Raw genomic sequence first — 71,905 nt, 5'->3', positions numbered from 1 at the left:
TTTGACAACTTAAGTACTCTCATTGATTTTATATTGACAGATTTTCCTACACCAAATCTGACTGTGCTGCCACAGAGTTCATTGTTTATTGGAGACTCAGTTACTCTGAGATGTGAAGTGAATCAGTCATGGGAACAATTGGAGATTCTCTGGAGTAAAAACTCAAACCCTGAATCTACTGAAGCTGCAAATAAAACAATCAATTCAGTGAAAGTATCTGATGGAGGAGAGTACAGGTGCAGAGCACAAAGAGGAGATCATTACACATATTACAGTAAACCAGTAACAGTGACAGTATACGGCAAGTATTTTTCCTCACATAATGAACTGCTCTGAGAAAACAGTAAAAAAAATTCAATGACACTAAATCAGTGACTATAAGAGCTATAGAGAACAACACTTCAGTCTAACATGATTTAGCATGTGTGATTTACAATCAAGTAACTGCTCATTAAGTTAAAACAGCAAATTGTTTTCATTGTGAATTGTTGTCATTGTACAGAAAGACCAAAAGCCAAAGTGACCATTAAACCTGATCAACATGTATTCAGAGGAGAGATGGTCACTCTCAGATGTGACATTTGTGGTGAAGGAGTCATTAGCTGGCAGTACAGCTGGTATAAAGACAGTTCAGTCAGTGTTTTCAGGGATCAACGGGAACACACATTCAGTTCTGTTAATGAGTCTGACGCAGGTAAATACTCCTGTTATGGAGCAGAGAGAGGAGGATCACGAACATCAAACATCAGTGATGCAGTTACACTGACAGTATCAGGTGAGTTTTATCATTCCTTTATACACACGCACAAATGTTAATATATTTTTAATAAGTTATTTGTCTATTTTAGCTCCCAGAGCAATTTCAAGTGCTTATTCACAGAAGTGTTAGACCTTTCACTCTTTTCATTGTGTTTAGTATACTGGACTTAGCCCCATAACTACTGCTAGCAGCTATATTTTTTTATACATTGTCTGTAAAATAAAAATGCAAAAATATTTACCAGATAAAGGACAAGATGTTCTGTCGGAAAAATTCTCTCTAATCCAAAATACTTTATATTGACAGATATTCCCAAACCAAATCTGACTGTGTTGCCACAGAGTTCATTATTCATTGGAGACTCAGTTACTCTGAGATGTGAAGTGAATCAGTCATGGGATCAATTGGAGTTTCTCTGGAGTAAAGACTCAAACCCTGAATCTACTGAAGCTGCAACTAAATCATTCAATTCAGTGAAAGTCTCTGCTGGAGGAGAGTACAGGTGCAGAGCACAAAGAGAAGGACATTACACACATTACAGTGAACCAGTAACAGTGACAATATACGGCAAGTATTTTCCTCTCATAATGAACTGCTTTGAGAACACAATGAAAATAATTCATAAGGCAAAGAATAAGTGACTATAACAGCTATAGATAACAACACTTCAGTCTAACCTGATATATAGCATGTTTTACAAAAAAAAATACTTTTTTCATTAATTAAAAACAATGTTGTGATAACTTGCTCCTGGCACAACAATCAGACTGAGACATGATGACAGATACAAACATACACAGCAAGCTTTATTGCGCTCTCCTATAACAGTGGAGCATACGGGTATATATCTTTTTCCTGTGCATCACACAGGACCTTTGGATTAAGTAAAACAATAAACATAAAGGCGAGAGAATCTGGTCTACATGTCTACGCACTGTTTTGCCATCTCCGAGCATGACCTGGTATGAGAGAGGGCCCGACACTTTAGCAATGAACCCAGGAATCCACTTAGGTCCGTAACTAAAGTTTCTTGTCAAAACTGCATCTCCGACTTGAAAACTCCTGACTGGCCATTTGTTGTCATGATACTGCTTTTGTTTGCTTTGTTTGTCACATACTTTCTGTTGCAAATTCGGATGCAATAGATCAAGTGTAGAGCGCAGTTTCCTTCCCAACAGCATTTCTGCCGGACTGATTCCCGTGGTGGACTGTGGTGTGATTCTGTAGCTGAACAGTACCCGTGCCACTTTGGATGCCACACTCCCCTCCCCTGCCTTTTTCATCATTGTTTTGAATGTCTGAACGGCACGTTCAGCCAGGCCGTTTGAAGAGGCATAGAAAGGAGCAGAAGTGACATGTCTTATGCCATTTTTGTTCAAAAAGTCCTTGAACTCCCTATTCACAAAATAGGCAGCATTGTCCGAAACTAACATCTCAGGCAGTCCATGATTGCTGAAACTCTTCCTTAGACAATCAATAGTAATTCCTGATGATGCTGTGGAAACAGGATACACATCCATCCACTTCGAGTGAGCATCAATGAGAATCAAAAACATGTGACCAAGGAATGGATCTGCATAATCGATTTGTAACCTTTCCCAGGGTTTTTCGGGCCACTCCCATGGATGAAGTGGTGCTGTGGCTGGTACATTCCTGTGTTTCTGACATGTTGAACAGCACTTTGCCAAAGCCTCAATGTCTTCGTCCAGCTTTGGCCACCAGAAATAACTCCTTGCCAGTGCTTTCATACGAGAGATGCCAGGATGACATTGATGCAGTTGCTGTAAGACATCCTTGTGACCCTGTGGAGGTATGATGACTCGAGCACCCCACAAGACACAGCCCTCCTCTACGCTCAATTCTGTTTGTCTGGCGGCATAGGGTTTGAATTCAGGACTTTCTTTTTGAAAAGCCCCCCCTGTCAGCACCCCCAGTCGTACCTGTGCAAGAATGGGGTCCCTTCCAGTCCAGGCGCGAACCTTCTCGGCAGATACCAAAGGAATGTCCTCCATCATTAATATTCTGTCCTCTGAATCTGTTTCTGGGGCCATGTCGGGAAGAGGACATCTACTCAAAGCATCAGCGTTGGCATGCTCTTTTCCAGGCTTATAAACAATAGTGTACTCATAAGCCTGCATCATAACTGCCCACCTCTGTATTCGCGGTGACACAATTTGTGGAACAAAAAGAGGGATAACAGCGGTTTGTGATCTGTGCAAATGGTGAAGTTCCTTCCAAACAAATACTTGTGGAACCGCTGAATTCCAAAAATAACCCTCTTTGTCGAGCTGCGAGTAGTTGCGTTCTGCTGGAGTGAGAGTTCTGGACATGAAACTGATGGGTCTCTCTTTACCATCCTCCATTCGATGTGACAAAATAGCTCCCACCCCATAGGGAGACGCATCACAGGCCAAGATGAGGTCTTTTTGAGTATCATAGTGCACAAGCACCTCGGGAGACTGAATGAGTTGCTTGGATTTCTCAAAGCCTCGCGTTGTTCACTACCCCAATGCCATGTTACATTTTTTCGCAAAAGGTTATGCAAGGTGCCAGCAAGGTTGACAAGTTTGGCAGGAGTCTGTGGTAGTAGTTAAGTAATCCCAGATATGCTTTCAATTCGTTGACATTCCATGGAGCAGGGGCTTTTGCAAAGCTTCTACCTTGTTCGGAAGTGGACGCAGACCTGTAGCATCCACTCTATGGCCCAAAAACTCGGCCTCCCTCTGCATGAATGCGCACTTTTCTCTTTTCAGCCTCAGCCCGCCGTCTTCCAGTCGCCTCAGTACCTCACTCAGTGTGTGCAAATGTGCTTGATCATTCCTGCCTGTAATGAGAATGTCATCAAGGTATATAGCGACCCCAGGAATACCCTGTAGTAACCCCTCCATAATTCGTTGAAAGATGGCAGGACTGGAAGCCACACCAAAGGGCAGTCTATTCACTGTGAATAATCCCTTGTGAGTGTTCAGTGTTACATATCTTTTAGAATCCTCATCCAAGATTACTTGTTGATATGCATGACTGAGATCTAGCTTACTGTATTTTTCACCTCCTGCTAACTTTTCCAACAGGTCTTCGAGCTTGGGAATTGGATACTGTTCTAGCTTGGATGCCAGATTAACAGTAAACTTGTAGTCTCCACAAATTCTCACTGAATTATCTGGTTTAAGGACAGATACAATTGGTGCCGCCCACTCAGAAAATTTGACAGGTTCCAAAATGTTGTCATTGAGTAACCTCTCTAACTCCACTTCGACCTTCTTTTTTAGAGCATAAGGTACCGGCCTGGGCTTATAGTACCTTGGCACCGCATCCTTGTCCACATTAATTTTTGCTGGGGGACCTGTCCATGTCCCTAAGCCCTCTTTAAACACAGCTTCATATCTGGTCAACACCTCCTGGGGCCTCATTTATAAAACTTTCTTACGCACTGATTTGATCTTAGAGTGTTCGTACGATCAAATCCACGTCAAAGTACAGATTTATAAAAACCGTCTTTGACGTGGAAAAGTACTTATCTCCACGTCAGATTCCAGCTTGGCGTACGACCGTTTCCTTGTGATAATGCCTGGTATTGCTGATAGTTCAGCCTCACTATAATTTGATTTCTTGCACTCCTTTTTACTTGCCATTGTCACAGAGTTTTTGCTTTAGGAATGAGCTCATTTTATATGTTAATTAATTAAGCAGGGGCGTTTCGACGGCGGAACATTCAGCTGCACACAATTCCACGATCATTTGTGATTTATAACCGAATGACTGGCGGACGCATGGATTTCGTGGTACGTTCGTTTTCTCTGAATCGCTCTTTCGATCAAATCAGAAAAGTTCTTAGATAAAATCCCTGAAGTGTCATTGATTCTGAAGTGTCATTGATTCTGTGTTTACTTGATTCACTGCCCCCTGAAGTGTCATTGATTCTGTGTTTACTTGATTCACTGCACTCCAGCATATGTCTAGCTCTTTAATCCAACCCCGGCCCAGAAGGTTTGGTCCATCGGTAGACACAACCACCACATCTGTGGCCCCCAGTATTTTTACTGACTCACCCGTATACGTTTTCAGATTAAGAAAACAATCCTTCAGATCCGGGAGTTTGCCCACACTCCCTAACTTGACATATTCTGTCTTTGACATATTAGTGACACTGCAGCCCGTGTCCACCTCAAAATTGACCACCGTGTCATTCACTTTTAAAAGCATAGTGATTGGAGACACTTTTGGAATTTGAGTTTCTACCACACTGTACATAGTGAAAACTTCTTGCCTGTCACTGGCAGTGGCTTCCGCTGTGTCACTAAAGTGATGAGCTGATCTATGTTTCTCTGTGCTGGCTTGCTGTTGCTTGTATTTCCCCCCTCCCCCTTTAAACTTAAACTTGGTGGAGGGCAAGCCCACTTTGCACATTTTCCTGATATGCCCTTTCTTACCACACTTGTGGCACAGCTCTTGCAGAAAAGCACACTCATGCTGTTTGTGATCACCCCCGCATCTGTAGCAGTTCGGGCGTGGCTCTTAATGCGTCCATTTATTCTTTGCTTCCAGCTTAAGTCTAGCACGTATTTATTTGCCGCCTCTATTGCCTGCTCGAGCTTCAACGCTTTTTCAAAAGTCAGCTCTGGTTCTGCCAACAACCGACGTTGAATTCCACCTGCCTCAATTCCACAAACTAGTCCGTCACGGAGCATCTCCTTTAACTTGTCTCCGTAATTGCAATGTTGAGCAAGTTCCCGAAGCAACGCAACATAATCCGCCAGTCTCATTATGCTGTCTGTTCCGCGAATTAAATTTAAAATGCTGCACAATCTCACTCGGCTTGGGGTTATAGTGTTTTTTTAACAGTTCCACTAACTCGCTAAAACTTTTTTCACCTGGCTTGTCGGGGCTTAGCAGATTTCTCATAAGACTGTACAGTATGTCTGACTCCCCACCAAACTGAGCAGAATAGCCCGTTTCTTTGCAGCATCTTCAATCTCATTTGCTTCAAAAAAATGAGAAAGTACCTCGCAATATTCCTCCCAAGACTGTGTTTTACTGTCAAAAGGAGTGAGCGTTCCTACCGCGAGTGCCGTTGCTGTTTCGTACTACCCGCCGGCTACTTCGTTTGAGCCTCAAAGTACGAGAAAAAACCCCAACACCATCCAGATTCCTCCAAAAGTCAGCAAAAAAACTCTAAACTTTAATCCAATATATCTTTTTCCTGTGCGTCACGCAGGACCTTTGGGTTAAGTAAAACAATAAACATAAAGGCATTACCCACTAAATAAACATTTGGTTGGTTTACTCTTAATCAGAACAAAAATAATAATTACTTGGAACATCACATTCCAAATTACTACAAATGTGCTCTTTTTTTTAAAGTGAAATTTTGTTGTCATTGTACAGAAAAACCAAAGGCTAAAGTGACCATTAAACCTGATCAACATGTATTCAGAGGAGATACAGTCACTCTCAGATGTGACATTGATGGTGAAGGAGTCACTATCTGGCAGTACAGCTGGTATAAAGACAGTTCAGTCAGTGTTTTCAGTGAACAGGAGCACATATTCAATTATATTAATGAGTCTGATGCAGGTAAATACTCCTGTTATGGAGCAGAGAAAGGAGGATCACGAACATCAAACATCAGTGATGTAGTAACACTGGCAGTATCAGGTGAGTTTGATTATCTTTTTATAAACAGACAAACTTTTAACATGTTTTTAATGAGTGATTTCTACATTTCAGATTGATCTTATTTTAAAGTGTTTCTCCACAGAAGTGGTCAACTAAAGGAGACTCAGTGACTCTGAAACTTTCAAATACTGAAGTCTTTATCATCAAAGATTGTAAAATATATTAACTGTTTTTTAACTGTTTTTTCTTATCTTTTTCAATTTTTTCCTCCAAAATTGGCTAACACAATCTTGCAAATATTCAAAATTTTTCACATCCATAAACAATTTACACCCTAAGAACGTAGTCATCATGAATCTCTGCCATTATTTTTCCCACATAAAAAGTATTCTCTGGTGTTGTGTAGACCAGAGCTGGCCAGACAATGAATGCTATTCAAAAAAAAATAATAATAATAATTAGGCTCATTATCTGAGCATGTCTGCAAGATTTGTCATGGTTATGTGCAGTATACAGTATGTGAGACATAACAGTTTTGTATCCAGTCATTTGAATATGGTTGTCGATCCAGAAATTTTGCAATATGTCAGCTACTTAGCAGCATGAAAAATAAAACTGTGAATTAGTGATAGGCCTAAACAAAAAGTGAAAAAACAGTGATCCCTTTGCTTTCACAGAAGCTGTCAATCACTTCAGTTAAGTCCAAGTTCAGTGACTGAGCTCTGCACTCTTGAGAAAACTTGTTATAATCAAAAAAGCTATACATAATGCACACTTAATTTCTTATTCACATTGTGTTTATACTTTTATGTAGAGACCTGCAATCCCACGGGAGTACCGCGGGACCTGCGGGACCCAACGCAACAGAGTGCGTGGGCTTGATGGGCAAGTGCGGGGCGGGTAAAGACTCGTGTGTGTGTGTGTGTGCGGGATGCGGGAAAATAAAATGATTCGCGGGACTCCCGCAAAATAGAAATATCTAAACATAAAATATCTAAAAACAAAAAATTGTTATTCACCTATTTCACAAAAGCTGCAAGAACAACATAAATATGATTAGTAAGCGTGAGAATAGGCAGTTTCGATTTAAAGCTTGTTTGCAGCGTGAGGAATATAGCCATCTGCTGATTTCTGGAACGCATCGCCAATCAGTGGTGTTCAAGTTAAAATCCACTCACTGCTCAAAAGTTTTGCACAGTGCTGAATATTGCTTGCTTACGAATTACAACACACAAAGTGTAGACATTTATGAAAGGCTAATTGTGCATAATATCAATTGTGTTATAAGAGCTTTATGAGATTGCGTACTGAGATGTCAGCTTTAAAGGAGCTTTGTTTGTTTGCATTCTGCCGTGGATGCACGCAGTAGCTAGTGTTTGCTTTTTTGTTAAGAATAACAGTGGTTTGTGAATGTTGATGCTTAGCCTAAATAACAAATATTCTGTCCAGAGCATTTGTGCTGGGATCTAGTGGAACTTACAAGATGTTACAGAACTTTTTCATGTAAATTCAACCGATGTACTGAAAAAATCGGTAACACTTTATAATAACTATCCGTTATAACTAGTTAATAGACCATGAATAAACTGTCCGTTAATGAGTAATAAATGACTTGTTAAATAACAGTTAATAGTTTGTTAATTATTTATAACTGTGCCTTATAGATAGCCAATAGATAGCTTACAAGCTGTTAGTTAACAAGTTATAAATGACTTGTTAACTGTATTTTAATGATTTATAACTATACCTAATAAATTAGTAATAGATCATGAACAAGCTGTTAGTAAATTACTTACTAAAGACTTGTTAAGTATCAGTTAATAGTTTATTAGGACGTTATTCTAAAGTTGTAACTATTCTTCATTTATTAACTGTTAGTAAATGAGGAATAGTTGCAACTTTAGAATAACGTCCCAATAACATAAGCTAATAACCAACACTTAACTAATACATTAACCCTCTGGGGCCGGCTGTATCGCCGGCGATATGAGCTCATTTTTTTTAGATCAGCGCAAAAGACACTAAAAATGCTCTGTCGGTTTTAGTCATACAAATTAGGGATATACATCATTGGAAACTGTAAAGTGTGTACTTCTATTTGTGCACACTCACAAGAACAGCAGAAAGCTGTGCTTTTTTATTTAGAATAAAGAAAACAAACAGGGTGATTTCTGTTTTCTCTGTCCCCGCGAACTGCTTTTAGAAATGCGCCACTTAAATCATTCAAACTCGGTGAATACTCAGCACACAAACAGAAAAGTGGTATCTACTGAAAGCTTGAGATTTATGCTTTTAAACGAAGTAAGTTTTATCAAAAACAAATAATCTGTGATAAATTAATCTATATGAAACCAAGGAGATGTCTAGTCTATCCAGTTCCAACTAATTATCTCTAATGTGACCGCGCCCACTAGCGAAATCTCTTTTGCTATGCAAATTAGCCATGTGCCACAAGCGCGGCAAGGACCGGAGTATCTGTACGCGAGGAAACTCCCACATCACCGCAACAAAGCAACATGACTTCAAGTTCATCTTGGTTACAGTTTGTTTCTGAATGAAGATATGCTGTGAGGAATAAGACTTATATTTACCACGATCATAAGAAGGACGCCATGCGACGCAAACCCAGCAGGAGGAGACATTTACATGAGTAAGTCTTACTTTCATTTTCCTACTAGCTTTCGCTGTTATTTACTTTGACAAAACATGTAGGGGAGAGCGGGGCACAACCTAACACTTTTTGAATTTCGCGGTTTATGTAAATCGACGTGGGGTTCAGAGTACAATTTTTTATCCACGTTATTTTCACACTTGTCTAGTAAAAATATATCGCTTTGTTTCATATTTACAGTGTATACGTTTTTCGTTATTTGCCTCAAAAGAAAGGAAGTGAAACGTGACAACATGCCCCGTAGGTGGGGTACATTGTAACATCTGAGGGGCACGTTGTAACACGACCATATGACAGCTTAAAATGTTATCTGATCGAATGAAAAAAATATACACAACAAACTAAAATATTTTGTCAGTAAAATACATGAGTTAACCTTTTCAAATGAAGTAATGACGTTTTTTAAAAAAATAAAAATGATCTAATTTTGGAGTTTGAAAATGAACACATTGCAACAATGCTTTGAACGGCCCTGATCGCAACACACAGCTGTACAGTAGTTCAAAACAATGTGGACAGATAGATGAAACACATTTAGACATTCAGAAGAACACTCCACTCCTCCACACACAGCTCTCATAGAACACGACACACATAAACCAGCCAAAATGCTTTACATTACTTGAAATAATAACTTCTGAACATTAAACATTGATTGTCAGCCTTTATTCACCTGTTTCTTGAAGTATCTTATCGAAATCCTTAGAAGTAAATCGTGTAAACTGCACCGCTAATGTCACAGAATAGCATAGTTTAATAACAGCGGGGAATATTGTAACACAGTGTTACATCTTTCCCCATCTGCGCGACCGGAGTTTAAAACAGGTTAGTGTCTTCTGCTGGTTTGCGAAGCATTAATAAACCATCTAAACTGATAAATAACAAATTGGAGATAAAAAATAATAGCAGATTTGTCTAATTTTAAATGAATATTTAAAACTGAAATGAAAAGTTTACTTCAGCCAGAAATGTACTTTTACTATGGTAAAATAAATATTCAGTGATATCTTCAAAAGGCTTTTGAATTCTGGCGCTCTTTTTTTCTCTGCATAGTGTTGCTATGGCAACTAGTAAACACTGTAAATTTGGTTATGCTAGCGTGTGTGGAAATATTTAAACCACGCGTGTTACAATTAACCCCGCGTTAGGTTGTGCCCCGCTCACCCCTACACATTTTACTAGTTAGACTTATTCCAAACTAAAACTCCTGACTTTATCAAATGAACCATTATGAAGTACGTTTGATTGCATTGCATCTCTCACAATGCCAGGATATTTATAATGTTCTAGAAAAACGATGTGATTATGACTGTGAGATGCATTTATGACGATATCTTTATGACTGTAGAATCATACTTATTAATTTATTTATTTTATTGTATAACAGGGTGTAAAAGTAATATGAGTGCTTACACTGAATGTGTGTTTACATCACGTTTATTAGTAATATAGTGCTAAACGATAATTATTATCTCAGATATTACATGTCCTTTTTTACATTAGTACAAATGCTAGAGTATAGACTGTATTCTGACAGATGATCCTGATATGATTTTTGATTTGTTTTGTTTTTGTAGTGATCTCAAACCTGCTCAAAAGATGCCCTATCCCTTTGCATAGTAAGTTAGAATGATTGAAATAGTGTTCTTTGTTTTCTTTTTCCGTTTAAATCAAACTTTTTTTGTATTTTTTTAAGGGCACGCAAAATAGCAGGTAAGATTTACTTGTTTCATTTGTTGAACAGAATTCAGAAGAAGTTTTCAGAAATGCCACAAAGTCTGTGCACATCTGTGTGGTAAGAGGAGGGAGCTCAATAATGTGTTTTTGACCTTCATTATGTATGTTTTGTTTATACAGTGATAGTAAATAAAATAAAAATAATCTAAAACTCCATTCTCTGAATCTTCTCACATTGTTTCCTTACCTGCTATAGTCAAGTCAATCATTGATGGGGCCATTAGGGAGGGCTCTTTTGTCTCTCAGGTGTGAATTGCTAAATATTCATGGGCCATTGCCACACCTATGAATAATCCCTTTCGATCACAAAACATGTTTTATAAAATTTACATCAATATATTGTTTTCTCTGAACGAGTGAACGAGATGATTTTCACATCATTTGGTTGAAAAAATTCTAGCCTACGACATCCAATTATCTAAAGTCTTGTAAATAAATGTCCTGTATGTGCTTCATGGCCTTATTTCAGTGACTTCAAAACTTTAGATTTTCAATAACCACGCATAAACATAGTTTTCTCAAAAACACAAACATGCACATTAATGTTGCTTGCATATTATTGTAGCCCAATATGTGCTGATTACAATGTAATCTGACTTTAACCATTCATATGTTTTTAAGATACTGAAAAAAGCACAAATGTCAGGGCATGCCAAAACTTCTTCAGGGCCCCAAAACACCCTCAGGCCCCAGAGGGTTAACTCACACTTTACAGATCAGTTGTTCATAGTTTGTTAACCATCTACTAATAAAAGTGAAACATGGTAGAACAGCAAATGGATCGCCGCTGGTTCACTCAGTATAGAGGGTCCAAGGTGTGATAAAACATGTTCATATCAATAATGCCAATGGCTAGATTTTTATTTATTTTGTTTTCGTGTTTAGCACAAAAAGTGCCCAAACCTCATGGGTTTGTATTCTGTTGTATACTGCTGTTCTGCCATGTGATGGCTCAGTATGTGTGTTTCTACACATTAAACACAATGTTCAACATTTCATCTGTGGAGTTTCTTTGGTAAAATACAGTACACAGAAAAGCCTATGGGTGGAACTAGGTTGAGGTACAAAAATTGTGTATTTTAAATATCACATCAAATTTCTGTAGCTTGAACTTGTTCCATCCATTGGCTGTTCTACAAAGTTTAACTGTATTAGTAGATGGTTAACTATGAACAACTGATCTGTAAAGTGTGAGTTAATGTATTAGTTAAGTGTTGGTTATTAGCTTATGTTATTGGGACGTTATTCTAAAGTTGCAACTATTCCTCATTTACTAACAGTTAATAAATGAAGAATAGTTGCAACTTTAGAATAACGTCCTAATAACATATATAAACTATTAACTGATACTTAACAAGTCTTTAGTAAGTAATTTACTAACAGCTTGTTCATGATCTATTACTAATTTATTAGGTATAGTTATAAATCATTAAAATACAGTTAACAAGTCATTTATAATTTGTTAACTAATAGCTTGTAAGCTATCTATTGGCTATCTATAAGGCACAGTTATAAATAATTAACAAACTATTAACTGTTATTTAACAAGTCATTTATTACTCATTAACTAACAGTTTATTAATGGTCTATTAACTAGTTATAACGGATAGTTATTATAAAGTGTTACCAAAAAATCTATATAGGTTAATTTTATGCTGGCTTTTGCGGGTGGGAGCGGGACAAGATAACATTTATTTCCGCGGGAGCTGGCGGGCGCGGGACGCAATCTTGCGTGCGTGCGGGAGCTGGACTGAAAAATTCGTCCCGCCAGGTCTCTACTTTGATGATTGTAATGACAGGATTCACAAGTATACAGAATTCTATAAGCTTGCGTTTTGAACTGTTTTTAACAGATTCTCACTAACTAATACATCTTTTATTGACCATTGCATTCGTATGTTTAGCAGACTTGCCTGTGATTGGCTACAAAAACCAATGCTTCAAAAAAAAAAACATTGTAAGAATTAACTCAAATTTAAAGTTGATTCTGATATAGAATCGAATCTAAAATTCAGGGAAATCAATTTAGAATTAATAGTTTATGTTTCTTGACCAGTCATCCACCGAATCGGTCAAATCAATATACCTTATCAATTCTGAAGTCTATTCACGCTCATGGTCAGGAGCGTAAATAAACTTAAATATTACTTTGGGAAATTAAAGCCAGGTAGCTTGATCTAGGCAAGATAGTACTTTGTGAACACAAAAGGCAAGACAATTCTCTCAATGAAACAATGATTTATTGAGCTACTTCTAGGATTACACAATCTAAGCTACTTAAAACACAAACACACACACACACACATTCCCATGCACACTCATACAGTTTCAGAGATGGGAATTTATGGATTTTGAGAAAACCCAAAAGTCGTCCTAGTATTGATACTAGCTCTCGAATCGCAACCTTAGACAACCACAAAGCAGAGACTTTGTGCTTTAACTTAAATGATATCACCAGACTCAGTAAGGTTGTGCGACCTTGTTCACTTGTGCTCGTGCTCAATGGGGATATTCCTTTGTGGGCTCGTCTCAGCAGAGACTCTGGTTGGTTGCTTGCTGGTCGGTCTTCGGATGACGTCTTTGGAATTCCTCAGGAGCTGAGAGTGGGGCAACGGGAGTAGCGGTACCGTATTCAGGCCTTGGTTGCCTGGTTACGCCGGTGTTGCGCTCAGAGTTCGGTGGGCGCCTGGGTTGCAAGGCGCATAGGCTCTGAAGGTTCAAACCGGGCCGCGAAGTCTTTGCAGTTTCTTGCGAGTTCTGGAGGGCAAGAATGCCTTGTAGTTGGAACGAGCAGGCGATCATCGGCAGAGAAAGTTACAAGTCTTTTCAGGACGTTTGAACTCTTCTCGCTCAGTTCGGACAGTTCAAGTCGGCACTTCAAGCGCAATTCAAGCCAATGTTCTGGTTCGGGCCATTAGGTTTTAAGGGGTCTGTTAGACACGTCCCAGGGGGTTGTAGTCCAATAGTGTGGCAACTCACAACTCCTTCCGGCATGTGACTTATTAGGACACAGATTTATCTTCAATTTGGTTATCGATTTTCATAAACTACAGCAATCAGGCCCGGACATAGGCATGGGCAAGGTGGGGCAATGCCCCCCTAAATGCTGTGACTGCCCCCCCAAACGTAAAGGCATGCAAAATTCCGAATTTCATAAAACAAACAAACTAAATTGCCTTATGTTATTTATCCTATTTACACGAAGGTATGTCAATTCTGTCTCTACATGATCGCGCGTTTACAATGTCTCCTCTGCGAAAACACGGACGGGATCGCGCACTCCATTCATAAAAAACGACTTTACTATAGCGCGGAATACCACAGAATTCGTCGATTTTTGGATTAATAAATCCAAAGTTGGTCTGTCACTTAATTCAAATCGCGATATTGACTAGTGTCTGTGAAAACTGAAATGCAAAAAGACTGGAAAAGAATTTAAAAAGACTGATGATGATGGCAATGTAGAGTTTAAAGACCTCTCTACCGTTTGCAAATATCTACACGGGTATAAGAATGCATTTCCTCAGCTCCATCGCATGTATGTATCCTCCCTTGTGATTGGAATATCATCTCCATCATGCTAAAGCTCTTTCTCCACTTTGTCTCGTGTTCTTACTCCCTTCCGCCGCACTATTGCTACATGAAAGAAAAAGAAATGTAGTTATTCTGGCTCAGGAGAAGGGCATAACCACAGGCCTAGATATGCATGCATTTGTTAGTCTTTTTGCACAGAAAAGCAGACGACTGATGCTTTAAAAAAAAAAAATTTGTAAAAAAAATACACAAAAAAAGAAATAAAAAAATATATGAATAAAATAAAAAGACAAAAAAATGAAAAGATAGATAGATAGATAGATAGATAGATAGATAGATAGATAGATAGATAGATAGATAGATAGATAGATAGATAGATTTATTTATTTATTTATTTATTTATTTATTTATTTATTTATTTAAAAAAGTAAAGCCAGTGTCATATTTGTGCCGGTCCCAAGCCCGGGTAAATGCAGAGGGTAGGGCATCAAACATAAAACCTATAAGACAAATCAAATGGATCAAAGGAGAAGATAGAGATATGGATAGGTGGACTGATATGATGACAGCATAGTTAGTATAGTTTTCTTTGCATAGATAATTAGAGAAGCTCACCCACACTTGCCCCCCCAATATTCTACATGCACCCCCTAATGGGGCTGGCTAAATCCGGCCCTGACAGCAATGCATAAAATATACACAGTATCAATTTCTCATTCATTCAGACAAACTGCTTTTGCCACGATCTTTCATCCGACATTAAACATGGTACATGTTACATATAGAATACACATTTGATAACTTGATTTACCAAGACACACAAGGTATAGGAAAATATACGATTACACAGCAAACGTTGGATATACGGGAAGGAGGATGCCCTATCCCTTTGCATAGTAAGTTAGAATGATTGAAATAGTGTTCTTTGTTTTCTTTTTCCGTTTAAATCATATTTGATAGCGCATTTATTGCGCGTGGTGTAGTTCTGGGTTTTGAGCACAGTGGGTGAAAAACCAAGGACTCAAAAGAGGGTCATGACGAGTTCAACGGCCGACATGGCCAGCTTGGAATGATCAATTTGCACGTGCTTGTCTGAAGCAATATGCCTGCGGTGTAGACGTATTTCAGTATATCTGAGAAAGACCCATGGATAGCGATTTGCAAAACATATAATTCCGAAATTTCAAGAGGGGGTGTGTCTGCAAAGACTTTCTCCTTACATCTCCGTGTCAATCATTTACATTTTTACAGCTAACAATGAACTGTCACTTTATTACAGCCAAAAGATAGACTCAGTGTGGAAACGATCACTGCACTGCTGCAAAAGCACCGCTTCTGGAACGCAATGTCGGACCGCAACCGCGGGCAGTGTATCTGTTGACATGAAATCGGAAAAAATTTGTAGAGTATTTGTGTGAAACAAGCGTTAGAGTCTGTCAGCACACGTTTCACTGAGATCTATTCGGATCCTCTGCACTTCATCGCGACTGTACTTGATCTGCGTTATAAAGATCATTACTTGAATGCGGAAATAAAACAGTGCGCACGAGAAATGACCCAGACCGCGATGGAGAAGGAGAGGGAGCAGCACACAGAGCAGAAGAAGGAGATCAGAGCGCAGAAAAAAAGTGCACTTGACTTAAATGCACTTTGTTTTTATGAGAGAACATATTTAATTTTACAACCTTTCACTTATGTGTACATCATTATTAAATGTACACATGAGTGCAGTTAAGCTAAACATTTAAGTTTGAATTTTATTTTATACTGTCCATTGTTGCAATGTAAATATTTTCATAATTTGTAATTGATTTATTCTTTCGAAACTTTAATATTAATTTACGCAATTGCAGTGCCTTGGTTTTAGTAAGGTTAGTAAACAAGCCATAAATGCAATGGTACAAATAATTGGCATGATTTATTTCGGTGTTTCGGCCTTGGTGTGTTTTCGGTTTCAGACAAGAATTTTCATTTCGGTGCATCCCTACTCATGAGAGTGTTTGAAATGATCAGTTACCAAATTGTCCAGGTTCTTGGTAATACTGGTACAGAAAGGCTGGTATTGTTAAGATTTCAGTATCAACGTACTGAAGTACCAGAACTTTTGACAACTTAAGTACTCAATGATTTTATATTGACAGATTTTCCTACACCAACTATGACTGTGCTGCCACAGAGTTCATTGTTCATTGGAGACTCAGTTACTCTGAAATGTGAGGTGAATCAGTCATGGGATCCACTGGAGTTTCTCTGGAGTAAAAACTCAAACCATGAATCTACTGAAGCGGCAAATCAAACAATCAATTCAGTGAAAGTCTCTGATGGAGGAGAGTACAGGTGCAGAGCACAAAGAGGGGATCATTACACATATTACAGTAAACCAATAACAGTGACAATATACGGCAAGTATTTTTCCTCACATAATGAACTGCTCTGAGAAAACAGTAAAAAATTATTCTATGACACTAAATCACTGACTATAACAGCTATAGAGAACAATACTTTAGTTATACCTGATTTAGCATGTGTGATTTACAATCAAGTAACTGCTCAAAAAGTTAAAACAGCAAATTGTTTTCATTGTGAATTGTTGTCATTGTACAGAAAGACCAAAAGCCAAAGTGACCATTAAACCTGATCAACATGTATTCAGAGGAGAGACAGTCACTCTCAGATGTGACATTTGTGGTGAAGGAGTCATTAGCTGGCAGTACAGCTGGTATAAAGACAGTTCAGACTATGTTTTCAGGGATCAACGGGAACACACATTCAGGTCTGTTAATGAGTCTGACGCAGGTAAATACTCCTGTTATGGAGCAGAGAGAGGAGGATCACGAACATCAAACATCAGTGATGCAGTTACACTGACAGTATCAGGTGAGTTTGATCATCCCTTCATATGCACACGCAAATATTAACATATTTTTAATAAGTTATTTGTCTATTTTAGCTCCCAGAGCAGTTTCAAGAGCTTATCCACAAAAGTGTTTGACCTTTCACTCTTTGCATTGTGTTCAGTAAATACTGGACTTAGCCCCATAATTACTGCTAGCAGCTATATTTTTTACACATTGTCTTTAAAATAAAAAACTATTTACCAGATAAAGGACAAGATGTTCTGTTGGAAAAATTGTCTCAAATCCAAAATATTTTATATTGACAGATATTCCCAAACCAAATCTGACTGTGCTGCCACAGAGTTCATTATTCATTGGAGACTCAGTTACTCTGAGATGTGAAGTGAATCAGTCATGGGATCAATTGGAGTTTCTCTGGAGTAAAGACTCAAACCCTGAATCTACTGAAGCTGCAACTAAATCACTCAATTCAGTGAAAGTATCTGATAAAGGAGAGTACAGATGCAGAGCACAAAGAGGAGGACATTACACACATTACAGTGAACCAGTAACAGTGACAATATACGGCAAGTATTTTCCTCTCATAATGAACTGCTTTGAGAACACAATGAAAATAATTCATAAGGCACTGAATAAGTGACAGTAACAGCTATAGAGAACAACACCTCAGTCTAACCTGACATATAGCATGTTTACAAAAAAAAAAAAACATTTTTCATTCATTAAAAACAATGTGCTATTTTTTTGTGACATTTTGTTGTCATTGTACAGAAATACCAAAAGCCAAAGTGACCATTAAACCTGATCAACATGTATTCAGAGGAGAGACAGTCACTCTCAGATGTGACATTGATGGTGAAGGAGTCACTAGCTGGAAGTACAGCTGGTATAAAGACAGTTCAGTCAGTGTTTTCAGGGATCAACAGGAACACACATTCAGTCCTGTTACTGAGTCTGACGCAGGTAAATACTCCTGTTATGGAGAAGAGAGAGGAGGATCACGAACATCAAACATCAGTGATGCAGTCACACTGACAGTATCAGGTGAGTTTAGTCATATAAACACAAATGTTAACATGTCTTTATTTCTTTATAAACAGACAAACTTTTAACATGTTTTTAATGAGTGATTTCTCAATTTCAGATTGATCTTATTTTAAAGTGTTTCTCCACAGAAGTGGTCAACTGAAGGAGACTCAGTGACACTGAAACTTTAAAATACTGAAGTCTTTATCATCAAAGATTGTAAAATATATTGTTAACTGTTTTTTCTTCTCCTCTAATCACCCCCCCCCCCCCCCCCCAAAAAAAAAAAAGTTGGCTAACACAAGCTTCAACACTGCCTCACAAATGTTCACAATTTTTCACATCCATGAACAATTAACACCCTAAGAATGTAGTCATCATGTATCTCTGCAATTCTTTTTCCCACATAGAAAGTATTCTCTAGTGTTGTGTTGACCGGAATTGGGCCAGACAATGAATGCTATGCAAGATTTCTTAGGTTTATTACTTGAGAATGTCTGCCAGATTTTTAGTGGTTATATACAGTATACAGCAGGGGTGCTCAACCCTGTTCCTGGAGATCTACCATCGTACAAAGTTCAGCTCCAACCCTAATCAAACACACCTGAACAAGCTCATTAATCTCTTAAATAGCACTTGATAATTACAGACAGCTGTGTTGAAGCAGGTCTGGAACTAAAGTCTGCACGTTGGTAGATATCCAGGAACAGGGTTGGGCAGCCCTGGTATACAGTATGTGAAACATAACACTTTTATATCCAGTCATTTGAATATGGTTGTCAATCCAGACAATATGTCACCTACTTAACACAATGAAAAATAAAACTTTGTCAAACTGTGAATGAGTTATAGGCCTAAACAAGTAGTTTTCCTCACATAATGAACTGCTCTGAGAAAACAATAAAAAAAATTCTATGACACTGAATCACTGACTATAACAGCTATAGAAAACAACACTTCAGTTAAACCTGATTTAGCATGTGTGATTTACAATCAGGTAACTGTTCATACAGTTAAAAGAGCATATTGTTTTGATTGTGAATTGTTGTCATTGTACAGAAAGACCAAAAGCCAAAGTGACCATCAAACCTGATCAACATGTATTCAGAGGAGAGACAGTGACTCTCAGATGTGACATTGATGGTGAAGGAGTCATTAGCTGGCAGTACAGCTGGTATAAAGACAGTTCAGTCAGTGTTTTCAGGGATCAACAGGAACACACATTCAGTCCTGTTACTGAGTCTGATGCAGGTAAATACTCCTGTTATGGAGTAGAGAGAGGAGGATCACGAACATCAAACATCAGTGATGCAGTCACACTGACAGTATCAGGTGAGTTTAGTCATATAAACACAAATGTTAACATGTCTTTATTTCTTTATAAACAGACAAACTTTTAACATGTTTTTAATGAGTGATTTCTCAATTTCAGATTGATCTTATTTTAAAGTGTTTCTCCACAGAAGTGGTCAACTGAAGGAGACTCAGTGACTCTGAAACTTTCAAATACTGAAGTCTTTATCATCAAAGATTGTAAAATATATTGTTAACTGTTTTTTCTTCTCCACCAATTCTTCCCCCAAAATTGGCTAACACAATCTTCAACACAGTCTCACAAATATTCACAATTTTTCACATCCATGAACAATTTACACCCTAAGAACGTAGTCATCATGTGTCTCTGCAATTCTTTTTCCCACATAAAAAGTTTTCTCTAGTGTTGTGTTGACCGGAGCTGAGCCAGACAATTAATGCTATGCAAGAATTTTTTAGGCTTATTACCAGAGAATGTCTGCAAGATTTATTGTGGTTATATACAGTATACAGTATGTGAGACATAACAGTTTTCATTCAGTCATTTGAATATGGTTGTCAATCCAGAAATTTTGCAAAATGTCGGCTACTTAGCAGCATGAAAAAATAAAACTTTTTCAAACTGTGAATTAGTGATAGGCCTCAACAAAAAGTGAAAAAACAGTGCTCCCTTTGCTTTCACGGAAGCTGTCAATCACTTCAGTTAAGTCCAAGTTTAGTGACTGAGCTCTGCACTTTTGAGAAAACTAATGTTAAAATCAAAAAAGCTGTACATAATGCACAATGAATTTCTTATTCACATTGTGTTTATACTTTGATGATTTTAATGATAGGATTTACGAGCATTCAGATTTCTATAAGTTTGCATTTTGAGCAGTTTTTAGCAGATTCTCAATAACTAATGCATCTTTTATTGGCCATTGCATTCACATTCTCAGCAGACTTGCCTGTGATTGGCTACAGAAACCAATGCTTAAAAAAAAACATGTAAACAGAAACCTTTGACACTCTTCACAGAGTGCTCAGACAAATACTCATGAGATTGTTTGAAATTATCAGGTACCAAATTGTCCAGGTTCTTGGTAATACTGGTACTACAGAAAGGCTGGTATTGTAAAGATTTCAGTATCAACGTACTGAAGTACCAGAACTTTTGACAATTTATTTACTCTCAATGATTTTATATTGTCAGATTTTCCTACACCAACCATGACTGCTACACAGAGTTCATTGTTTATTGGAGACTCAGTTACTCTGAGATGTGAGGTGAATCAGTCATGGGATCCACTGGAGTTTCTCTGGAGTAAAAACTCAAACCCTGAATCTACTGAAGCTGCAAATAAAACAATCAATTCAGTGAAAGTCTCTGATGGAGGAGAGTACAGGTGCAGAGCACAAAGAGGGGATCATTACACATATTACAGTAAACCAGTAACAGTGACCGTATACGGCAAGTATTTTTCCTCAAATAATGAACTGCCCTGAGAAAACAATAGGGCTGTCCCCGACTATGAATTTTCATAGTCGAATCAGAATTTTCGAATCTTTCTATAGTCGACTGATAGTCGAATCATCTAGGCCTATGTGTGTGTGTGAATGGGTTGGGAGGGGCACGACACTATAGTCAGCAGGAGGGTAAAACAGTTTTTATTTTATTTTACACACTCCACACAGCAACAACTTTTAATAAAGCGACCAAAACTGCCTGCCAACTGACAAACTAACTTATTTAGGTTTAAATAAAAACACCGAACGCGTCTTTTAGTTCTAAAAACGCGAGGCGCACAGCACTGCCTTTTTTGCTAAGCAACGACCGAAACAGCTGTCCTGTCAGTCAAATCAAAGGATTATAGCGCGAACGCTCTAAAATCTTAGTTTTTTGCTGTTAAGTAAACTGTCATATTAGCAGAAACCCTAAATAATACAGCTCCTGGTTACCCACGATAGACACCAAAGGTTTCTCCTCCATTTCTTGCAGTCTCCGGACTTTTTAAGCAACAGTAAACTTTCGCCATCACAACAGAAGGCCCGCCTCTCCATTCATTCGATTGGACAATGGAAAAGAACGCGAATGACGTTGGGCGTTTTTCCGCTCAGAGTTGATTATTTTTTTTCAACTTCAGGCGCTCAGAGCGCTCCTGCAAAAACGCGAGGCGCGGGGGGCGCATAAACAGAGCGCAGAACGCTCACTGCCAACAGAAAACCATTCAAAAGAGGCGCCTCCAATTGCAAAAACGCGTTCGGTGTGATCGCCGCCTAATCCCTGCCGTCAAGATGGTCCGCATCTCATCATGGATCAGGGCAAGTGAAAATTAAATCTGTCACAGGGGTGGTTAGATTTATTCACAAACACGTTAAAATTATTTATTGAACGCTTCTTTATTTTCACTTTTGTTTTTACTGCATTATCATAATCAAAGGCTGTATATAACGTAATATAACCGTACAAAACCAGTAGTTCTGTGTGCAATTAGACATTGAGCACCCCCATATTGCCAAAATGGTATGATGCTCGTTTCACCCGCGAAGATTCGACTGTGAGATCGGTGGTCGAATCAGGCTCCGCATATCGATGCATCGAATCTTCGACTATTCGGGGACAGCCCTAGAAAACAATAAAAAATTATTCTATCAAACTAAATCAGTGACTATAACAGCTATAGAGAACAACACAGTAAATCTGGTTTAACATATATGTTTTACAATCAAGTAACTGTTCATAGAGTTAAAAGAGCATATTGTTTTTATTGTGAATTGTTTTCATTGTACAGAAAGACCAAAAGCCAAAGTGACCATTAAACCTGATCAACATGTATTCAGAGGAGAGACAGTGACTCTCAGATGTGACATTTGTGGTGAAGGAGTCATTAGCTGGCAGTACAGCTGGTATAAAGACAGTTCAGTCAGTGTTTTCAGGGATCAACGGAAACACACATTCAGGTCTGTTAATGAGTCTGACGCAGGTAAATACTCCTGTTATGGAGAAGAGAGAGGAGGATCACGAACATCAAACATCAGTGATGCAGTTACACTGACAGTATCAGGTGAGTTTGATCATCCCTTTATATACACACACAAATGTTAACATGTCTTTAATAAGTTATATATCCATTTTAGCTCCCACAGCAATTTCAAGTGCTTCTTCACAGAAGTGTTAGACCTTTCACTCTTTTGATTGTGTTCAGTAAATACTGGACTTAGCCCCATAATTGCTGCTAGCAGCTATATTGTTTTATACATTGTCTGTAAAATAAAAATGCACAAACTATTTACCAGATAAAGGACAAGATGTTCTGTTGGAAAAATTGTCTCAAATCCAAAATACTTTATATTGACAGATATTCCCAAACCAAATCTGACTGTGTTGCCACAGAGTTCATTATTCATTGGAGACTCAGTTACTCTGAGATGTGAAGTGAATCAGTCATGGGATCAATTGGAGTTTCTCTGGAGTAAAGACTCAAACCCTGAATCTACTGAAGCTGCAACTAAATCACTCAATTCAGTGAAAGTCTCTGATAGAGGAGAGTACAGGTGCAGAGCACAAAGAGGAGGACATTATACACATTACAGTGAACCAGTAACAGTGACAATATACGGCAAGTATTTTACTCACATAATGAACTGCTTTGAGAACACAATGAAAAAAATTCATAAGGCACAGAATAGGTAACAATAACAGCTATAGATAACACTTCAGTCTAATCTGATATATGGCATGTTTACAAAAAAAAAAAACTTTTTTCATTCAGTAAAAGCAATATGCTCTTTTTTAACTGTGAAATTGTGTTTTCATTGTACAGAAAGACCAAAAGCCAAAGTGACCATCAAACCTGCTCATGTATTCAGAGGAGATACAGTCACTGTCAGATGTGACATTGATGGTAAAGGAGTCACTGGCTGGCAGTACAGCTGGTATAAAGACAGTTCAGTCAGTGTTTTCAGGAATCAACGGGAACACACATTCAGTTCTGTTATTGAGTCTAATGCAGGTAAATATTCCTGTTATGGAGTCGAGAGAGGAGGATCACGAACATCAAACATCAGTGATGTAGTAACACTGACAGTATCAGGTGAGTTTAGTCATCCCTTTATATACACACAAATGTTAACATGTCTTTATTTCTTTATAAACAGACAAACTTTTAACATGTTTTTAATGAGTCATTTCTCAATTTCTCATTTTAAAGTGTTTCTCCACAGAAGTGGTCAACTGAAGGAGACTCAGTGACTCTGAAACTTTCAAATACTGAAGTCTTTATCATCAAAGATTGTAAAATATATTGTTAACTGTTTTTTCTTCTCCACCAAATTTTTCCCCCAAAATTGGCTAACACAATCTTCAACACAGTCTCACAAATATTCACAATTTTTCACATCCATGAACAATTTACACCCTGAACGTAGTCATCATGTATCTCTGCCATTATTTTTCCCACATAAAAAGTATTCTCTGGTGTTGTGTAGACCAGAGCTGGCCAGACAATGAATGCTATTCAAAAAAAAAATTTAGGCTTATTATCTGAGCATGTCTGCAAGATTTGTTATGGTTACATGCAGTATACAGTATGTGAGACATAACAGTTTTCATTCAGTCATTTGAATATGGTTGTCAATCCAGAAATTTTGCAAAATGTCGGCTACTTAGCAGCATGAACAAATAAAACTTTTTCAAACTGTGAATTAGTGATAGGCCTAAACAAAAAGTGAAAAAACAGTGCTCATTTGCTTTCACAGAAGCTGTCAATCACTTCAGTTAAGTCCAAGTTTAGTGACTGAGCTCTGCACTTTTGAGAAAACGTCTAGGTTACGTATGTAACCCTGGTTCCCTTCCGGGAACTCAACACTGCGTCATCAACACTTTGGGGAATGCCATTGGCGAACCCGCCTCTGAATCAGTCTGTAGCCAATAGAACGACGGGAGTGACGTCACTGGCGCAGTGACGTCAGTGACCAGGAAGTATATAAGCACGTGCGTTTCAAACCTTCAGCTTTTGTCATTCAGCGAAGCGCTCTATGTTGGTCTGTCTGTCTGTCTGTCTGGTTATTCATTGCTGCAGTTTGCTTTTGTTTGAGCAATGTCTGCCAAAAGGGGAAAAAAGTTTGACATTTCTAAGGCGGTTCAGCAGCCACACAGAATGTGTGTTCCTCCCTGCCAGCGATTCATCGTTGGTGGGGACACACACAGGATGTGTGTGTTCTGCTTGGGAGCGGAGCATGCTCAGTCAGCCCTTGAGGGGGTTGGCTGTCCGCAGTGTGAGCTTCTTCCACTGCGGGTGCTTTGTTCCTGGAGGGCTCTCTTCGAGGTGGGAGCCTTCACCAGCGTTCCTCGCGGGTCTGGCCCCGCTTCCGCCGAGGCGGAGCGGCAGCTGCACTCGTGGGGTTCACAGCTCGATCTGCTGGAGGGTATGGAGACGGGTGATCCCCTATCTCCTTCCTCACCCAGCAGATCGGTTGATCTCCTCCTGGATGCGGAAGCCCGCACTGCGGTTTCTTCCCCCCGGGAGGAGGTCTCAACACTTCTCTTATCTTCCTCCGAGGAGGTTGATGTAGAGCGTGTTGATCTCCCTCAACCGCCTGTGAAATCCCCCCAATTTGAGGAGCTCCTGGAGGTGGTAACTCGTGCGGTAGCCAGACTCAACATCAGCTGGCCCGCCGAGCAATCACATGAGCCGCCAGAAAGCAAACTAGACGAACGCTTTCTGCGGACACGCAAGCCACCTCCAGGGCGGAGCCTTCCGTTTTTCCCTGATCTCCACAGTGAGCTGTCGAGATCATGGGAAAAACCATTTTCGGCCCGTGTTTTCACCCCCTCCTCTGGTTACTACGGTAACGTGGGAGGGGTCGAGGAGCACGGGTACAAGATGATGCCAGCAGTTGAACAGACGCTCGCGAGCTATCTGTCTCCTGCAGCGGCATCATCTTTGAAGGCTCCGACCTTGCCCACCAGGCCTCTTAAATTAACATCCAGCTTGTTGGGCAAGGGTTACGCGGCAGCGGGTCAGGCTGGGTCATGTCTGCACACTATGTCTGTGTTGCAGGCATACCAAGCCGACCTCCTAAAGGATTTAGACGACGGCTGGGAGGTTAATGTGTCAGAATTGCGGCGTACAGCAGATCTTGCTCTCCGCGCCACTAAGGAGACCGCCCGTGCGATTGGGCGGTCTATGGCAGCCCTTGTGGTCGCGGAGAGGCACCTGTGGTTGTCCCTGTCCGACATGAAGGAGAAGGACAGGGCCCTCCTGCTGGACGCCCCAATTCAGCCTCCTGGCCTGTTTGGCGACTCGGTCGTTGCGGTCGTCAGCAGGTACCAGGAGGCCCGCAGACAAACTGCAGCTTTCCAGCAATAACTCCCTCGCCGTGTCTTTTCCTCTGGGGCTGCTGGACGGGAGCAGCCCCAGCCGCGTACCAGCTCCTCACGCCGCGAGGCGCAGAAAGCGAGCGTTGCTACCCGCACCCCTCCTGACAGATCAAGGGGGCGGGGTAAGCAGCACCCCAAGTCGGGGGCTTCTAAGACTAGGCCCGACCTGAGGGTCGTGCTTCAGTCGAAGAGGTCCTCGGCTAAACGGCCCTGACTGCTGTGGCTCAGGGCCGTTGAAGGCAGCCCCTCTCGGGGGGAAATGGGGTTCACATTATATGGTGCCCATTTCTACAACAACTGAACCGCTCAGTCAGAAAACTGAAGTTCAGTATGATAACTGTCAAACAGGTCGTGTCTCAAATCAGGTCCGAGGACTGGTTTGTCACGATAGATCTCAAAGATGCGTACTTTCACGTCTCCATCCTTCCTCAGCACAGGAAGTTTCTCAGGTTCGCTTTCAGGGGCAAAGCTTACCAATACAGAGTTCTTCCTTTCGGCCTAGCACTCTCACCCCGAACTTTTACAAAGTGTATGGATGCTGCTCTGGCTCCTCTGCGACTCCAGGGCATCCGTATACTCAACTACATAGACGACTGGCTGATTTTAGCCAGCTCAGAACAGTTAGCGGTTCAGCATCGAGATGTTGTTCTCGCTCACATGGAAGCTTTGGGGTTGAGACTCAACACCAAGAAAAGTGTGCTGTCTCCATTACAGAGAACCTCTTATCTAGGTGTCGTATGGGATTCGACCACGATGCAGGCACGTTTGTCTCCTGCTCGGATCGAGTCGATCCTTACTGCAGTAAATGCGGTCAAGCTAGGCCTGTCACTCACTGTCAAACAGTTTCAAGTACTGTTAGGTCTTATGGCAGCAGCAGCCAACGTAATACCTACAGTGGTGGCTCAAGACCAAGGGTTTTTCCCCGAGGGGAAATCCTTTCCGCAAGATCAAGGTCACGCGGCGATGCCTTCGTGCCTTGAACATGTGGAAGAAACCTTGGTTTCTGTCTCAGGGCCCGGTTCTGGGAGCTCCGTGTCGCCGCGTCACGCTAGCGACAGATGCATCCCTCTCCGGGTGGGGAGCGGTCATGAGTGGCCGCTCGGCCTCTGGCCTGTGGACCAGTCAGCACCTCTCGTGGCACATAAATTGCCTGGAGATGCTGGTGGTTTTCAAGGCTCTGAGGCATTTCCTCCCAGACCTGAGAAACCGCCATGTGTTGGTCCGCACCGACAACACAGCAGTGGTTTATTATATCAACCACCAGGGAGGTGTGCGGTCACGCCCCTTATTCAAGCTGGCGTCCCATATCCTCCTATGGTCCCAGGGGAAACTCCTCTCACTGAGTGCAGTTCACATTCCTGGGTATCTCAACGTGGGGGCAGACGTCCTGTCGAGGCAGGGGAAAGTAAAGCCCGGGGATTGGATGCTTCACCCACAGGTGGTGAAGCAGATATGGAGAGTGTTTGGCCAGGCTCAGGTGGACCTCTTTGCGACTCAAGAGACAGTGTCCCCTCTGGTACTCTCTAGTGCCTCCAGCTCCACTTGGGCTGGACGCCATGGTACAGACGTGGCCGAGGCTTCGTCTGTATGCCTTTCCCCCGTTCGCTCTGCTCCCGGGAGTTCTAGAAAGAGTACGTCGGTACGGAGTCAGGCACAATCTGCCACCCCCACCCAGAGAAATGGAAGCTATGGGTGTGGCCCCTGAGGGGGCGCATCTCATAAGTGAGGGTCTCTCAACCAAGGTTGCTGAGACCATCCTTCACTCTAGAGCTCCCTCTACAAGGAAACTTTATGGCCTGAAGTGGAAACTCTTCACTTCATGGTGTAGAGAGCGACACGCTGACCCAGTTCACTGCCTGGTTGGTACAGTGCTGGAGTTCCTGCAGTCTCGCTTCTCCACCAGGTTAGCCCACTCCACCTTGAAGGTTTACGTGGCGGCTTTATCGGCCTTCCACGCCCCTCTTGGTGGTCTGTCACTGGGTAAGAACCCCCTGGTCATACGGTTCCTTCGCGGTGCACTCAGGTTGAGGCCTCGGGTGAACCCTAGAATCCCCACGTGGGATCTCGCTGTGGTACTTGAAGCCCTCTGTAGGCCTCCGTTCGAGCCCTTAGAGGAGATTTCAGATCGCTTCCTTACTATTAAGACGGCGCTGCTGTTGGCTCTTACTTTTCTGAGGAGAGTAGGAGACCTTCAGGCCCTTTCAGTGGCCCCTTCATATATTGACTTTGCACCTGGTTTGGCCAAAGCATTCCTCTACCCTAGACCCGGGTACGTACCGAAGGTACCGACAGCAGTACCACAGCCAGTCACCCTGCAGGCCTTTTATCCTCCTCCATTCGTGGAGAGCGACCATCGGAAGTATAATTGTATGTGTCCAGTGCGAGCAACTGTTGGTCTGTTACGGTCCCCCTAAGAGGGGGCTCCCTGCAACGAAACCGACTATCAGTAGATGGATCGTAGATGCCATAACTACTGCCTATGAGTCCTCTGGCCTCCCATCACCGATGGTCGTCAAGGCTCACTCTACTCGAGGCATGGCAGCCTCGAAAGCTCTGATGGCAGGTGTCCCTATCCAGGACATCTGCAGTGCGGGTTGGTCTACACCTTTGACCTTTGTTAGGTTCTACGAGCTAGACCTACGAGGCACTCCTGGCTCCTCTGTCCTAAGCTGACAGGAGTTATACCTTGTGAGCCTGAGGGCCGAGGTAGAAGTTCCCTCTTCGCTGGGTGCCCCCCAGGCAGAGATGTAATTTCGCTCGCGTCCTGGCAGTTTCCCAGGCGGAGCCCATGTCAGTGTCCTGGCCAGAGCTTCCAGGCACTATTTGTGTCCCTCTTGTCCGGGTGCGCCCCGACAAAGGACTATTGTCTCCTCGTGTGCCCAAGGGCCGAGGACAACTCCTTCCTCTCGGTCTGGTTGGTCACCAGACAGAGGCCTCCACCTCGTGAGCCCGAGGGCCGAGGTGTTTTACATTCCCTCTTCGCTGGGCGCGTCCCAGGCAGAGATGTAATTCTACTCGCGTCCTGGCAGTTTCCAGGCGGAGCCATTCCAGTGCCCTGGCCAGAAGTTTCCAGGCACCACTTGGGTCCCTCTTGATCCGGGTACGCCCCGACAAAGGACCACCTTTTCTCCTCGTGTGCCCGAGGGCCGAGGAGAACCCCCTCTCTGGCTGGTGACCAGACTGGGGTGTATGACCAAAATCTCGTGAGCCCGAGGGCCGAGGTTTATCCCTCTTCGCTGGGTACGTCCCAGGCAGAGATGTAATACCGCTTGCCTCCTGGCAGTTTCCCAGGCGAAGCAACCTGGTGTTCTGGTACCCCCAGACACCTCTTGTCCCTCTACGTCTGGCTGGTCCCCAGACAGAGGTGGACTCTCTTTCCTCGTGTGCCCGAGGGCCGAGGCGGATCAGATACCTATTCGCTGGGAGTTTCCCAGGCAGAGATGTAATCCCACTCGCGTCCTGGCAGTTTTCCAGGCGGAGCCAATCCAGTCCCTCCCGTGCTGGCTGTTCCCCAGACGGAGTTTGGACTATTTCCTCGCGTGGCTGAGCTCCGAGGTACACATAATTCTTCCTCTTCGCTGGGTGCGTCCTAGGCAGAGATGTGATTCCGCTCGCGTCCTGGCAGTTTCCCAGGCGGAGCTCTCCCTTCCTTGTGAGCCCGAGGGCCGAGGTATATACCATCTCCCTCTTGCTCTGGCATTATTCTGGACAGAGGTGTAATACTTCTCGCGTACTGGCAGTTTCCCAGGCGGAGAACCATCAGTGCCCCTCAGGTAAGTATCTTCTGGCACTGCCCTCTCGCTCTGGGCTGGTCCCCCAGACAGAGGGATATTCTCTCTCGTCCTGGTAACCCCAGGCAGAGAGCTCTTCCTGGCCTGATCCACCAGAAGCAACGCTTTCCTTTTTCCTTTCCCAGACAAACACCACTGGGCAGGAACTTGGAATTATGGATAGTTGGTATATCGTTCCCCAAAGCGTTGATGACGCAGTGTTGAGTTCCCGGAAGGGAACGTCTCAGGTTACGTATGTAACCCTGGTTCCCTGAGGGAACGAGACACTGCATCTCTGACCATAATTCCCGCATTCCTGCCGCGCATCGCTTCATTCCTGGAAGCTGAAGCCGGTTTGAAACGCACGTGCTTATATACTTCCTGGTCGCTGACGTCACCGCGCCGGTGACGTCACTCCCGTCGTTCTATTGGCTACAGACTGATTCAGAGGCGGGTTCGCCAATGGCATTCCCCAAAGCGTTGATGACGCAGTGTCTCGTTCCCTCAGGGAACCAGGGTTACATACGTAACCCAAGACGTTCCCTGAGGACAGGGAACGAGATGCTGCGTCCTGGTGGACACTTTGGGAACTGCCTTCAGCGTTACCGGTTCTGAAGCTCTTATAGAACAACGAAAATGAACTTGACATTGGCCGGCGCCAGCCTATGACATCATAACAAGGCGCCTACTAGTATAAAAGGGGCGTTTGTGAATACATCAACCATCTTTTTGTCTGACGGAGACGTAAATGGGGCCCGAAGCATGGCTACGAGACGCAGCATCTCGTTCCCTGTCCTCAGGGAACCAGGGTTATATACGTAACCTAGACGTTCCCTTCCAGAGGGAACTCTACGCTGCGTCCTGGTGGACACTATGGGAACGTCTATACCAACGCTGCCATGCTGAGGGATAAGTGAACAACTGACTGATTGAGGAGTCAAGAAGGAACATCACCCCCCACTACCAGCGAGAATCGCTTGGGCCGACGTCATGGCTAGCTCGGCTACCCAAGCACAGAACTCCTAGATGTGGAGACCTGATTCTCTAAGCGAGAGTAGGCCTAACTACACTCACCGCTACAGAAAGTAGTGAAGCTTACCACTAAGTCTTCATACTAAGCGGGGGTTCTGAAGAGCGGAGGCTCCAGAAAGACTCTCTAAACGAGAGGAAGCCAGGCAACACTCTGTGCTTGCATGGAACTCTGGGAGTGGAGGTCAGAGACCTAACTACACTCAACACTGGAGGTGATTCATGAGGCTCCAAGAACCTAAGCAATAGAACCACCTAAGTGGAGTTTCTCAGGAGAGTGGAGGCTCCAACAAGAAGACTCTCTAGATGAGAGGAAGCCTAGCAACACTCAATCCTAAATAGTGTTGTCTGGAGTGGAGTTGGAAAAACCCAGGGGTTTTTAGAACCAACTCTAGAATGGGAACGGAGAAATACTGCATAACCCATACCATATAGGATTTTAGAAAAGAACCCAACCTTCAGGGGGGAATCTTTACCACTCATGTGGATTTAAGAAAGTGCCCAGAGACTTTGCGTGTGCACTTGCGTGTGCTTCACGTGAGTACTCACCACTATTGTGGATTTGAGGAGGTGCCCAGAGCATAGCGAGGGAAAAACACCATATATTATTTCAGGCTGCAGCAAAGCCTGGAAGCGGAGCTTTTGGAGAGCTCTTAAAGAGTGGAGGTCTCAAATAATAACCCTCTAGTGAGGGGAGACCTGGCTACACTCACGCTTGAAAGTACTAGAAGCGGAGCTTCTGGAGAACGGAGGCTTCATAGAAAACTCTCTAACATGAGAGGAAACCTGACAACGCTCAATCCACTAGCTCTTAGGAGTGGAGGTCTCCAATAATAACCCTTCGGTGAGGGGAGACCTGGCGACACTCACGCTTGGAAGTACTGGAAGCGAAGCTTCTGGAGAACGGAGGCTTCACAGAAGACTCTCTAAAATGAGAGGAAGCCTGACAATGCTCAATCCTACGGGAAGCTCTTAAGAGTGGAGGTCTCAGTATGATGACCCTCTAAGTGAGGGGAGACCTGGCTACACTCAACGCTTGGAAGTAACAAGACTCACAGGAGAGCTCACATGCTGAAAGCAGGGCTCTATAGAGTGGAGGCTGCATAATGAATCTCTGAAGAGAGAAAGCCTGACAACACTCAGTCTTGGTGAGTGGTAGTATTAGCACTCCACCAAGGATAGTTAGCGAGGCCAGGAAGGGGCCTACCAGCTGTCATGTGAGAATGGGCCTAATAAGTGAGCTCTTTCAAGAGTGTCGGTCAAACGACTCTCACGGAGAGGAGACCTGATACACCATACTACCAAAATGGAGTGGGAAAAACCAGAGGTTTTAGAACCAACTCTAGAATGGGAACGGAGATACTGTGTAACCCATACCATATAGGATTTTAGAAAAGAACCCAACCTTCAGGGGGGAAACTTTATCCCTCATGTGGATTTCAGAAAGTGCCCAGAGACTTGCGTGTGCACTTACCACTTCATGTGGGTTTTAGGGAGTGCTCAAAGCTTCATGTGAGTACTCACCACTATTGTGGATTTGAGGAGGTGCCCAGGCTTTTGGCGTGGGAAACCATGTCTACGATGGTAGCAGTTTGCTCACAAGAGGCCTTATTAATCACTGTAGAGAAGCTCAAGAGTGGAGGTCTCAAGATGGTAACCCTCACTGAGGGGAGACCTGGCTACACTCAACGCTTAGGAAGTACCAAACTTACTTAAGAGTCTACATATAGGACTCTGTAGAGTGGAGGCTTCAAGAAGAATCTCTAAAGAGAGAAAGCCTAACAACACTCAGCCTTGGCAGAGGGGCTCTCAGCACAGTACCAAGGATAGTTAGCGAGGCTCAATGAGGCCTACCAGCTAGCATACTGTGAGAATGGGTCTAAAAATGAGCTCTTAGAGAGTGAAGGTCTCAATACAATGACTCTCGGAACGAGAGGAGACCTGAAACACTGTGCTACCGAGACAAAGTTGGGAAAAACCAGGGTTTTTTAGAACCAGCTCTAGAATGGGAACGGAGAAATACTGCGTAACCCATACCATATAGGATTTTAGAAAAGAACCCAACCTTCAGGGGGGAATCTTTACCACTCATGTGGATTTAAGAAAGTGCCCAGAGACTTTGCGTGTGCACTTACCACTTCATGTGGGTTTTAGAGAGTGCTCAAAGCTTTACGTGAGTACTCACCACTCATGTGGGTTTTAGAAGGGGCCCAAAGCTGAGCGAGGGCCACCATACAATGTCTCATAATGGTAGCAAGGCTCACAATAGGGGTGGGAAAAAAAATCGATATTGCAATATATTGTTGTGCTCTCTGTCGCAATAAATAATCGATACACTAACGGCCAATATCGATATTTTATTACAACACAAAATGATTAATTTACCCGTCGTCAGTGTCACTGTCACTACCCAATATCTACCATTCTGTTTGCGGGGGGCGCTGTTCGAGTAAATAGGGGTAAATTGGCGGAAGCAGCGGCCAGTGAAGAACACAAGTTATCTAACAACAACAGAGATGAAGCGCAGAAAAAAGAGAAGTGAGAAGAATGGCGGAAATTAACGAAAAACAAATCAAAGACGCACCCGCTAGTTGAGCATGCTGATCAGTTACGCCTGTTTCACACATACTCCGTCTGCAGTGCGTATGCGTTGAGTATTTTTTTCCGCACCCATGTTAACGGATTAGAGCGTTCACACTGCACGCGGTTGCTGTCCGGCAGTACGTCCCAGAAGCGGTGTGCAAGTGCATTCAAGTGCATTGAATAATACGTTGTTTATAATACGTTGAGTTTAAACGTGAATATATCCAGTATTGTATTAGTGTACTGTGATAAAAGAGTATCACAATGCTGAAAAAGCATGTTTGTATTTGAAATCAAAATAACGGATAAATGGTGTGTTTGTGGTAAACAGCTGCAGATCAGGAACGGACTGCAAACGTGTCCTGTGTGAAAGCAAAACGAGTCCGTGCTGCTTCTGCATCGCATACGTAACGCACACGGACTGCATACGCACTGCATTCGGATGTGTGAAACGGGCGTTAGTGTTCCTCAAGAAGAATATGCCTTGATGAGACCACTGTCCAGGTTAACATAAAGCACTTTACAGTAACTTACTACTGACGTTTCAGTATCATGGTTTACACATGTTAGTTAATGTTCATGTTGTTTTTTAATGTTCAGGCACTTTTATCTGTCTAGCTGTACAGTGTTTACATTTAAGACCAGGAGGCAGTGAGTTATTATGCAAATGTGTATTTCTTTGCAGTGTTGGAAATGTTGGCATTAATAAATGCATAAGATTTCCTTATTATGGGTATTTTTTCTTTTTCAGTCACATATATCGTGATATATCGTTGATGAAATTTCTTCCAATATATTGAATATCGTAGATATCGTGAATCGTGATATTATCATTATCGTGGGCCACATATCGCCACAGAATTGAATCGTGAGTTACCTGTATCGTCCCACCCCTAGCTCACAGTAGACCTGTGTACTAGAAGCGGAGCTTAAGGAGAGTGGAGGCTTCAGCAAAAACACTCTCTAAATGAGAGGCGGCCTGACAACGTTCAATCCTCAGTGTAAAGAGCTCTCAGGAGCGGATATTTAGCCACGCTCAACACTAGAAGCAGTTGGTAAAGCTCACAGAGCCAACATGAACTACTTAAGTGGAGCTCCCAAGAGCAAAGGCTGCAGTTAGAAGATTTCTCAAATGAAAAAAAAGGTCTAACAGCTCTCAGTCTAGACTGTAAGGAAAAAAGCAAAGGTGAAAGCAAAGGTCCTCAGCAAAACGCCACAGGCGAGAGGGGACCTAACACCAGCACTTAAGGGTGGAGGCTTCAGCAGAAAGACTCTCTAAAACGAGAGGAGGCCTGACGACACTCATATCTAAAGCTTCAACTCTAGAGGCAGTTAGTAAAGCTAAACAGCCTACATAAACTACCTGAGTGGAGCTCTACAGAGCGGAGGCTGTAGCTAGATGATTCTCACTGAGAAATACCTCTAACGGCTCTCAGTCTAGGCCAGAGGAAAGACTGTGAGAGCAAGATCTTCATCATAACGCCAATAGGCGAGAGGAGACCTAATCGGCAACACTCAAGAGTGGAGGCTTCAGCAAAAAGACTCTCTAAAACGAGAGGAGGCCTGACGACACTCATATCTAAAGCTTCAACACTAGAGGCAGTTAGTAAAGCTAAACAGCCTACATAAACTACCTGAGTGGAGCTCTACAGAGCGAAGGCTGCAGCTAGATGATTCTCACTGTGAGAAATACGTCTAACAGCTCTCAGTCTAGGCCAGAGGAAAGACCGTGAGAGCAAGATCTTCATCATAACGCAAATAGGCGAGAGGAGACCTAATCAGCAGCACTCAAGAGTGGAGGCTTCAGCAGAAAGACTCTAGAGGCCTAACAACACTCCGACCAATCTCGCTCTGAAAGGGGGGAAACTCCTAAGAGTGGAGGTCTCACTTGTATGAGTACAATAATCAAAGGGAAGGGACCTGACCACACCCAACACCTCAAGGCGATTAATTATGCAGAGCAAAAAATCGCCTTAGTGGAGTTTTAGAGGCTTCAGCAGAGCGATTCTCGACTCGAAGAGGCCTGGCAACGCTCACCGTGGCAGGAAAATCTAGGAGTGGAGGTCTTAGAACAACACAGCTCACTAAAAATGAGGGGAGACCTAACTACACTCAACCTCAGTATAGTAATGAGGCTCAGCAGAGTCTGCATACTAAAAATACCACCTGGACAGAGTTTTAAGCGTCTACACAGAGTTCAAATGAACTTCTGGAGGTCCAACACAGGGCTTTCGCCAAGGGAAGACCTGCTACATTACGCCTTAGTGTAAATAGCGAGGCTCAAAGGAGCCTCAAGCTACTAGAACTTCCCAAGATAGAACTGTGAGAAATTGGCCTAAACATGAACTGTTTACTCTAGGAATCATCATTCTACTCACGCTTAGAACAAGGTCAGTCTGAAGGACAAAAAGATGGTTGATGTATTCACAAGCGCCCCTTTTATACTAGTAGGCGCCTTGTTATGATGTCATAGGCTGGCGCCGGCCAATGTCAAGTTCATTGTCGTTGTTCTATAAGAGATTCAGAACCGGTAACGCTGAAGGCAGTTCCCATAGTGTCCACCAGGACGCAGCGTAGAGTTCCCTCCGGAAGGGAACTAATGTTGTTATAATCAAAAAAGCTGCATATAATGCACAATGAATATCTTATTCATATTGCGTTTATACTTTTATGATTTTAATGAAAGGATTCAAAAGAACACAGATTTCTATAAGCTTGAGTTTTGAACTGTTTCAATTCTCAATCGATTCTCAATAACTAATGCATCTTTTATTGGCCATCGCATTCACAGGCTCAGCAGACTTGTCTGTGATTGACTACAAAAACCAAAAAAAAAAAAAAACATGTAAACAGAAACCTTTGACACTCTTCACAGAGTGCTCAGAAAAATACTCATGAGATTGTTTGAAATCATCAGGTACCAAATTGTCCAGGTTCTTGGTAATACTGGTACTACAGAAAGGCTGGTATTGTTAAGATTTCAGTATCAACAGACTGAGGTACCAGAACTATTGACAATTTATTTACTCTCAATGATTTTATATTGACAGATTTTCCTACACCAACTCTGACTGTGCTGCCACAGAGTTCATTGTTTATTGGAGACTCAGTTACTCTGAGATGTGAGGTGAATCAGTCATGGGATCCACTGGAGTTTCTCTGGAGTAAAAACTCAAACCCTGAATCTACTGAAGCGGCAAATCAAACAATCAATTCAGTGAAAGTCTCTGATGGAGGAGAGTACAGGTGCAGAGCACAAAGAGGGGATCATTACACATATTACAGTAAACCAGTAACAGTGACAGTATATGGCAAGTATTTTTCCTCACATAATGAACTGCTCTGAGAAAACAATAAAAAATTATTCCATGACACACTGAATCACTGACTATAACAGCTATAGAGAACAACACTTCAGTCTAACCTGATTTAGCATGTATGTTTTACAATCAAGTAACTGTTCATAGAGTTAAAAGAGCATATTTCATTGTGAATTGTTGTCATTGTACAGAAAGACCAAAAGCCAAAGTGACCATTACACCTGATCAACATGTATTCAGAGGAGAGACAGTGACTCTCAGATGTGACATTTGTGGTGAAGGAGTCATTAGCTGGCAGTACAGCTGGTATAAAGACAGTTCAGTCAGTGTTTTCAGGGATCAACGGAAACACACATTCAGTTCTGTTAATGAGTCTGACGCAGGTAAATACTCCTGTTATGGAGAAGAGAGAGGAGGATCACGAACATCAAACATCAGTGATGCAGTTACACTGACAGTATCAGGTGAGTTTGATCATCCCTTTATATACACACACAAATGTAAACATGTCTTTAATAAATTATTTGTCTATTTTAGTTCCCAGAGCAGTTTCAAGAGCTTATTCACAGAAGTGTTTGACCTTTCACTCTTTGCGTTGTGTTCAGTAAATACTGGACTTAGCCCTATAATTGCTGCTAGCAGCTATATTTTTATACAATGTCTGTAAAATAAAAATGCACAAACTATTTACCAGATAAAGGGACAAGATTTTCTGTTGGAAAAACGGTCTCAAATCCAAATTACTTTATATTGACAGATATTCCCAAACCAAATCTGACTGCGCTGCCACAGAGTTTATTGTTCATTGGAGACTCAGTTACTCTGAGATGTGAGGTGAATCAGTCATGGGATCAATTGGAGTTTCTCTGGAGTAAAAACTCAAACCCTGAATCTACTGAAGCTGCAACTAAATCACTCAATTCAGTGAAAGACTCTGATGGAGGAAAGTACAGGTGCAGAGCACAAAGAGGAGGACATTACACACATTACAGTGAACCAGTAACAGTGACAATATACGGCAAGTATTTTGCTCACAAAATGAACTGCTTTGAGAACACAATTAAAATAATTCATAAGGCACTGAATTAGTGACACTAACAGCTATAGACAAGACAACACTTCAGTCTAACCTGATAAATAGCATGTTTTACAGTAAAACAACTGTTTTTATTCAGTAATGTGCTCTTCTTCTTTTTTTTTTTCTTTTTTTCTTTTTTTTACTGTGAAATTGTGTTGTCATTGTACAGAAAGACCAAAAGCCAAAGTGACCATCAAACCTAATCAACATGTATTCAGAGGAGACACAGTCACTCTCAGATGTGACATTTATGCTGAAGGAGTCACTAGCTGGCAGTACAGCTGGTATAAAGACGGTTCAGTCAGTGCTTTCAGTGAACTACAGAAACACACATTCAGTTCTGTTAAAGAGTCTGATGCAGGTAAATATTCCTGTTATGGAGTAGAGAGAGGAGGATCACGAACATCAAACATCAGTGATGTAGTAACACTGGCAGTATCAGGTGAGTTTGATTATCTCTTTATAAACAGACAAACTTTTAACATGTTTTTAGTGATGTTTTGTTAACAAATTTCGGGAGGAGCTCACGCAGATAATTAACACGGCCAATTCACCATCAGCAATCACACTCCCTATCCAATCACTACAGTCCCTTTAAATAGCCAAGCAGTCCTACCTTCACTTATCTCCGATTTTCAGCATTGGCACTCCCAATCGTCGTAATATGTGACCCTGGACCACAAAACCAGTCTTAAGTCGCTGGGGTATATTTGTAGCAATAGCCAACGATACATGGTATGGGTCAAAATTATTGATTTTTCATTTATGCCAAAAATCATTAGGAAATTAAGTAAAGATCATGTTCCATGAAGATTTTTTGCAAAATTCCTACTATAAATATATCAAAATGTAATTTTTGATTAGTAGTATGCATCGTTAAGAACTTAATTTGGACAACTTTAAAGGTGATTTTCTCAGTATTTTGATTTTTTGCACCCTCAGATTCCAGGTTTTCAAATAGATGTATCTCGGCCAAATATTGTCCTATCCTAACAAAACATACGTCAATAGAAAGCTTATTTATTGAGCTTTCATGTGATGTAAACATCTCAGTTTTGTAAAATTTAACCTTATGACTGGTTTTGTGGTCCAGGGTCACATATGTCCGAGATACACACGTCTTCCGAGGATCATTCCTCAGATGCTGATAATCCTGCAGCTCCTCCAGCCTCCATCCTGGTTGCCGCTCAGGCCACCAGCGCTCCGCAGGATCCATCAACCGAGCCCGCGGCTGCATCGCGGGGACGCCAGCTTACGCCGTCTCCACCACCTTCCAGGCGTCGGGCATCTTCCCCAGCATCCTCTTACGCTTCAGCCTTCTCCGGCGCCCCAGCCAAGGAAAAATGGACCGTAGCTGAGCTCCGCAAGGCGCTCACCAGCGCCGGCGTCGTTTTCCAACGCCGTTCCTCCAAAGCGGATCTCCTCGCCCTCTATTCTTCTCTCCAACCGCAGGAAAAGCCTACATCTACTCCTCCTTCCAGGGCCTCAGGCAGAGCGCGCTTGGGCCGCAGTGCCCCCTACTCCACATCAGGACGCAGCAGAAGGCTGTCACCGAGCTCGGGCCACGCCCCGGACACCGCAGTCACCAGCCACTGCCATCCTGCTCGATCTTCGAAGCGGAAGCTCGCTGCTCATGCCGACAGAGAGCCGGCCATCGCCTCTACAAGCCGCTGCAGTAGCATGAGCTCGCCCACTCCAGCGGCCGATTCCCGTCCTCAACTTTTGCCTCTCCTTTCTCTCCCCTTCCCATGGCCCGCAGCACCGCCTTCCGCTCATAGCACGAGCATTCCCCCGCTCTATTCCCCTTCTTTTCCCCCCTCTCTTTTCCGTTCCAGGAGACGGCCGCAGCTCAGGCTTACTGCCACTATCAGTCCCCGCAGCCACTTTCCCTCTTCCTCAGGCCCGTGCTCCCTTCTCATTGGCCTCAGCCACACCCCTTCCAGCCCCTCCAACTCCATCAGAACCCAGATACTGGCAGGTGCGGATGTTGATCTTTTTACCCTCTTGTCACCTATCTTACCCTCACCCTGCCGATCGCCAAATCAACTGTGGCGATTTCTCAGTCACTTTAAAAAATTCAGCACCCGTCCAGTCACGCATTCTGTCATTTGCAGAGTTTACCATCGCCTTCACCCGTTACGCAGAAGTCATCTGCACCATCTTTCCCCACAGGAGACGCGAGCTCAGCGACTATCTCTCAATAGTCGCTGAACTCGCCCTGTCATATGGAGGTTCCCTCTTTTACACGTACTATAAGATGTTCGCCGCAAAATGTGCCATCCGCGTAGCCCAGTGGAACCAGTGTCCTTATTGGGGGGCTCTGGACACCGACCTCCATAACAGAGTGTTCCTGGGCTGCCGCAACATTTCTTGCGCGGTTTGCCGTTCTTTTTCCCACCCCACCTCCAACTGCCCTTTCAGCAATCCATCTATTCCTCCCTGCCCCGAACCATCCCAACCCAAATCCACGAGCTATGTCCCGCGTCTCATGGAGACCCCAGTTACCCCTACTCCCACACTTCGCCGCCGCCCTTCTTCCTCCGGCAACCAAGTCTGCACCGACTGCAACAGCGGCAGGTGCACCAGACAGCGCTGTCGTTTCATGCATGTGTGCAATTTTTGTGGCGGCACTCATGCACGTCTGGTTTGTCCTGTCCATAAAGCTGCAAATAAAAATCAAAAAAGATATTTATCGACTCCTGTCAATGTTTCCCGCTTATCTGCTGAATTGCTTCATCACCCTGACCCTCATGTCGTACGTTATTTTCTTTCAGGTCTCACACATGGATTCCACCCCGGCGTCCTGAGCCTCCCCTCCCAAAACCTCATCTGCCCAAATCTCCACTCCACTCCGCTCTCACCGAACCCGAAATAGTGGACGGCCTAATCAAAAAAGAAATAGACTTAAATTTCATGATAGGCCCCTTTTCTGTCCCTCCCTTTAGCATCTATTGAGTCAGCCCCATCGGCGTTGCCACCAGAAAATTCTCAAGCAAAAAACGCCTCATAATCGATCTCTCATCCCCGCATAATTCCCCATTCCCTAGCATTAACAGCCTCATTCCGCTCAAAGAGTTTTCTCTCCACTATCACGACGTCGACCAAGCCACCACCCTGATTAAAAAGGCAGGTTGTGGCGCTTGGTTGGCCAAAGTCGACATTACTTCTGCCTTCAAAGTAATGCCCATCCACCCAGATTTCTGGCACTTACTTGGCATCCGCTGGGAGAATGAATTCTACTTCGCTGTCTGCCTTACATTCGGTTGCAAAAGCAGTCCTAAAATCTTCGACACGCTGTCGGAGGCAATTTGCTGGATCCTCTCCAAACAATTACAACTTACCCTATCTGATCCATCTTTTAGACGATTTCTTAATCATCTCACCCCCAGACTCCGTCCCAGCCGCACACCTCTTGACAACTCAAAAGCTTTTCTCAGAGCTCGGGATTCCCCTCGCCCAAGACAAAACCGAGGGTCCTAGCACTTCCATCGAATTTTTGGGCATCAATTTAGATTCCCAAAAATTCCTGGCTTCCCTACCCAAAGAAAAAATTGACAGGACGATTCTGGTAGCCTCCACTCTGTTAACAAACTCTAGCTGTTCAAAACACGAGCTGTTATCCGTTCTGGGTCATCTAAATTTCGCGATGCGCATCATCCCTCAAGGCCGCCCCTTTATCTCCAACCTCCTCTCCCTCTCCTCCTCCGCCCACGCCCTTGAGGACCGCATTTCCATAACTGACTCTCTCTCGTTTTGCTTTTTAGAAATTCAGATCGCTGGCTCCAGAGGCGGACCCGCTCCCAACCCCAGTCCCTCCTTATTCAGAACTGATATTCCCGTAAACCTCCCTCTGAGGCCTCTTCTCGAAGCATCCATCAATTCCATTCTCCAAGCAGTCTCCCCTAGGACTCTCCAATCCTATCTTACAGCATGGAAATGCTTTAAAACGTTCCACTCCGCCTACAGTTTACCTTTCCCTGATTTTTCCCTGATTTTTTCCTGCTTACCGTCACCTCATTTATCTCCCATCTCAACTCTAATAAAAACCTCCAAGCCAGTTCTATTAAAGGATACCTAAGCGGAGTCCAGTTTTTCCACAAACTGTTATATGGCTCACCTTCACCCCATATAACCAATTCTCATACATCCCTCCTAATCAAAGGTATACAAAAAACCCAGCCCAGCCGCCCAGACCCCAGACAACCCATCACCCTAAAGATACTGACCAAATGCATCTCCACCCTCCGTAAATGTTACCATTCCATCCATACCGCCCGCACATTAGACGCAATGTTTATCCTGGCTTTTTTCGGTTTCCTCAGATGCTCTGAGCTCGCCATTACATCTGGCTTCAACCCAGCCATCCACTCTACCATCTCCGATCTAGCAGTTCTAGACGGTGAAACCATCTCTTACTTCATAAAGCAAAGTAAGACAGACCAAACTAAGAAAGGCCATTTCATATATATCTTTAACCTTCAATCACCCCTCCAACCTTTCCAAACCCTCCTAGCTTTCCTTCAGCTCAGGAAATCCCAATCCAGACTCCCCTCCGACCCTCTTTTTACAGATGACTCCAACCGCCCCGCCACACGCTTCTGGTTCCAAAAGCACCTTAAATCCATCTTGCTTCTCTCTGGCACCCCAGCTGACAATTTCTCCAGCCATTCATTCCGCATAGGCGCAGCAACCACAGCCGCTCAAAAAGGCCTCTCCCAACAGCAGATCCAAGCGCTCGGCCGGTGGTCATCAGAAGCTTTCAAAAGCTACATCCGATCAGATCGTGCTTTCATCAAGGAAACCCATCAAACCCTAATCGGCCAACCCGTTTTAGCGCCAGCCCACCCCCGTCCACGCCATCTCTAGCCCGCTTCAACCATCCCCTCTGCGTCCCTTTTCCATGGGACATCTTGCTTTCGTTGAAGCCCCAGCTTATTTCCAATACACGCAGCATGCACGCCCCCACTGGAGCCCCCGCTTATTCCCCTTATACGCAGCTACGCTGGCTCCTGTTGAAGCCCCCGCTTATTCCCCTACACGCAGCAATGCACGCCCCCACTGGAGCCCCCGCTTATCCCACATATGCGCAGCAATGCACGACCCCGCCGAAGCCCCCGCTTTTTTCCCCTTATGCGCAGCAACGATGGCTCCTGTTGAAGCCCCCGCTTATTTTCCCACGCGCAGCAATGTGCGCCCCCGCTGGAGCCCCCCGCTATTCCCCCTATGCACAGCAGTGCTCGCCCCCGCTTTTCCTCTCACGCACAGCAACGCATGGCTCCTGTTGAAGCCCCCGCTTATTTCCCTACGCGCAGCAACGCGCGCCCCCGCTGGAGCCCCCCGCTTATTCCCCTTACGCACAGCAGTGCTCGCCCCCGCTTTTCCTCTCACGCACAGCAACGCATGGCTCCTGTTGAAGCCCCCGCTTATTTCCCTACGCGCAGTAATGCGCCCCCGCTGGAGTCCCCCGCTTATTCCCCCTATGCACAGCAGTGCTCACCCCCGCTTTTCCTCTCACGCTCAGCAACGCATGGCTCCTGTTAAAGCCCCCGCTTATTTCCCTACACGCAGCAATGCGCGCCCCCGCTGGAGTCCCCCGCTTATTCCCCTTACGCACAGCAGTGCTCGCCCCCGCTTTTCCTCTCACGCTCAGCAACTCAAAGCCCCGCTGCAGCCACCGCCTTTTTTCCCCACGCAACAGCAATGCTCGCTCCCTCGAGAGCACCATTCATAATTCCCTCCTGCCTCAAGTTTCACTCCCACAAAATGCTTTCTTCTTTATCTACCCCAACAATGCCCGCAGAAGCTCCTCCCATACTCTGTCTACTTCTAAACATCCAGCATCCCTTCAGCCAAGTTAAACTTTTTTGGGGGGTTATCTGGCTGCTGTCCTGCAGTTATTTGCACTTTGGGGGAGCGCTATTGGGTTCGGGCCAAATGCCGAGCTCGGACCCCTCTCCCTGGGCAGGGGGAGTGCCCGGGCTCGGGAATGACTACCGAGCTCGGAGCCCTCTCCCGGACAGCACGCCAAACACGCTTAACTTTTACGCCGTTTATTATATGTAAGAGCGAACTCGTGAAATGAGTGATTTCTACATTTCAGATTGATCTTATTTTAAAGTGTTTCTCCACAGAAGTGGTCAACTAAAGGAGACTCAGTGACTCTGAAACTTTCAAATACTGAAGTCTTTATCATCAAAGATTGTAAAATATATTGTTAACTGTTTTTTCTTCACCACCAATTTTTTCCCCCAAAATTGGCTAACACAATCTTCAACACAGTCTCACAAATTTTCAAAAATTTTCACATCCATGAACAGTGACTGAGCTCTGCACTCTTGAGAAAACTAATGTTATAATCAAAAAAGCTGCATATGATGCACAATGAATTTCTTATTCACATTGTGTTTATACTTTGATGACTGTAATGATATGATATACAATCATACAGAATTCTATAAACTTGCGTTTTGAACTGTGGACTTGCCTGTGATTGACTAATTAATGCTTCAAAAAATATTTGTAAACAGAAACCTTTTTCAGAAAAAATACTCATGGGAGTGTTTGAAATCATCAGGTACCAAATTGTCCAGGTTCTTGGTAATACTGGTACTACAGAAAGGCTGGTATCGTTAAGATATTAGTATCAATGTACTGAAGTACCAGTACTTTTGACAGCTTTAATACTCTCAATGATTTTATATTGACAGATTTTCCTACACCAACTATGACTGTGCTGCCACAGAGTTCATTGTTTATTGGAGACTCAGTTACTCTGAGATGTGAGGTGAATCAGTCATGGGATCCACTGGAGTTTCTCTGGAGTAAAAACTCAAACCCTGAATCTACTGAAGCTGCAAATAAAACAATCAATTCAGTGAAAGTCTCTGATGGAGGAGAGTACAGGTGCAGAGCACAAAGAGGGGATCATTACACATATTACAGTAAACCAGTAACAGTGACAATATACGGCAAGTATTTTTCCTCACATAATGAACTGCTCTGAGAAAACAGTAAAAAAAAATCTATGACACTGAATCACTGACTGTAACAGCTATAGAGAACAACACTTCAGTCTAACCTGATTTAACATGTATGTTTTACAAAATCAGTATCTGTTCATAGAGTTAAAAGAGCATATTGTTTTCATTGTGAATTGTTGTCATTGTACAGAAAGACCAAAAGCCAAAGTGACCATTAAACCTGATCAACATGTATTCAGAGGAGAGACAGTCACTCTCAGATGTGACATTTGTGGTGAAGGAGTCATTAGCTGGCAGTACAGCTGGTATAAAGACAGTTCAGTCAGTGTTTTCAGGGATCAACGGGAACACACATTCAGTCCTGTTACTGAGTCTGACGCAGGTAAATACTTCTGTTATGGAGCAGAGAGAGGAGGATCACGAACATCAAACATCAGTGATGCAGTTACACTGACAGTATCAGGTGAGTTTTTTCATCCCTTTATATACACACACAAATGTTAACATGTTTTAATAAGTTATTTGTCAATTTTAGCTTCCAGAGCAGTTTTAAGTGCTTATACACAGAAGAGTTTGACCTTTCACTCTTTGCACTTTGTTAAGTAAATATTGGCCTTGGCCCCATAATTGCTGCTAGCAGCTATTTCTAACATTGTCTGTAAAATGAAAATGAAAACAATTTACAAAGTTGGGGGGAAAAGCGTCAAATTATTTTATATTGACAGATATTCCCAAACCAACTCTGACTGTGCTGCCACAGAGTTCATTGTTTATTGGAGACTCAGTTACTCTGAGATGTGAGGTGAATCAGTCATGGGATCAACTGGAGTTTCTCTGGAGTAAAAACTCAAACCCTGAATTCACTGAAGCTGCAACTAAAACAATCAATTCAGTGAAAGTCTCTGATGGAGTAGAGTACAGGTGCAGAGCACGAAGAGGAGGACATTATACAAATTACAGTGAACCAGTAACAGTGACAATATATGGCAAGTATTTTACTCACATAATGAACTGCATTGAGAGCACAAAATGATTCATAAGGCACTGAATAAGTGACTATACCAGCTTTAGAAAACACCTCAGTGTAACCTGATATAACCTTTTATCACAACAATGTGCTTTTTTTTACTGTGAAATTTTGTTGTCATTGTACAGAAAGACCAAAAGCCAAAGTGACCATTAAACCTGATCAACATGTATTCAGAGGAGATACAGTGACTCTCAGATGTGACATTTGTGGTGAAGGAGTAATTAGCTGGCAGTACAGCTGGTATAAAGACAGTTCAGTCAGTGTTTTCAGTAAACTACAGGAACACACATTAAGTTCTGTTAATGAGTCTGACGCAGGTAAATATTCCTGTTATGGAGAAGAGAGAGGAGGATCACGAACATCAAACATCAGTGATGCAGTTACACTGACAGTATCAGGTGAGTTCGATCATCTCTTCATGAACACACATACGTTTAAAATGTTATTAACGAGTGATTTCTCAATTTCAGTTCAGAGAGCAGTTTTAAGTGTTTCTCTACAGAAGTGGTTGACTGAAGGAGATTCAGTGACTCTGATCTGTGAGATTAACAGCTCCTCTACAGGTTGGACATTCAGCTGGTACACTGAAACTGTTTCATCAGGTAAGATATAGTGTTTTTCATGTGGCAACTTCTGTATGAACTAGTTTTATTAAAATCAACAAAATATTTAATATGTCTGAGTCCAAGCATTACAGACCAGATATGAAGTAAATGCCCCAGTTCCTGAAAATCAAGGTTTGATGTTGCCCTGTTTTAATCAACCTGAATATATTGAGTTTGAAAACAAAAGTAAATGAAGTAATTCAAAAGTGTCAAATTAAGTAGAAATAGCTCATTAAGGTGAAATCTACAAATTATTTTACAGACATTACTGATCATTATAAGCTGCTCTCGGACAGCAGCAGAGGAGCTGGAGGAAACTACACTGTCAGTTCTGCTGCTCTAAATCACACAGGAGTTTATGTGTGCAGAGGAGAGAGAGGAAACCCAGCCTATGAAACAACCTACAGCAACAAACAACCACTATGGGTCACTGGTAAGTTCAAATTAATTTAAATGATTGGTAAAACTTTAATAAAGACAGTTTTCATGTTCAAATTTTAAACAGCTGTAATTGTCTTCTCAGGTGTTTCTCCTCCAGTCTCTCTGATCATCAGTCCCAGCAGATCTCAACACTTCACATCTGTCTCTCTCTCTCTGAGCTGTAAGGACCAGAGTAACTCTGATAGATGGACAGTGAGAAGATACACAGATCGTTGGGGACTGGAAGATTGTTCATCATCAGTGTGGGGATCACAAACAGGATCTAAATGTACAATCAGCTCCACCATCACATCAGACACTGGAGTGTATTGGTGTCAGTCTAAATCTGGAGAGAACAGTCATCCTGTTAATATCACTGTACACTGTGAGTCTGTGTTTCTTTCAGGCAGCATACAATCTGAAAAGGTTTACCAAGTGCAGGGATCACTAGATACATTTAAACTAATTACTACTTATTAAAATAACTAGTTCAAACTAAGTAAGCAACCACCCAGAAAACTTTAAACCCACACAGCTATGAACACACTATAAACCACGTTGATACTTAAAAAACAAACTCAATGGGCAAGCACCATTAAAATGTAATTTCGTGAGAATACTGTTTTTATTATGTCACCAATTATATTTTTACTATTTACAGTTCATGTTTTCTCTGTTTCTGTAGATGATGTGATTCTGGAGAGTCCTGTTCATCCTCTGACTGAAGGAGATACTTTGACTCTACGCTGTTTATATCAAAATTCGATTCTACCAAACCTCAGAGCTGATTTCTATAAAGATGGATCACTCATCCAGAGTCAAACTACAGAGATGATCATCTCTAATGTCTCAGAGTCACATGAGGGTTTCTACTACTGCAAGCACCCAGAGAGAGGATCGTCACCCAAGAGCTGGATCTCAGTCACAGGTGAGACTGTAGACCAAAAAATCACTGTTAAAATGTTCTTGTATCATTTACAGCACAATTGTTAATGTAAAATTAACGATTCTCATTCTTAACAGCCTCTGACAGTCTCAATCCCATGATAATTGGAGTGACTGCAGGACTGACTGTCACATGTTCGATCATTGTCTTGGTCCTGCTGTGGCACTACAGAAACAACGAAGGTTCATCATCTGCCATATTAAATTCATTGACACATTTGCAGACACTTACTCTGCCTCACCTGGTCTTAACTGGTCTCCTAATGTTTTAAAGGGTTATTTGAAGGCTAGACCATCTTAGGCTTGTTATTTATTCAGTTCAAAATTATTGATAAAAAAATACTGAATTTTCATGTCTTCCATATCTAAGCAACTTGAGTCCTTAATCCTTTGTCCACTACTTGTATGATGCACAAGTTGCTACATCAAAAATATTTGATTTCAGTTTGGATGCAGCCAGGGGCGGACTGGCCATCGGGAGAACCTGGCAGCCAATTTGGCCCGCTGCCATTTTTTTTTTTTTTTTTTTATCTTCATATATATTGTTGTTGTTGTTTCTGTTGCCTGCCGAATGTACTTAAGTGATTATTTCCAAATTCGCCATTCAATAATAATACTCTAATAAATCTTAATCCGGTTTGTCTTGACTGACAACGCAATTCGCCATGTGTCCGCCAAAAGAATGCAAAACTCGATAATGGAGAGCCCAGGTGGAGCAGAGAGTCGAAACTGTCCTGTTCAGTACTTCATTTACAGGTCAGATACATCTGTAAATAGACTATTTTAGTTTTGTTTACTTAGTTAAACTGCTTGCAAATATTATCAATATCAGTCTGTTTGCTGAAAAATTAACAAAATGGCATAACTTGTAAAGAGTAGGCACTTAGCAGACAAATATTCACATTGTTTTATAACACGTTTAGAGGGAGCTAAGGCTAACAACAATACAACCCTTCCAAAAATTAACCATGTTTTCACTAAAAACCAAAAAACATTGTTACTATAGTTAAACTATGGTAACCACAAATTAACAAAGGTTTTGCTACACTTTATGGTATTTGTAGTAAATGGTATTTGTAGTTAAACTCTGGTTATACAAATTGTAATCAAAATGCCAAAAAAAAAAAAAAAAACACGGTTACTACTATACTTTCACCATAGGCCTAATTAAACCATGGTTAATTTTCCTAAGGACAAAACATGACCCATGATAATGCAATAAAAATTCAGTATTAGGATTTTACTAAAGATATATTCAAGATGTAGCTATTATTGTAGGCCAGCAGTTTTGACATTTAGGCAAGATAAAACAATAGCACATGGTCCTAATGTAATACTTACATTTTTATAAAAAGGTAAATGGAAGTTCAAGAGATAATCTTTAATTATTTTGCGTGGCACCATCCAGTGGATTATACTTTTTTTATTGTCCATGGTTTCAGAATTTGTTGTGGGTTTTTGGGATGGCCTGGATGAGTGTGAGATTTCCCGGCCTGAAATTTTGTCCCAGTCCGCCCCTGGATGCAGCAAGTGTTAAGGCTTCCAGGGTTTTTGATCAGACTTACTGTGTGGTGAAAATTTAGGTGTTACGATCAATAACACTATGGTATTTTCAAACATCTGTGCATAGAGAAGGTTAAAAATCTGTGTGTGTGTGTGTGTGTGTGTGTGTGTGTGTGTGTGTGTGTGTGTGTGTGTGTGTGTGTGTGTGTGTGTGTGTGTGTGTGTGTGTGTGTGTGTGTGTGTGTGTGTGTGTGTGTGTGTTTTTTTAACCTTTTTTTTTTTCCTGAGAATGTTTGCATGAACATTTTATGTTTAATTAGGTGGATGGTCTCCCTCTAGTGTCAGTCAACAGAAGAACAGGAGTCAGATATCAGAGCAGAACCAGAGTGAAGGGACATACAAGACACTGCAGTCAGGTCAGTCTGAGTCATTACCCATGAGGCCCATGGATCAACATAATTTTTGATCCTGGAACCTTATTGTCCAAAAATATAGATCTAACCCTACCCCTAAACCTAACTCTACCCATAATTTATCCCTAAAATCAGAGGGAAATGATGTTTGAATAATAAGGGTGTAGAAGCACCTACTCTGGTTGTAAGGATAAAATTGCCATTTCAATTTTATTTCATAATATTAATTTTGCTCTCTAGGAACTGCATATGTTATGCAGAGCTATGTTTACATCAAAATCGTTTTTGCATTCTGATTCACAAAGCAACTGTCAGGATCATGGACTAGTATTCTGTGTTTTCCTAGTGTTTTTCCCCCCTTTGTTCAGTTTGCCTTGGTTTCCCCATATTTGGACTTCCCCTTCGTTACCTTGATTGTGTACACCTGTCTGGTTAAGTTGCCACTCCTCTTTGCTTCTGTTTAAATAGTCGTTTGTTTCTCATTCCCCTTGTCCGGTCTTAAAGTTTCGTTGTGTTTGTTTATCTTTGGATTTCTGTTTTGGTGTTTATTAAATACGTGTTATTTTGTACTCCTGGCTCCACGTGTCTCCCTCTGGCACCTCATTCCCTGCACGGCGTGACAGCGACAAAAATGCAATGACTTTTCGTCAACTAAAACTAGACTAAAACATGTTTTTTAAACAGTTTATTAAATGCTTATATATCAAAAGATCAAGGAAAATGTGATTTCTCATGTCACAATCCCTTATTTATTTGTCATGATTGTATTTTCCCAGAACAATAGTTATTTTCTAAAGCATCAGATCAAATCATTTCTAAGTAATTTAGCTTAAAACAAGTGTCTTTTCTCTGTTTTTCATTGTAGATAGTGTAAATGCACCTACTGAACTCGTCTATGCTGAGTTTGAACTGAAGTCTACAAAGATACAGAAAAAAAGCAATGGATATAAAGGTACTCCATAACAAAACAATCATAAGAGTAATATACATCAAAGACCTCTAGGGTTAAATTTACACATTATATTGTTCTTAATGAAGATTCAAGTTTTTTTTCCTATTCTTGGCATCTTCTAGGCAAAACCACTGAGAGTTCAGACATTATGTACACTAGACTGTAGTTGGAAACACAACAAGGTGAGTGTCAGAGAAACAACATAAATCACACTGTAGGAACTAAAGTAAAGGTACTACAGAAACTATGTAGTATATAAATGTTTGATTGTATATTTTCAGGTGCTGTACTGGATCTAGTGATTTGACATATATGCTGAGGATAAAAATAGAAAAGAAACTTTCAATCCTAGGATGCTCATGAGTTCAAGTTAAGGAGGTCGAGACCAGTGATCTGTCATTTCTCTGTAATCTTTAATGTGTAATGAGCATTTGATTCATCAGTACTTAATATTAGTGATGAAATCCCTACATATATAGGTCATCATTTGACAAAAGAGGGGGACTTTCTTTCCAACTGTTGAGTATGTTTGTTATTTATATTTACTTTGTCTTCTGGACATCAATGATATCAAATGTATTGGTTTCAGGTCCCTGGAAAACCTAAAAATATCAGATTATTTTAAAACTGTCATTTACACATTATGTATGTATGTAATACTCATCTTTAAAAATAAAAGTATATAGTGAATATATATTTGTTCACAGTAATAGATTAACTATAATGTTGTAACTTTACTGTAATTTTATTCTTATAATTACATGTTTATTATTATAATAGTGAATAGTCTCTATTATTGTTATTTATTTATTTATTTTATTTTTTTCTTTTGGGCACTCTTAGAAATTCTCATGATTGAAGTATATTCCCATTCATATTTACATTTTTTAGCACACCAGTGTGACTAGGAGCATGAAATTGTCCAGCCATGACTTCCTGTCACACAGGATTATAAATATGAGGAACACAAAGCCTAAATTTCCTTATTTGTCCATCACAAGGTGTAAAACCAAAGAATATAGTTCTAATGTGCAGAACAACATTACTGAGCTTGCCAAATTAGAAAGTGGCTGTAAAAAACAAATCATTTCCCACCATCAGGGCAATAATTACGAAGTTCCAATCAACAGAAAATGTAACAAATCTATGCCTGGAAGAAGATATGTGTCAATATTGTCATAATGCACAGTGAAGATGAGAGTTTGAGTGGCCAAAGACTCACAAGGATCACAGCTGGAGAACTGCAGAGATTAGTTGAGTCTTAGGGCCAGAAACCCTTAAAAATGTTTAAATAGCCCCTATATCACCACATGTTATTTAGGAAGGTTTCATGCTAAATCCTGCTCGCTCATAAATAAACTAACTACAGCATATTTAGTTGTCAAATACGACTGGAACTTCAAATGGGACTGGCTTGTATGGTCAGATGAAACTAAAAAATTATCATTTGGCAGGAAATACTCAAGATGGGTTTGGTGCAAACAGGGATAAAAAGTACCCAATGCCCACATATAAATATACAGCTGGATCTTTAATGTTGTGGGCCAATGATCCAAAACAAACACAAAACTCTGTCACTAAGGACAAAATGGCCATGGCCATCCCATTCCCTGACCTGAACCCTATGGAAAATGAGTCAGGTGAACTGACTCATTAATTGGGTGGCAATAATTGTGGCCAATGTGAACTAGAGAAAAAAATTTCACCCACAATTTCAAATTTTTTTTACTTCAATGAAAGGTTAGAATTTTTTTAATTTTTGAATAAAAGATCAAAAGGATAAACGATGCACATATATTTCCACAGCTGCCTTTATTCATATTTACCAAGGGTGCCAATATTTAAATTATAATATTTGATTTAAATCTGATTATTGTTCATTGCTGCATCATGTTATCATGGCTGCCTGTGAGAGATGCTGTAATCACACTGCTGACTGTCATGACCTAACAGCTTTTTAAATTTAAATTCTATTCGTCTGCTTGAGCAAGGTAAGCTTAACTTTTTTAGTCATGTGGCAGTACTTTTTTAAAAATTATTATTGCAGTCACTAGAGATGAGACATAAACGGAATACAGTACAACTGTAAAGCATGACTTTTATTATTCAAGTTTTTATTGTTGTCACCACAGTCTTACTATGTGCAATGAACACATTTCCTCTAATCTGTTGCTTATGTTATTTTGGAGAGTCCTGTTCATAAACAGTTCATTTTAAAAATATTGTGGAGCTTTTACTGCGTTAAATCAGGTTTTACATGTCAGTTATTAAGTGTTTTTCATTTTGAAACATAATTCTGCTGCAAAACATAAATTATTACAGTTAGTATGCAGTTAAAAAGAATACTATTAATCCTTTTTTTTCAAAGCCAATGATTTTACATTCCTTTTTTAACACCCTGTTGTTCTGTCCAGTGTGTATACAAATGTTGCATATTAGTGTTCACTTGGTGAGAACTGTGGGTAGTGGTGACATTATGTTGGTTTTTAAATGCTACTGAACAGGAACATATGGTGTCAAAGCATGAATATGTGCTTAAGTGGTCAAACACAAAAATAGCAATAATAATTCTTAAGAGTCCTTTTGAAAACGGTGTTATGTGTTGTGATATTTGGCATATATATGTATTTGGCTTAGTGCACAAAAGGACTATTTCTCTCAAATATTGCTCACAAATCTGTCTAAATCTGTGTTAGTGAGCACAATCACACAGTGAGGCAACAATCAACAACCTGATCAACTCTATGTGAAGGAGATGTGTTGCACTGCGTGAGGCAAATGGTGGTCACACCAGATACTGACTGGTTTTCAGACCCCTCAATACCGTAATACTGCACATTTTAGAGTGGCCTTTTATTGTGGCCAGCCTAAGGCACACCTGTGCAATAATCATGCTGTCTAATCAACATCTTGATATGCCACACCTGTGAGGTGGATTATCTCGGCAAAGGAGAAGTGCTCACTAACACAGATTAAGACATATTTGTGAACAATATTTGACAGAATTAGGCATTTTTTGTGCATAGAAAAAATCTTAGATCTCTGAGTTCAGCTCATGAAAAATGGGGACAAAAACAAGTGTTGCGTTAAAATTTTGATCAGTGTATATTGCTTTTTCTCATGCTTCACTTAAAATGCACCATAAAATTCTTATGTTTAGTTTTTACTAACATTTCTCATTCAGCGTGAAGCACTACCAAAACAAGATCTGAAAACCACTGGTAATGCTTCTCTTCACACTGCACATTGTTTATTTGCCATCACAGCACCATCAACTAGACATTCTTAAAATAACAGAGAAGACAGAATCTAAAAAAATCCAGAAAATCACATTGTATGATTTTTAAATAATTATTTCCATTTTATTGCATGAAACAAGTATTTGATGACCTACCAACCAGCAAGCATTCTGGCTCTCACATACCTGTTAGTTTGTCTTTAAGAAGCCCTCCTATCCTCCACTCATTACATGTCTTAATTGCACCTGTTTGAACTTGTTACCTGTATAAAAGACACCTGTCCACACACTCAATCAATCAGACTCCAACCTCTCCACTATGGGCAAGACCAAAGAGCTGTCTAAGGACACAAGGGACAAAATTGTAGACCTGCACAAGGCTGGGATGGGCTACAGAACAATAGGCAAACAGCTTGGTGAGTAGGCAACAACTATTGGTGCGATCATTAAAAAAATGGAAGAAATTCAAGATGACTGTCTGTCTCTCTCAGACTGGGGCTCCATGCAAGATCTCGCCTCGTGGAGTATCAATGATCCTGAGAAAGGTGAGTGATCAACCTAGAACTACATGAGAGGACCTGGTCAATGACCTGAAGAGAGCTGGGACCACAGTCTCAATGGGTACCATTAGTAGCACACTACACCGTCATGGATTGAAATCCTGCAGCGCGTGCAAGGTCCCCCGCTCAAGCCAGCACATGTCCAGGCCCGTCTGAAGTTTGCCAAAGACCATCCGCGTGATCCAGAGGAGGCATGGGAGAAAGTCCTGTGGTCAGATGAGACTACAATAGAACTTTTTGGTATAAACTCCATTTGCCGTGTTTGGAGGAAGAAGGATGAGTACAATTGCAAGAACACCATCCCAACCGTGAAGCATGGGGGTGGAAACATCATGCTTTGGGGGTGCTTTTCTGCAAAGGGGACAGAACGACTGCACCGTATTGAGGGGAGGATGGATGGGGCCATGCATCACCAGATTTTGGGATGCTGGGTCTTCCAGCATGACAATGACCCCAAACACACAGCCAGGGCAACTAATGAATGGATCCGTAAGAAGCATTTTAAGGTCTTGGAGTGGCCTAGCCAGACCTGTCTCCAGACTTGAACCCAATAGATAATCCATGGAGGGAACTGAAACTCTGTGTTGCCCAGTGACTGCCCCAAAACCTGAAAGATCTGGAGAAGACCTATATGGAGGAGTGGGCCAAAATCCCTGCTGCAGTGTGTGCAAACCTGGTCAAGAACTACAGGAAATGTCTGACCGCTGTAATTGTAAGCAAAGGTTTCTGTAACAAATATCACTTTTTATTTTTTTATTGTATCAAATACTTATTCTATGCAATAAAATGGAAATTAATTATTTGAAAATCATACATTGTGATTGTGATTCTCTTTGTGTTTTTAGAGCTGATTTCAACCATCCACTCAGGACACACTGAAGGTGAGCACAGGTTGCGTTAGACTTTAACATTGTCCATCATTTTGATGGACAGGGTCGCATAAATTCCGTCATAATCCGTTATTACCCGTCATTTTAATTTTCATATTTTAATTATAACAACACATTTAATTGCATTTATTTTTGTTCACATTTTCATTTTTAATTATGAAAAGGCCATGTTAGTTTAGTGTTCAGTGCAAGGTGCCCCATGTGGTTTCATAATAATAATAAGTCCATCTTACCTTTCACAGCCCACTGAGATGCAATGTCTGTAAGTAACTGTTTGATCGTGATGTGAGCTGGTAAATCTGAATTTTGATTATGTTATGTGTAAATGTGTAAAATTATGTTAGTATAGTACTTCAGCATGTTTGGCATTTTCTCCTCATTTCCAAAGTGTTTATCTGTGTTGATATATAACTTTATTGCATTGTTGGTTATTTTGCCTTGTGAATGCTCATTTATTTGATGCTGGTTTTCCTGTTTACCTTGTGAAGTTTATGTTTATGTATTTTCTTTTCATTGTAGTTTCACAATTGTCATGAACTTAAACCTCAAACAATTTGTCTTCATCTTTGTGGAGTTTATAGTGAAAGTGTTTTAGAAGCTGGATTGGTGGATTATTGTAAAACATCCAGTAAAGCCAGTGACAGTATGAATGCAGAAGACCAATATCAATAAGACACAGGGGAAGAGACAGAACAAATATGAAACTGAATAAATACATGATTTTATTCATGTATAATTTGTCTAAGTTCTTCAAGCAGTCGCTGATATTTTCATAAGCATGATGTTTATTTATTATGGCAAAGGTTGGCATACATAGCCCCTAGCATCGCAATCACAAGTTACACTTGTTGGTTTCTGAATTAATTATGCCATTAAAATAGTTCCCTTCCGGGAACTCAACACTGCGTCATCAACGCTTTGGGGAATGCCATTGGCGAACCCGCCTCTGAATCAGTCTGTAGCCAATAGAACGACGGGAGCCAAAAGGGGAAAAAAGTTTGACATTTCTAAGGCGGTTCAGCAGCCACACAGAATGTGTGTTCCTCCCTGCCAGCGATTCATCGTTGGTGGGGACACACACAGGATGTGTGTGTTCTGCTTGGGAGCGGAGCATGCTCAGTCAGCCCTTGAGGGGGCTCACGTCACTCCCGTCGTTCTATTGGCTACAGACTGATTCAGAGGCGGGTTCGCCAATGGCATTCCCCAAAGCGTTGATGACGCAGTGTCTCGTTCCCTCAGGGAACTAGGGTTACATACGTAACCCGAGACGTTTTAAATGTTGATGTTGGTAGCTTGATATGAAAACGTGGGAAAAAATCCCTGCCCTGAAAGTGACTGGAAACAAGACTGGCCCTTTCGTGCACTGGCATGCTCGCTTTTGGCCCGACGGTGTAAACACTGCTATTGTTACCATCTTTCCCATTGACCATCTTTTGAACCTTGCATTTCCTTACAAGCAAATCACAAAGAATTTCATTACGCTTTCAAAAAATCCTCATGAAACATCAGGAGCTTGGACATTAAAAAAAATACTTTCTTTAATGGGGTCATCCGGTGCCACATGCACTTTTACAAGCTGTTTGAACTGAAATGTGTGTTAGGAGTGTGTGTACACAACCACCCTAGAATGACAAAAATAAACCCTCAACTGTCTAGGCAACACCCCATGTGCATTGTAATGACACGCCCCACAGAACTGAGGGGCTGGGTGAGCAGAGGTTCATATAATTTAAAGGGCCAGGTACTGATATCGTTTGCTGAGAATAGAGCCATTTTTACCAGGTAAAATGAGTGTTCCCTTCCGGAGGGAACTCTACGCTGCGTCCTGGTTAGGACACTTTGGGAACTGCTCTCAGCGTGACCGGTTCTGAAGCTCTTATAAAACAACGACAATGAACTTGACATTGACCGGCGCCAGCCCATGACGTCATTAACAAGGCGCCTACTAGTATAAAGGGGCGCTTGTGAATACATCAACCATCTTTTTGTTCTTCAGCCTTACCTTGTTCTAAGCTCGAGTAAAATGATGATTCCTAGAGTATACAGTTCAGCAAGTGTGCAGAATCCGTGTCAGAGAAATCTGACACCAGATGACGTGCGCAGTCTGTTTGTTATGTGTTTGGGTGAGTGAGCACGCGCGCTCTGTTCTTGAGAGTGCAGAGCGCGTCCATCGTGAGAGTTTCTCTCTAAGGAAACTCCGCTCTCGTTTGTCCCCTTTTCCGAGGGAATCGGGACATTTATCTGCCCTACGCGGCTCGGGTCCCGTTGCAGCCGAGGCTGCACGGAGAACGAGCCCGCGGTGGTTACAGATGATCGCGCACACGAGTTGAGAGATGTGTGATCTCTCACGCTCGTCAGCCGCGGACAAGGGCGAGCTGCGGGCGAAGGATGTATTAATCTCTGACATCCTTTGATACAGCGGCAAGTGCTCTACTGGTTTTAGCCAGGTAAGCAGGATGTGGCTGTTATGGGCGAAAAGTGACTTTCTGAGCTCTCACAGCCTGCCTGCCCCGCGTATGATGAGCTGTTGTCTGTTATGAGCCGCGCTGCGGTCTGCTTTGATCTGCGGTAAAAGCACGTGCAGGGGGAGGTTGCTCATAACAAATTATATGAGCAATTTCACCCTGACCATAACGGACCAGTCCCCATATACATCCCATTCCCTCCTGATCTATATATCAGGATCGGGAGGGCATGGGATAAACCATATTCAGCCGCACTCATCTATATCAGCATGTTAGTTATGCTGGTGCAGAGTGAGTGCGTGAGTATGGCAGGCCTCGATGCCATAACCTGAGGATACGTTTGCTGTCTCTCGGCGTGGGTGGCGTCGACGCTGAGGGCATACGCGGCAGCAGGTCAGGCTGGTGCTGCCTGCACGCAGTGGCAGTGTTGCAGGTGTACCGGGCTGATCTGCTGGAGGATGAAGACCCGTGGAGAGGGCTGAGCTGTTTCACACCACAGGCTTGTGGGTGAATTTTGGCAGACATCGGGGAGAAAGATGAGTGCTTTCTCCTCGATGCGCCAGTCTCGCCTTCCGAATTATTCGGTACATCCGTTGTTACGATGTTCGACTAACTCAGGGAGGCGGAGGCGTGCTCAGCGGCTAATAGATCCTTTGGGGTCTGTTATTTCTCACCGGTCCTCATCTCCACCCGAACGCAGGGGGAGCCTGGCCCCTCCTGGCCTGCGGGCTGGAGGCAGGGCCAGGCGGTTTGTGTGGCCACTCGAGACCCTCCTCTTGGGAGGGGTAGGTCTCAGAGGAGACGTGATGTGCGTTATGGGAGACGGGATCGTAGGGAAACGATCCTCTCCCTTCTCCCTCATGTCGTGCGGCCACCCGCCCTTTTTTCCCCTTAAGACTCTGGGGCTGGGCTGATGATAGATTGATAAATTCAATCCGTTGGCCCGGTACATGAACTGACATATAGGTGGTTGTGTATATGTATATGTACGTATTCTTTGTCTACCAGCTCCGCTTGGGTGAGACTTTAGTATTTGAGCTACTGAGCTCCTAAGGTCCCTGAGTGTCGAGTGTAGCCAGGTCTTCCCTCGTTTGTGAGTTAGTGTACCAAGACCTCCACTCGTAAATGACTCCTGTAGGGGTTAGGCGTTGTCAGTCCTCCTCTCATTCTGAGAGTTATCCCTTGAAGCCTCCGCTGCTTTTGAGCTCGGCTTAGGCACTATTTATACCTGCATATGCATGTCTACACACCTACTGGGTGTGGCAATCTACCCCGTCCCGTGGTAAGAGTCCCTCTAGACTCCGCTCGTCTGAGTGTGAAGACCGGGAGGTTAGGGTAGGTTCCCCACCCTCCTTTTAAGAAGATAGGAGCAACCCAGGGTTGAGCGCATGGGCTGCCTCTCTTTGTGAGTCAGTGCACTGAAGGCCCCGCTCCCCAGGGCCCTGTCAAAAAGGGAAAGAAAGAAGTTTTCTTTAGTGAGAGAGGAAAGTTTAGGAACCCCCCCCCCCCCCCTAAGTGTGAGGATTTTTTCAGGCCTCCTCTCTCTGAGAGTTGCGCTGACGAGATGCCCCTCTATGGAGGTTCTTGCCTAGGCTGATTTCTCACAGTTCTATCAGATTTGGGCAGTTCTGGGAGCTGGTAGGCTCTCGTGAGCCTCGCTCTACACCGAAGCTCACAGTGTTAGGTCCTCCTTGGCGGAAGCCCTGGTCTGGACCTCCAGGTTTCACCTTTTGAACCCTGTATAGGCGCTTACAGCTCTGTCCAGATAGCATTTAGGGGGTTGAGTGTAGTAGGTCTCCCCTCATTATTAATGAACTCTGTTGGTTAGCACCTCCACTCCTAGACTTTCCTGCCACGGTGAGCGTTGTCAGGGTGCTGTAGGCTTCCTCTCGATTGAGAGTCCTTCTGTAGGAGCCTCCGCTCTTCACTGCTGCTGATCAGACCTCCTTTCGCCTAGTGGCGTCATGATGTAGGTCGGGCGACTGGTCTTCCCTATGGTTTAGACTTAGAATGGTTAGATGTGTTCTCCTGCATGAGAACCGTCCAGTTGCAGCCTTCGCTCCCCTCAGTGCTCCGCTTACAAGTACATACTCGTGGTATTTAGCTGGTAGGCCTGCTTAGGCCTCGCTAACTGCTGTGCTCTGTGCTTTGAGCCCTCTGCCAAAGCTGAGTATTGTTAAGGCTCTCTCTTTCCAGACTTGAAGCCTCCACTCTACAGATTCCTGTGATGTGGGTTCATGTACTTGTAGCGTTGAGTGTAGCCAGGTCTCCCCTCAGTGGGTTTTTCGTTAAGACCTCCACTCTCGAGCATCTCTCGCTAGGGACTATTAGAATACCGCTCACCAAGACCGAGTGTTGTCAGGCTTTTTCTCTCTGTGAGATTCGTTCAAAGCCTCCACTCTACAGGGCCCTGCTCTCAGCATTTGGGCCCTGCTGTGAGTCCCGGTATTCTCTAAGCGTTGAGTGTAGCTAGGTCTCCCCTCACTAAAATATTTGGGTGAGATCTCCACTCCATAGAGCTAGGAGATTGAGCGTTGCTAGGCTTCCTCTCATCCGAGGGTCTCTGTGAAGCCTCCGTTCCCCTGAAGCTCCGCTTCTGGTACTTTCAGACGTGAGTGTAGCAGATCTCCCCTCACTGAATATTTGGTGTGAGATCCCCACTCTTTAGAGCTGGGAGGTTGAGCGTTGTCAGGTGTTCCTCTCATTCTGAGAGTCTCTGTGAAGGCCTCCGTTCCCCAGAAGCTCCGTTTTTAGTACCTCCAAGCGTGAGTGTAGCCAGGTCTCTCCTCACTTAGAGTGTCGAGGCCTCCACTCGTAAAGAGCTGGCGGATCGAGCGTGGTTGGGCTTCCCCTTTGGTGAGGCCCCCGTTCTCCAGAAGCTCCGCTTCCAGTCTTTCCCTCCAGGCGTGAGTGTAGTCAGGTCTCCCCTCACGAAGGGTTATTGAGATCTCCACTCCTAAGAGCTAGTGGATTGAACGTTGTCAGGTTTCCTCTCTTTTTGAGAGTCTTCTGTGAAGCCTCCGTTCTCCAGAAGCTCCGCCTTCAGTACTTTAGGCGTGAGTGTAGCCAGGTCTCCCCTCACTAGAGGGGCTATTTTGAGACCTCCACTCCTGAGAGTTAGTGGATTGAACGTTGTCAAGGTTTCCTCTCCTTAGAGAGTCTTCTGTGAAGCCTCCGTTTTCCAGAAGCTCCGCCTCTGTACTTACAAGCATGAGTGTAGTCAGGTCTCCCCTCACACAAGGGTTTATGTTTGAGACCTCCACTCTTACAGAGCTCCGAAGCTCCAGGCTTTGCTATCGCCTGTGATAATTATATGGTGTTTCCCTCGCTACGCTCTGGGCACCTTCTCAAACCCACAATAGTGGTGAGTACTCACGCGAAGCTTTGAGCACTCCTTAAAAACCCACGTGAAGTGGTAAGTGCACACGCAAGTCCTTGGGCACTTTCTAAAATCCACATGAGTGGTAAAGACTCCCCCCTGAAGGTTGGGTTCTTTTCTAAAATCCTGTATGGTATGGGTTACGCAGTATTTCTCCGTTCCCATTCTAGAGTTGGTTCTAAACACCCCTGGGTGGTTACAACTCCACTGCAGATAGCACTACCTATAGGTTTGAGTGCCGCTAGGCTTCCTCTCATCTAGAGAGTCTTCCTGCAGAAGCCTCCACTCTCCTGAGAACTCCACTTAGGTGGTTCTATTGCTTAGGCTCCTGGAGCCTCATGGATCACCTCCAGTGTTGAGTGTAGTTAGGTCTCTGACCTCCACTCCCAGAGTTTCCCGCAAGCACAGAGTGTTGCTAGGCTTCCTCTCGTTTAGAGAGTTTGTTTAGAGCCTCCGCTCTTCAGAACCCCCGCCTAGTATGAAGACTTAAGGGTAAGCTTCACTACTAGCGGTGAGTGTAGGTAGGCCTACTCTCGCTTAGAAGTATCAGGCCTCCACTCCTAGGAGTTCCGTGCTTGGGTGGCCGAGCTAGCTGTGACGTCGGCCCAAGTAGTGGGGAGTGATGTTCCTTCTTGACTCCTCAATCAGTCAGTTGTTCACTTACTCCTCAGCATGGCGGCGTTGGTATATCGTTCCCAAAGTGTCCTAACCAGGACGCAGCGTAGAGTTCCCTCCGGAAGGGAACGTCTCAGGTTACATAGGTAACCCTAGTTCCCTGAGGACAGGGAACGAGACGCTGCGTCTCGTAGCCATGCTTCGGGCCCCACTTACGTCTCCATCAGACAAAAAGATGGTTGATGTATTCACAAGCGCCCCTTTATACTAGTAGGCGCCTTGTTAATGACGTCATGGGCTGGCGCCGGTCAATGTCAAGTTCATTGTCGTTGTTTTATAAGAGCTTCAGAACCGGTCACGCTGAGAGCAGTTCCCAAAGTGTCCTAACCAGGACGCAGCGTCTCGTTCCCTGTCCTCAGGGAACTAGGGTTACCTACGTAACCTGAGACGTTTTTTTACACTACCATTGAGCATTTTTAATCAAAGTATATTACAAACTTTTCATTAGGACCCTAAAGCATCATATTAACTTGTGGAAAATGGGCATCAGATGACCCCTTTAAGAAATACATTCTCTGTTGTATTTTATTGCTTACGTAATCAGCTCCCCTTAATAAAAAGCGATCCACTTTTTATTATGGATCGACTTGTTTTGGTCTGATGGAGAGAAACACTCTTAACACTGCTCTTCTGCCTGCATGAATATATTTTGAGGCATCCACATTATCACTATTAAAATTTTGAGCAAGGGTTGAACCGGTTTTGGCATGTGCTCTGCTTTCACTTTTTGATTGTAGGCTCAAGTAGTTTGTGTTTGTGGTTGTGTTGACATTTCTTTTTTGCTTTGGGTTATGTAAGAAATAGGCTGTAAGCTTGTATATAGGAATATCAAGGTTAAAGGTTGAGCTGTTGTGGCATTTCCCTCCCCTTCTTTTTTTTATTCTGTTTTTGTTATTTACTACATAATCCTCTATAAAACCTGCATGTGTGAGACTGAAAACAGGACGGGAGGCAGAGACTACTATTTGGACAGTTATTGTTTTATTTGGAAACAGTGTTTTAAAAAAAAACAGCTGCTCATTCTCACTCTATACAGACTTTATAATCTTTATAATCTCCTCCCTTCTGCTCTTTTGAAACACAGGAGTTTGAGAGAGAGAATCGAGGCAGAGAGAGGAAACCCAGCCTATAAACATACAACATTGGGTCAGTATGAATCTTGACCATCTTGGAAAAACTTGCGTGAGAGCGTGTTAAATTGTCAGGGCTGGAAATGGGAGGGGAAAAAAGAATTCCTGTCTTTTAGTCAGCTACAGGAGCTATCCAAAATAGTGAGAGCATAAGGCAGAATTTTTCATAAAAGGATCCCACAACAGAAGTCATGAACTGAAGGTGTGTGTGTAAGCATGTTAAGTGATCCTCATATGTTCACTTGCACACATCAATCCACAAAAGCACACACATGAATAATGGACTAATCAAAGTCACTTGAAGGATTCTGCTGTAAAGACCCAGAAAGATGAGAGTCAAGCTGGATCTCAGTTGTATATTATACTGTATATTCAATACCAAAATGTTTTTGATAATAATAATATTAAATATTCACATCACTTTAGTCAGGCTGAAGTGAGTGAGGAGGTTTGTGTTTTGAAACCTGTGAGTGGAAAAGATTTAAATATAAAGCTATGTCCCTGAAAAGTCAACTGTGTTTCGTTTTTGACCCCCTTTCCCTCAAAGCATTGATATACCCATGTGAAAAAAAAGTGCACTTCCATGAAGTGCTCTATTTTCACGCACTAATTTTGTGCCTAATATACTAAAAACTATTCTTTAATACTTCTTAAGACAAACTTAAGATCATCTAAGTGTACTTAACTGTTTTATTTTGGGACACCATGAATATGAACTAAAATGTGCTTTTAACATGCTCTTTATTTAAAAAAAAAAAAGTATTTAGTTACCACTTGTAGTACACTTAAACCTAATCTTTCATACACTAGTTCACTCATATTGTTGTTGACTGGTCATTACCCTGGTCAAAGACGCTATTTTCTATATGCACAAGCTTTTAGTTTCATTATTCGGCAGTATGGAGCTCAGTCAACTTCTTGTGCTCTGTGAGTATTATCTGTATTTCTGTGGAGGTTAATTATTGTAATAGTCGATGAATTTGTTGTTTCTGACTTTTCTTTTTTCTTTTTATGCCGCTCTTTTGGAATCCAACTATAGTCTGTATATATTAGAGTGAAAGGTGTTCTTGAGAGAGGAAGCAAATACGCAACCTGGGGAGTGCGGGGCACAAACTAACGTGGGGTTAGTTGTAACACACGTGGTTTAAATATTTCCACACCTGCTAGCATAACCAAATTTATGGTATAAACTAATAGCCATAGCAACACTATACAGAGAAAAAAGTGCGTCCAAATTCAAAAGCCTTTTAAAGATATCGCTGAATATTTATTTTACCATAGTAAAAGTAGCCTACGTATTAAATATTTTTATATTATTTTTAATTCTTAAAAACCGCCATTATTTTAATTAAAAAGTTTAACAATTTTATATTGACAAAATATTGTAATTTGTCGTGTATAGCCTATTTTTTATTCGATCAGACATTTTAGGCTTTCATATGGTCTTGTTGTTATAACGAGCCTCACGTTACCCTACATACGGGGCATGTTGTCACATTTCAATTTCTTTCTTTTGAGTTAAATAACGAAAACGCCTACACTGTAATCATGAAACAAAACCACATATTTGTACTAGACAAGTGTGAAATTAATGTGGATCAAAAATTATACTCTGAACCCCACGTGGATTTACACAAACTGAGAAATTCAGAAAGTGTTTGTGCCCCGCTCATACAGATAATAAATACCAAAAGTAGGCCTAATCGTCGATATAGCACAAAAACGACAAATAAATCAAAAAGTGATTAGAATTTGAAGATAGCGATTTTGGAACGCAAAAGTGAAAGCGATAGAGAATGTAGCCTACTCTTTTGTGATGTTGGTGTTTTTATTTATTTATTTTATTTTTTTATTTTTATTTTTTTTTGTGAACTGCTTGTAATCAGTCAGTTCCCTAAACAATTCTCTGCCGTGAAATCTATAAAATATCAAACAAATATTTCACAAACTGTCTTTCTTTACACATGCCGTCATTCTCAAGCGTAAAGCCGTTATGAAAATATTCCCCATTATTTTTTTATTATCATCTACATCTACCCAAGCAGATGACATTAGTTCTAGAAAATTAACAAAACATTCAAGAATAAGATATTTGTTCACATTTTGAGTATTTTTCTTTCTTTTAGTGCTGATTTTAAACATCCACTATGGACTCACTAAAGGTTAGTGAATTTAAATGCGTTTCCATCTCTCATTATTTAACCCCTTTTCTTCTTTGTACAATTGCTTTTGTATTCTATATATTTCATCTCATAGAATGGGTTCCATCCAAAGTTGCTGTTTTTCATCCAGTCAAAGAGAACAAAATCCTCACTTCCTGATAAACTGTATAGTGAAAAATAAGTATACTTTTGAATTGCATTCAAAGTATTTTTATTTTATGATAAGCAGCCTATACTATAGTAGCCTATAGAACACGAAAGTGTGTTTAACTTTAAAATGGACCTCATATGTGTGTACCTTCTAAATTCTGCTGTTGATGATTACATTACTTTCAATTTTAACTAGCTAGAAATTAACTTCTTTTCTGCTTAGTAGTTATTGCCTCTTTCATATTTACAGTACATATTTAAGGTAGCAGTTCCATACATAATATTATATTATTAATATTATTCTTTCTTCAGTTTTTGTTTCTCAAAACAATCATAATGATTTTTTTATTATTATTATTATTATTATTTTATTTTATTTATTTTTTTTATTTATTTTTTGCATCCATTACCAGATTACACCCTAACAAAGTAATCATGGTGTATTTCAGCAATGTTTTTTTTTTTCCTATTGAAATAAAACGTTTGCCTATATGCCTGTACATAATGCTGGTATAGTGTAGATGTTGTGGCACAGTGACCAGATAAAAATGAAATACACTTGAGTAGCACTAATACCGATGTACTTACAAGGTTTTAATTGTACTATGCCAAGTGCATAATAGATGTGTCATCTTAGAACAACTTTAAATATGTTCGGTGTTCTTTAAGATATGCTTAAGATGAACTTTAAGCTAATTGTAATTAGCTTCAGTTTAATATTATTTTATTTTTTTATATTATTTTATTTTGTTTACAGTATTCAAAATGGTATATTGAAAAGTGCAAAAATCTTAAAATAAAAATGAAGCACATACTATATCGTTGTGTATGTTACAATAAATTATCTTCTCAGTGAGTGGGTGAGATCTTCTCTCGTTATGTTAAAGTCATGTTATTAATTACCTTATATTGACAGATATTCCCAAACCAACTCTGACTGTGCTGCCACAGAGTTCATTGTTCACTGGCAACATAGTTACTCTGAGATGTGAGGTGGATCAGACATGGGATGGATGGGAGTTTCTCTGGAGTAAAAACTCAAACCCTGAATCTACTGAATCTGCAACTAAGACAATCGTTTCACTGAAAGTCTCTGATGGAGGAGAGTACAGGTGCAGAGCACGAAGAAGAGGAGATTACACACCTTACAGTGAACCAGTAACAGTGAGAGTATATGGCAAGTATTTTCATCAAATAATTATCTGCTCTGAGAAAGTCTCATCTGATTTACCATGTGTGATTTACAATCAACACATTATATTCATGGTGAATTGTTGTAATCGTGCAGAAAGACCAAAAGCCAAAGTGACCTTCAAACCTGATCAACATGTATTCAGAGGAGAGACAGTCACTCTCAGATGTGACATTGGTGGTGAAGGAGTCATTAGCTGGCAGTACAACTGGTATAGAGACAGCACAGTCCGTGTTTTCAGTGAACAACGGGAACACACATTCAGTTCTGTCACTGACTCTAACGCAGGTAAATACTCCTGTTATGGAAGAGAGACTGAAGGATCACGAACATCAAACATCAGTGATTCAGTTACACTGACAGTATCAGGTGAGTTTGATCATCTCTTTATAAACACAAGTTTAACATGTTATTAAATAGTTATTTCTACATTTCAGATGAAGCCCAGGCAGTTTTAAGTGTTTCTCCACAGAAGTGGTTGACTGAAGGAGATTCAGTGACTCTGATCTGTGAGGTTAGCGGCTCCTCTACAGGCTGGACATTCAGCTGGTTCACTGTAACTGTTTCAAAAGGTAAAATATAATGTCACTACTCAGTGAAGACAGCTGAGGCAAATCAAGACTTTGTAAGAGTGATAGCCAGGAAGCAGTTTATATAGAGGGGATACTGAGAGGAAATGTAGTTCAAAGTGTGGTGCAAGAGTCTGTGTAGAGTGAGTGCTTATGAAGTGGCAGGGCGACCTCTGGTGGCGCCAATTCGTAACGGTATTAATACAATACATTTTACCATGTTATTTTTACACTGTGTAATACAATATATTAACATTGAAAATGCTTATATTACCTTTTTAAAGGTCAGGTATGCATATTTAAGTGACAACTGCATTCTCACTTTATACAGACAACACCTATAGCCTTAAGCTGCTCTCAGACAGCAGCAGAGGAGCTGGAGGAAACTACACTGTCAGTTCTGCTGCTCTAAATCACACAGGAGTTTATATGTGTGAAGCAGAGAGAGGAAAACAAATCTACTACTCATGGTACAGCAACAAAGTGTTTATATGGGTCACTGGTGAGTTCAAACTGAACTTAAACAATTGGTTCATCTTTAAAAAAGAGAATTTTAAAGCTCATATTTGATATATAATTTCTTTCTTAGCTTATTCTCCTCCAGTCTCCAATCTGATCATCAGTCCCAGCAGAACTCAACACTTCACATCTGTCTCTCTCTCTCTGAGCTGTGAGGACCAGAGTAACTCTGATAGATGGACAGTGAGAAGATACACAGACAGATGGTGGTGGCTGGGAGATTGTTCATCATCAGACTGGGGAGCACAAACAGGATCTTCATGTACAATCAACTCCACCAGAACATCAGACACTGGAGTGTACTGGTGTCAGTCTGAATCTGGAGAGTACAGTCATCCTGTTAACATCACTGTACACTGTGAGTGTATAATATTATTATTAGTAATTTCACTGGCACTTTATGATCAAAGAATGAAGCGGGTTGGTTTAGGGTCTTTTTGACTTGAGCCAGCAGGCAACCACTTAGTTATGACCAAGCAAAAATTTACTGTAGTAACACACTGAAAAATAACTTAGACACCAGTGGGACCAGCAACATTAAATATCTAATTTTGTTAGAAAATGTAATAATCAATTTTGATCATTTATTGCTTCGATTAACTTTGTCACAGTTGTACTTTTTTTAGTATTTTCAATCAGCTCATGTTTCTTGTGTTTCTGTAGCTGGTGTGATTCTGGAGAGTCCTGTTCATCCTGTGACTGAAGGAGATACTCTGACTCTACACTGTTTAGATGAATATTCAACTCCACCAAACCTCAGAGCTGATTTCTATAAAGATGGATCACTCATCCAGAGTCAAACTACAGAGCTGATCATCTCTAATGTCTCAAAGTCACATGAGGGTTTCTACTACTGCAAACACCCAGAGAGAGGACAGTCACCCAAGAGCTGGATCTCAGTCAGAGGTGAGAGTCAATGAAACTTTTTTCTTGCAAAAATAGATATTTCAAAGAATGTTGCAGCAGTTGTTGCACATATAATAAAAGACAAATGGGGACTGTGAGTGTGATATTGCTCATAAATTTACAGTAAGGAAAGACATTATTTGATTCCCTTGCTGATTTAAAATTTTTGCCCACTGACCAAAGAAATGATTAGTTTATAATTTATTGGTAGGTTTTATTTTAACAGTGAGAGACAGAATAACAAAAAAATAAAATCCTGAAAAACACATTTCAAAAAAGTAATACATTGATTTGCATTTTAATTAGTGAAATAAGTTATTTAATGACTGAGATAAGTATTTGATATAAGTATTTGATCCCCTATCAATCAGCAAGATTTCACGGCCAAGGCAACAAAGGAGTGGCTCGAGAAGAAGCACATTAAGGTCTTGGAGTGGCCTAGCTTTTGTTTTTTGTACACAAAAACAAAAGGCTGTGTACCATTTATGAGCTTATATTTATTAAATTATCATTTTATTAAATATGAATTGTTGTAGTTTTAGTTCTATAACACATTGCACTTTAGAATTTAACACAACAGTTCACACAAATACACAGTTTCAAAGGTTAGAAGGTCACTATTTATGATAGAAATAAATAAAAAAAAGGGCCCTAAGATAAATACTTATAAAAACAGGACATTTTATTTTGTTTTGTTTTATTTTATTTTATTATTTATCACATTATTTTCAATGCAAATTGTTGTCGTTGTATAGAAAGACCAAAGGCCAAAGTGACCATTAAACCTGGTCAACATGCATTCAGAGGAGAGACAGTCACTCTCAGATGTGACATTGATGGTAAAGGATATATATATGCTGAAGGAGTCACTAGCTGGCAGTACAGCTGGTATAAAGACGGTTCAGTCAGTGTTTTCAGTGAACTACAGGAACACACATTCAGGTCTGTTACTGAGTCTGACACAGGCAGATACTCCTGTTATGGGGAAGAGAGAGGAGGATCACACAGATCACAACACAGTGATGCAGTTACACTGACAGTAACAGGTGAGTTGGATCATCTCTTCATGTAAACACACATACGTTTAAAATGTTATTAATGAGTGATTTCTCAATTTCAGTTCCCAGTGCAGTTTTAAGTGTTTCTCCACAGAAGTGGTTGACTGAAGGAGATTCAGTGACTCTGATCTGTGAGGTTAACAGCTCCTCTACAGGCTGGACATTCAGCTGGTACTCTGAAACTGTTTCATCAGGTAAGTTACAGTTTGCTTCATGTGGCAACTTCTGTATGAACTAGTTTTATTTAAATCAACAAAATATTTAAGATGTCCAAGCATTACAGACCAGATATGAAGCAAATGCCCTTGTTCCTGAAACTCAAGGTTTAATGTTGCCCTGTTTTAATCCACCTGAATATATTGAGTTGTAAAAAAAAAAAAATGAAGCAATTAAAAAATGTCAAAGTAAGTAGAAATAGCTCATTAAGGTGAAATCTACAAATTATTTTACAGACATTACTGATCATTATAAGCTGCTCTCGGACAGCAGCAGAGGAGCTGGAGGAAACTACACTGTCAGTTCTGCTGCTCTAAATCACACAGGAGTTTATGTGTGCAGAGGAGAGAGAGGAAACCCAGCCTATGAAACAACCTACAGCAACACACAACCACTATGGGTCACTGGTGAGTTCAAATTAATTTAAATGATTGCTAAACCTTTAATAAAGACGGTTTTCATGTTCAGATTGAAAACTTGAAGATACAGCTGTAATTGTCTCCTCAGGTGTTTCTCCTCCAGTGTCTCTGATCATCAGTCCCAGCAGATCTCAACACTTCACATCTGTCTCTCTCTCTCTGAGCTGTGAGGACCAGAGTAACTCTGATAGATGGACAGTGAGAAGATACACAGATCATTGGGGACTGGATGATTGTTCATCATCAGTGTGGGGATCACAAACAGGATCTAAATGTACAATCAGCTCCACCATCACATCAGACACTGGAGTGTACTGGTGTCAGTCTGAATCTGGAGAAAACTATCATCCTGTTAATATCACTGTACACTGTGAGTCTGTGTTTCTTTCAGGCAGCATACAATCTGAAAAGGTTTACCAAGTGCAGGGATCATTACATACAGCTAAATGTATTATTAATTATTAAAATAACTAGTACGAACTAAGTAAGCAACCACCCAGAAAACTTTAAACCCACAAAGCTATGAACACACTAAACCACGTTGATACTTTATATAAAAACAATTAATGAGCAAGCACCATTAAAATGTAATTTTTTGAGTATATTGTTTTTATTGTGTCACCAATTACATTTATTTATTATTATATGTACTATTCACATGGTTCATGTTTCCTCTGTTTCTGTAGATGATGTGATTCTGGAGAGTCCTGTTCATCCTGTGACTGAAGGAGATACTCTGACTCTACGCTGTTTATATCAACTTTCACCAAACCCCAGAGCTGATTTCTATAAAGATGGATCACTCATTCAGAGTCAAACTACAGAGATGATCATCTCTTCTGTCTCAAAGTCACATGAGGGTTTCTACAACTGCAAACACCCAGAGAGAGGACAGTCACCCAAGAGCTGGATCTCAGTCAGAGGTGAGACTGTAGATACAAGAACATCTCAACAGTGTTTTTTTTTTTTTTTCTTTTTTTTTTGTTGTTGTTGTTATGTTGGCTTGGAGAAGCCAACACATTGTTATGCTATTTAAACTTATTATTATTATTATTATTATTATGTTGGCTTGGAGAAGCCAACATATTGTTATGCTATTTAAACTTATTATTATTATTATTATGTTGGCTTGGAGAAGCCAACATATTGTTATGCTATTTAAACTTATTATTATGTTGGCTTGGAGAAGCCAACATATTGTTATGCTATTTAAACTTATTATTATTATTATTATTATGTTGGCTTGGAGAAGCCAACATATTGTTATGCTATTTAAACTTATTATTATTATTATGTTGGCTTGGAGAAGCCAACATATTGTTATGCTATTTAAACTTATTATTATGTTGGCTTGGAGAAGCCAACATATTGTTATGCTATTTAAACTTATTATGTTGGCTTGGAGAAGCCAACATATTGTTATGCTATATAAACTTATTATGTTGGCTTGGAGAAGCCAACATATTGTTATGCTATTTAAACTTATTATTATTATTATTAAAATTCTTCTGAGACTAAAATTCTATACGCTACTCCTCCTAGAGCTTTAAGGCTACAAGCCCCAAACTCGGCGGAGCCCTGGGCCCTGGTCACCAAAGTGTTGCTATATCTTTTTGGAATGATCAGACTTACAGTTGATTTAATATTAATTTTTTTACATGAAAAATTTCTGTAGGATTTCAATGGGCTGAGAAAAATGCGCCATCTAGAGGCGCAATACCTCTCGACTGAAGAGGCGGGACTCAAACCTCTTGCTTACAGTCACTCTGAAATCGGTGGAAATACAAATAAATACCGCCTTTTAAAATTAAATATTCCAGCGATTTAATTGTAAATACCCATTAGAACACATCAACAGCTAAATTCAGTGGT

General features: G+C 41.6%; 4 protein-coding genes across 4 annotated transcripts in view; all 4 read left to right on the top strand.

Annotated features, from left to right (window-relative positions):
- The first annotated feature begins 558 nt into the window (after positions 1-558).
- On the top strand, positions 559-7,258 carry LOC141297980 (inactive tyrosine-protein kinase 7-like). The gene is made up of 4 exons (XM_073828507.1): positions 559-775; positions 1,067-1,327; positions 6,146-6,415; positions 7,191-7,258. Exons 1-4 carry the CDS (start codon positions 559-561, stop codon positions 7,256-7,258), a joined length of 816 nt encoding a protein of 271 aa, XP_073684608.1.
- Positions 7,259-16,476: 9,218 nt separating this feature from the next.
- On the top strand, positions 16,477-51,128 carry LOC141297893 (Fc receptor-like protein 2). The gene is made up of 13 exons (XM_073828391.1): positions 16,477-16,720; positions 16,923-17,195; positions 17,948-18,220; positions 35,574-35,581; positions 46,143-46,269; positions 46,535-46,705; positions 46,796-47,077; positions 47,378-47,620; positions 47,716-47,820; positions 49,461-49,556; positions 50,419-50,505; positions 50,628-50,687; positions 50,787-51,128. Exons 1-12 carry the CDS (start codon positions 16,477-16,479, stop codon positions 50,669-50,671), a joined length of 1,953 nt encoding a protein of 650 aa, XP_073684492.1. The 3' UTR covers positions 50,672-50,687; positions 50,787-51,128.
- On the top strand, positions 19,181-35,080 carry LOC141342263 (B-cell receptor CD22-like). Its single transcript, XM_073846680.1, has 10 exons — positions 19,181-19,199; positions 19,262-19,534; positions 20,709-20,966; positions 22,288-22,560; positions 22,855-23,115; positions 23,320-23,593; positions 23,707-23,743; positions 25,413-25,466; positions 25,558-25,666; positions 34,962-35,080. The coding sequence occupies exons 1-10, from the start codon at positions 19,181-19,183 to the stop codon at positions 35,078-35,080; spliced, it is 1,677 nt and encodes a 558-aa protein (XP_073702781.1).
- A 12,613-nt stretch (positions 51,129-63,741) lies between the features above and the next one.
- Positions 63,742-71,905, top strand: part of LOC141297473 (Fc receptor-like protein 5) — a 26,315-nt gene continuing 18,151 nt past the window's right edge. The window contains exons 1-12 of the mRNA XM_073827937.1: positions 63,742-63,769; positions 64,969-65,004; positions 66,071-66,331; positions 66,443-66,715; positions 66,784-66,918; positions 67,247-67,417; positions 67,505-67,792; positions 68,098-68,340; positions 69,461-69,592; positions 69,851-70,021; positions 70,122-70,401; positions 70,712-70,956. Of these exons, the coding sequence (XP_073684038.1) occupies positions 63,742-63,769; positions 64,969-65,004; positions 66,071-66,331; positions 66,443-66,715; positions 66,784-66,918; positions 67,247-67,417; positions 67,505-67,792; positions 68,098-68,340; positions 69,461-69,592; positions 69,851-70,021; positions 70,122-70,401; positions 70,712-70,956 (2,263 nt within the window). The remainder of the gene's footprint in view (positions 63,770-64,968; positions 65,005-66,070; positions 66,332-66,442; positions 66,716-66,783; positions 66,919-67,246; positions 67,418-67,504; positions 67,793-68,097; positions 68,341-69,460; positions 69,593-69,850; positions 70,022-70,121; positions 70,402-70,711; positions 70,957-71,905) is intronic.

Source organism: Garra rufa, chromosome 1 (assembly GCF_049309525.1).
Source record: "Garra rufa chromosome 1, GarRuf1.0, whole genome shotgun sequence".
Classification (NCBI taxonomy): domain Eukaryota; kingdom Metazoa; phylum Chordata; class Actinopteri; order Cypriniformes; family Cyprinidae; genus Garra; species Garra rufa.
The sequence above is the reverse complement of the archived record's forward strand: the minus strand, read 5'-3'. Positions and strand labels throughout refer to the sequence as shown.

Bases quoted from the DNA above. Each gene is read 5' to 3' on its own strand.
- LOC141297980 (XM_073828507.1), top strand. From the start codon at position 559: ATGGTCACTCTCAGATGTGACATTTGTGGTGAAGGAGTCATTAGCTGG. The intron at 1,328-6,145 runs GCAAGTATTTTC...GTCATTGTACAG, and splicing joins AGTAACAGTGACAATATACG to AAAAACCAAAGGCTAAAGTG. The intron at 6,416-7,190 runs GTGAGTTTGATT...ACTTTTATGTAG, and splicing joins AGTAACACTGGCAGTATCAG to AGACCTGCAATCCCACGGGA.
- LOC141297893 (XM_073828391.1), top strand. From the start codon at position 16,477: ATGACTGTGCTGCCACAGAGTTCATTGTTCATTGGAGACTCAGTTACT. The intron at 17,196-17,947 runs GTGAGTTTGATC...GTCATTGTACAG, and splicing joins AGTTACACTGACAGTATCAG to AAATACCAAAAGCCAAAGTG. The intron at 50,506-50,627 runs GTACTCCATAAC...GGCATCTTCTAG, and splicing joins AAAAAGCAATGGATATAAAG to GCAAAACCACTGAGAGTTCA.
- LOC141342263 (XM_073846680.1), top strand. The intron at 19,535-20,708 runs GTGAGTTTAGTC...TTATATTGTCAG, and splicing joins AGTCACACTGACAGTATCAG to ATTTTCCTACACCAACCATG. The intron at 23,116-23,319 runs GCAAGTATTTTA...TTCATTGTACAG, and splicing joins AGTAACAGTGACAATATACG to AAAGACCAAAAGCCAAAGTG.